The sequence below is a fragment of the Solea solea genome, chromosome 3, assembly GCF_958295425.1.
Source record: "Solea solea chromosome 3, fSolSol10.1, whole genome shotgun sequence".
Classification (NCBI taxonomy): domain Eukaryota; kingdom Metazoa; phylum Chordata; class Actinopteri; order Pleuronectiformes; family Soleidae; genus Solea; species Solea solea.
This window is the reverse complement of record NC_081136.1, coordinates 18,199,212-18,262,944: the sequence shown is the minus strand read 5'-3', so window position 1 is coordinate 18,262,944 and position 63,733 is coordinate 18,199,212. Positions and strand designations below refer to the sequence as shown.

The 63,733-nt window shown below is 38.8% G+C and overlaps 4 protein-coding genes across 14 annotated transcripts; 2 read left to right on the top strand and 2 right to left on the bottom strand.

Annotated features, from left to right (window-relative positions):
* The first annotated feature begins 5,613 nt into the window (after positions 1-5,613).
* On the top strand, positions 5,614-24,817 carry mtmr1a (myotubularin related protein 1a). Of its 10 annotated transcripts, none has more exons than XM_058624718.1 (20): positions 5,614-5,925; positions 6,810-6,915; positions 7,228-7,251; positions 8,837-8,860; positions 10,750-10,815; positions 14,053-14,140; positions 14,277-14,371; positions 15,283-15,390; positions 15,513-15,611; positions 17,059-17,142; positions 17,277-17,426; positions 17,534-17,722; positions 18,104-18,289; positions 19,004-19,162; positions 19,261-19,308; positions 20,298-20,390; positions 20,477-20,590; positions 21,297-21,340; positions 21,829-21,961; positions 22,576-24,817. In XM_058624718.1, the coding sequence occupies exons 1-20, from the start codon at positions 5,819-5,821 to the stop codon at positions 22,738-22,740; spliced, it is 2,082 nt and encodes a 693-aa protein (XP_058480701.1). In that variant the 5' UTR covers positions 5,614-5,818; the 3' UTR covers positions 22,741-24,817. The 10 variants fall into 10 exon arrangements, with proteins under 10 accessions (XP_058480701.1, XP_058480699.1, XP_058480704.1 ...); XM_058624716.1 differs by having other exon boundaries at positions 10,747-10,815; XM_058624721.1 differs by lacking the exon at positions 7,228-7,251.
* A 4,729-nt stretch (positions 24,818-29,546) lies between these two features.
* cd99l2 (CD99 molecule-like 2) lies at positions 29,547-46,423 on the bottom strand. Of its 2 annotated transcripts, XM_058625576.1 has the most exons (10): positions 46,204-46,422; positions 42,255-42,317; positions 40,836-40,889; positions 38,855-38,968; positions 37,856-37,936; positions 35,369-35,437; positions 35,214-35,267; positions 35,005-35,124; positions 30,661-30,726; positions 29,547-30,458 (listed from the first exon to the last, which is right to left on the bottom strand). In XM_058625576.1, the coding sequence occupies exons 1-10, from the start codon at positions 46,277-46,279 to the stop codon at positions 30,397-30,399; spliced, it is 759 nt and encodes a 252-aa protein (XP_058481559.1). In that variant the 5' UTR covers positions 46,280-46,422; the 3' UTR covers positions 29,547-30,396. The 2 variants fall into 2 exon arrangements, with proteins under 2 accessions (XP_058481559.1, XP_058481560.1); XM_058625577.1 differs by lacking the exon at positions 37,856-37,936 and having other exon boundaries at positions 46,204-46,423.
* Positions 46,424-48,822: 2,399 nt separating this feature from the next.
* LOC131457102 (arrestin red cell-like) lies at positions 48,823-60,704 on the top strand. The gene is made up of 14 exons (XM_058625913.1): positions 48,823-48,926; positions 52,873-52,903; positions 52,987-53,047; positions 53,177-53,221; positions 53,314-53,510; positions 54,971-55,098; positions 55,187-55,322; positions 55,398-55,482; positions 55,790-55,862; positions 57,611-57,748; positions 57,888-57,971; positions 59,048-59,124; positions 59,248-59,293; positions 59,658-60,704. The coding sequence occupies exons 1-14, from the start codon at positions 48,901-48,903 to the stop codon at positions 59,758-59,760; spliced, it is 1,230 nt and encodes a 409-aa protein (XP_058481896.1). The 5' UTR covers positions 48,823-48,900; the 3' UTR covers positions 59,761-60,704.
* A 2-nt stretch (positions 60,705-60,706) lies between these two features.
* On the bottom strand, positions 60,707-63,461 carry med11 (mediator complex subunit 11). The gene is made up of 3 exons (XM_058625914.1): positions 63,204-63,461; positions 62,241-62,371; positions 60,707-61,745 (listed from the first exon to the last, which is right to left on the bottom strand). Exons 1-3 carry the CDS (start codon positions 63,271-63,273, stop codon positions 61,578-61,580), a joined length of 369 nt encoding a protein of 122 aa, XP_058481897.1. The 5' UTR covers positions 63,274-63,461; the 3' UTR covers positions 60,707-61,577.
* Positions 63,462-63,733: the final 272 nt, after the last annotated feature.

Below are 63,733 nucleotides of genomic sequence, written 5' to 3'. Positions count from 1 at the left end.
GCAGCAACAGAATTTAGTCAGTGGACTTAATGTGTGTTTGGGGAAGTGATTTGTGTAGTGAAGTGAAGGTTTCTTGAAGCGACTATTTTAAGTTCAACACGCTTTAGATTTCACACCAGTGATGACATTTACCAGGGTCTCTGAATGCATCTCATTAGCTTCTCTAATCAGCTCAATGCATGGTGAACCCTGCATTACTTTAACTAGGTATCATGCGCTGGTGTTTAGAATATTCCCTCGAACAATGCCATTGAATATTAAAATAACATCTTAGCTTGAAATGTCCATCCCTACTTGCAGCGCCATAACTTTAAAGCATGGCCACAGCGGATCGTCTATCCACATTTGGCAGAAACCTTTCCTGACAACCCTCCCATTTTTTGGGCTGAGATCCAGCATGAGGAATACACTTAGGATATCCACGTCAACCCTTCTCAGCTGAACATGGTTTAAATTGGCAAACACATTATCAGGTTTATTTAAAAGTTGCTGTTCTGGGAAAATGAGCTAGACCTTAACCTCTGTGCTTGGATATTTCTCTTGAAAATACTCTTTGGGATTATTTTCCTTTGTGTCATCTTTACTTCTGGTACCATGGATGGTCTCGATGCTGTATCTCTGCTCTACAGTGTCCTTGAATTTCAGATAAAGAGCCTGAGAAAATTATTTCAGCTCAGACTCCAATATACTTTCCTTTACTCAAATCAACTGACTGGACTTCCAACACATTGGAAGCAATGATGGTCTGTGATGATGATGATGTTTCACAGGTAGCGTGTGACAGTTTCTGTTGGGACTGATGTATAAGAGCTTTAGGTCATGTCCAGATTTGTGCCTTGATTCTTGTGACAATCTCCCTCTGTCATGTTTAGCTTGACTGCTATGAAAGGAAGATGAGGCTTGTGAACTGAGATTGAGAAAGAGGCTAACGTGCTAAATGGTTTGTTTGGATCAAACTGACCAAAGAAGCTACAACAGTACTTTACCTTTATCCCTTCCACATCCTACACTGTCTAAAGGTTTGGTGTCGGGTGCTGAAGGCAGCTTCTGGAAGTTACCAGGCTAGTGTCTATCAGGAAAAGCTACTAATGTCGCCATTGTTGGATGCTTTTTATCCGGCAGAAACGCAGACAACCAGTTAGAACAGCTTTGTCTTTGTGAGCATAATTTGATTTGATTAGCTCGTGCTTTGACTGCCCCTTTGAAATGTGACCTTTGCTCAACAACAGAAGGGCTTAAATTCATGACATTAGGAAAAGTTATTAGTTATTCCAACTAAAACCAGGCTTTTAAAATAAATGTAAACATGTTTGTCTAAATCAAATTTCGAACTGACATACCCAGATGATGCAATTGGGGGTCGAGCTACTGCTTCTAAAAATATGATATTTTTCATTTATTGGTGAATGGTAAAGTGTTGAGAACACTGTTGCTATGCAGCAGCAATGCCAGCATAATGCAAGGAACATTGAGGACAAATTCGACACAACTACACTTACAACATGAACTTGAATGGGCTCCACCGTATTTGTAATCTCAGCAAAAACATTGCACCTTGTGAATATTTTAGAAACATTCCACTCGAATACTACCTACTCATCTTAATGTTGGGATGGAACTGTTGTGTTGGTGTGTGTCGTCACAACTGCTCGTCCAACTCTAGGTCTTTGGCACCAGTGTTTCTCTAAACAGGGTCTGTGTTCAGAGTTCCCAGATTTCAAATGATCATGATCATGTGTGATCATTCAAATGATCATGATACATATAGGCCCTTTTTAAAAAAAAAAAAAAAAAACCCAAAAACCTTCACAGTTCAGTGAGTATATGTATGATAAAATCTCTCGGCATATGAACACACATAGACATGATATGTTTTTCCTCTAGATGTGACGTCATCACGTGACATCAGTCGGAGAATCTCAATGCTTATTAGTTCTAGCGCCGTTGTATGAGGCGAAGTTTAAGACATTTTTCCACTCCAGCAAATGGAGTAAATGACATGAAAATGTGTTGGGCTGTTTGCGCCACCTGGCCCAGCCAACACAAAATGTGCATTTACTTGCTTCTGTGCATTCACTTTGTAAACTTGCTGCTTGAAACATTCATACTGCGAACGATGTGGCCACAACATGCAGCTCTCCACCATCACCAGGCTTGAATATAAGAAAATTAGCTAAAGTCAAACCTCCAACCTATGGGCAGATAACCGCCATGTTCACATTTCAAAGACAAAACATTTAATAAGTGGCAGACATCAGAGTGGGTCAGGTAAGGTGGTTGTATTTTTTAGGGGAAAACAGAAGAAGAAGAAAATCTATATTTTTTACTTAGTACAAGCACCATGATGTAATTACCTCAATCAGAACCTATTTTACTGTCAAATGTTCTATTGTTGTAAAATACAATTATTTTGTGAATTGTAAAACCTGACAGTTTTTAAAAAAAAACAAAAAAAAAACAATGGAAAGTAATGTTGGTTCAGAGCGTGTTTGTATATTATTGTGGATTCTCTTTTCTTTTTTTTGAGGGCATTGTTTTGGTTCGTACTTGTTGACGCGCGATGAAAAAGCAGAAGCTTCTAGATACTGTCGACATGTCACACACCCTCTTCATCTTCCTCTTAGTTCTCTGATGGCTCTTTGGTTTGTAGATTCACTCTGTACTAATGGATCTGTTCATTTCAGTTTGACTCTTAACATAGGGGATTTTGGTTTGAGGGCTTTTGTTTCATAATAATTGCTGACCTTGTTTTTTAATAAATACACATGAAATGTGGTTCATGATCTTTTTGGTTTTAAACGATGTAAGTTTTTCCAAAAAGGTGCAATCAAAGAGCATTTCTAATGTATTTCTTTTAATCATGTTATGTCTCCACAGTTTGTTGGGTGCCTCCTGTTATGTAAATATTACTGATTAAATTAATTTAAGTATTTCTGTCCGTTCACGTGTCGTTTCTTCATTTTCTTTTTGTCGTTTTTCATGGTGCAACTTTCTTCCTGCATAAAAGTTGCATGTTAACTGATTTATCTCTCAATTTATGAAGTCAAGACTTTTGTTGTGACAAAACAATGACGTCAAATGCATAAGACACTTTAACTAATTAATATTGATTGTATTGTCTTTGAAGACACAAACTACCTCTAAATGACAAAAAATAAATACTTGAAAAAATAAGTATTAAAAGAGAGGAAAAAAAAGTCTTTCATATATTTGATGAACCAGACTTGTGCAAGTCCACAATTCTCTTCCTGATATCTTGGCTGATTTCTTTTGACTTTCCCCTGATGTTACACAAAGAAGCAGTGTGTTTCAGGTGTGCCTTAAAATACATCTACCGGTGTGTCTCTAATTAACTCAAATGTTGTCAGAAGCTTCCAAAGACAAGACATCTTCATTTGGCCTTTCCCAAATTGTTTAAAGGCATAATAATATTAGTGTATGTAAACTTCTGACTTTGAAGAAAGTAAAGAAATATTTCTCTCATTATTCTGGCATTCTGATTTCATGTCAGACAGTGAGAAAAAAAGCACATGTGTCTTTTTATATAGTGTATGTAAACTTCTGGTTTTAACTGTAATTGCCAACATCTCTGATTTAAAGAGGAAATAAAGAGATCCCACATGTCTTCATAAATGTTCCACTATCTTTGATAACGTGTTATTTTTTTCAACTCAGTAAATATATATTACTTTTTAGGTGCACATTGCAGCGATGTAACTAAAATAAAAAAGTAATTTCATCAAGATGAAGCTTCACCTAATGGGGCCACATACAGTGCAATGTGATCTCATAATAGCATAATAACCTGTAAACAACACAAATTCCACATTTTTCCCTTTGCTTTTCATTTAATGAAGTAACATATTATGAACATCCTGACAATTTTGGAGAAAAATAAGTGCAATTTCAACAATATTATGCCTAAGTTTACCATTTACACGTGTGCAATGCAATTTAAGGCCCAAAACATTTAGTCAGGTATCTGGAAGTGAAAAATGTAAGTGAACCGACCCCCCTCTGGTGGGTCGGTTCTGGCCCACGGGCCGTACGTTTGGCACCCCTGGTTTATAAGGAGCAAAGGTGGTCAAGAGAAAAACACAGTGAAAGCAAAGTTTAGAGGGGAACAACCTGTCCAACTTGTAAGTTTTAGAGACATTCTAAGTTTAATGCTAATAATAGAGGAGAGGACGTGTTTTCATGTGTTCACATACACCAGCAGCAAAACACATGGACTGGATTTAACTGACTGACTGGACTGGATGAGGTTTACGTTTTCTTTCTTTTCTGTTCTCCTTTCAGTCCTCTCTTTCCATCCTTTATTGCTTTTCTTTTCCCTTTCCTTCCATCCTTTCTTTTTTCTTTGTTTCCTTCTTTCCCTCTCTTTTCTCTCCTTCCCTTGTTCAGTCCCTTCTTTCTATTGATTCTTTCTTTCCATTCCCTTTTTCTTTATTTCCTCCATCCCTTCTCTCATTGCTGTCCTTTTCTTTCAGTTGCCTCTTTTTGTTCATTCTTTACTTCTTTCATCCCTGCTTTAATTCTGTCTCCTTTATGGCTTCCCTTCTCTCTCCTTCTTTCTTCCAGTCCTTTCCTTTCTTACTCTCTCTATCAGAATCAGGAGATGTTTGTGAAACAGCAGCACAGTCTCAGACATTTTAAATATATCAACAAAAAGAAGATAAATGCAAAATATACACATAAGCAGGACAATTTAAATATTAAATATCAACAGTGATACAAAGAAGAAAGTCATTATTAGAATAAAGTAAAAATATGACAGTTACGTGTAAAAGTATAAGGACACACAGCATAACTGTATTGCTTTAGTACCTTTTACAAAGTGCTGTCACAGAGCAGATTAATGAAAGACCTGGTCCTTTAATTTAACTGTAATCTGTTCGCATTACAGTGCAACCAGTTTGATGAAGTCCACTGATGCTTCACACTTTAACCTGCACATTTTATAATAACGTAAGGGTAGTATATAAGCAGGGGGCAATTATCTGTAATTATCCTCACCAGAGCTGAACTTCAGGGCCCCAGAGCACTTCTCATTGGCTGATTTGATGCAAGGGCGGGCACTGCACAGGTGTTGCTATTGGGTGTGGTGGCTTTGTATATTGGGTGTGCACCATTCACGCCATGAGTCATGCATTGTGTTGTTATTGTAGTCACGTTGTTGTTTCAATCTTGAGTATTTGATATTGTGAGATTTTGAATGCTGCCATTTGGTGGCGCTATTGATATGATAATATATGTCATCAGATTGGCATTGTTTGTGTGATGGCATTATTCAGCTGCCATTTTGTGTCAAAGGTGCTGTGGTCCCCTCTCTCACTGTGTTTTGTTGTGAGCGTATGAAAGTAATATGTGGTATTTTTGGATTGCATTATTCGATTTTCCTGCATGGCCCCACCAGTATATCCAGACCAAAATCACCACTGGTCTCTTTTACTATTGTGGTCAATGGGAAAATTGCTTTTTGGGCCGCAAGAGTATTTTTCGTTGCGGTACCATGAGTGGCCACTGGAAAAAAATGTCTTCGAGGCAGGGGGCGGTGCTCTTTCCAGTTCTTATAATACATCTATGCACTGTCCTCGCATCAGTGGGCGGAGCTATAGAGGGAGGAAGAGATGTCAGACAGACAGAGAAGAGAGTGAGGAGGGAAAAAAAGCCTCTACGCAACACATTCCACACACATTTACACACACATATTCTTACACTGAAGACACACGCACACACTGTGAGTACAGACTGGTTTAATCTCTCTATATCCTCCAAAGAGGAACCGTCCTCGTCGTCAACACTTCCTCACTGACAGATGGAGAAACAGGCCGGAGCTGCCGGAGCTGCGGACGGAGCAGGGCCGAGCAGAAAGCCCTGGAGCTCGGCTAACTACGTAGAAGCGGTCGCTGAATCTCTGGACAGGTGAGCAGACACACTGTTCGTTAACCGCGACGTTACCGCGATATTTCATTCTCTGATGCGTTTAAGAAAACATTGAGTCAGTTTAGAGGATAGTATCATGTATCTGAGCAGTTCTTCTGTTTTGCAGATATACAAGATTTTTCTTTTCAGCGCAAATGTTAAGCTTATTATTCTGCTGGAATTGGTCGTACACAGTCATGTACACACTGAGTTCTTGATTTTTGAATTAACTTTACTGAAAAACATTCTAATGGACAAAATACATCAGACATGTATGCCATCTAGTGCAACAGAGAGGTAAGACATTGTAATAACTAAAATGATCTGCTCTCGTTCTAACATTTTCTAATATAAATAGTGAAATGTAAAACAACAATAAAATTTAGTTTTTTTTTTTCTCCTTTTCGGGTCTATAAATGTCAGAGTTGTGATTGTATTTTTTCCAGTTCCAGTTTGTTACATGCACGGTATTTTTTTCAAATTCTCAACAGTTTCACAGCATACAACAGTGTTTTTTATGCATGAGCATGAATGAGTCCTCAAGTGGATGCATTTGAATGTGTGTGTGTGTGTGTGTTTGTGGGATGCAGCCGAGTGTGTGTATTATGGCGTCACATTTATGTCAAAAGTTGTGAGCAAATAATATTACTGCACTCTCGCAAATATTATTGACAAGGTATAGACCTGTTCTGCAGGAAAATAACCTTAAAGTACTTGCTAATGCTAATGTTGCACAAAAGTGAAGCAAAAACACCAATTATGTGAGAATGCACCGTGCTATGCGAAGTGTACATGCACTTGCATCTGTACATTGATGTTTTATGTAAACATTAATAGTGGGGTCATCAATGAATGTACATGAGCTCTTTTCTTTCTCTTTTCAGTTCATCAGGTTCTCATGTAGAGTGGTGTAAACAGCTGATAGCAGCTACCATCTCCAGTCAGATCTCAGGATCAGTCCCACCTGACATCAGCAACAGGGATAACAAGGTAGCTAAAACACACACACAAACACACACGTTCTTGCACAGCATTCTTACTGAGACATAATGCATTCCCTAGCCCCTTACGCTAACGTTTACCATCACAATGAAATGCTTAACCTAAACCTAACTCTAGCCCTAACCCTAAAACCAGGGCTTAACCCCCAAAAAGTTCTTTGAAGTTGTGAGGCCCAGACACAATGTCCCGACTTTCCCAAAATGTACCTATGGTTTATACGTTTTGTGGTCCTCACAAAGTTAAACATACAAGAACAAACACAGTGGTTTTTCTGATCAGGTTGTGTTTTGTAACTAATAGGATGGAAGAAGACCAGATTTCTTGGTAAGACTGTCAGAAATGGCAGTATGTGTGTATGTGTGTGTGTGTGTGTGTGTGCAGAGCTTTGTGTGATGCACCGTGTCCCAGCTGCTGTCACTGTATAGATAAGCTAAATGTTGATCTGCTGGTACATTCTCTCTCTACGCTTCTTATAGCCACAGCTTTTCTCCACCAAGTCACACACCAGCTCATGAAAGTCAGATGTTGTTACTGAATGAAGAGTTTGGGTCAGAGAGGAAATACTAGAGAGGTCTATGGCACAGCTGCCCTAAATGAACAGCGTTGATAATTATCAAAATCATTTTTTTATGTTTCTGTAATGGTTCATTCACGAGTATGTAGAAGCTCTTTAACCAAATTAGATTTTTAATGCTAAAATGTAATGCAATGTAAATGTAATTATTATTGTGGTCCATGAATTTTCAAACTTACTAAAAAACAGAAGCACAATATTATTTCTTAAATAAAATGTCAAATTATAGTTATTTACTTGCATTCCTGAACAGAAAATGTTGTTTTATTGGTAAAAACAGACCCCGAAAAAAACCCAGAGCCTTTTAAAAAATGATATTAGGTGAATGCAATACACATATAATATCCATATATTGCCCAGCCCTGATATGTACAACATATAACATAATTCAACAGCACCACAAACCGCAGCCGGGATTTTGACTAGTCCGCTTCCAGCCACGAAAAACAACATCATATATACTGTAGTACAAATCATTAGCAGTGTGTCTGTTTTCAGAAACAGTTCATGGACAGATATTACTGTGTTTTAACAAATGTCATTCTCCTCAGTGAGTAATTTCCCCTCCTGCTGTATTAGTTCAGGCTCCTGCTTCACTTCTTCACATGTGGTTCTGTTAATGTTGCACAGAAATGCGTTTGCTTTGCCGCTCTGTAGCAGGTTTTTGGTGCATTTTGCTTCGGGCTCTTTTGCGTTTGCACCTGTGTGTCACTAAATACAGTACGGTTCCTGCATCGCTCAGGTGTTTTGAAGTGTGGTTGTATGAGGTACACACAGTCAGCACTGCTTCACTGAAAACATGGCTGCAAGGAAAAATGTTAGCCACTTCACAAAAGGCTCACAGTAATAACATCTATCCCCACTGAAGTCTTAATTATCTTGAGAAGGCTTTATCTCAGTGTTAGACAGTGTTTTTCAAAAGGACTTTGTTATCTGCTGACTCTCCTGCACCAAAGTTCGTTTGAAAAAAATCTGTGTTTTTAGCTTGCGGGGACATAGAAGCTGCTAGTCTACTGCTGCCTTTTTCCAAAGTTAGTGCCATTTTAAATCAATTTGAATGAAACTGGCAGCCATGTTTTCACTGAGAGCGAGCTTCCGTGTCTCAAAGTGGTTCTTCGCACAGGGGGGCGTTACCCAACGCAGTCAGTGCTGTCAGTACCTCATATGATTGTCATTTAAAGAATGTTATCTTAACTTTATAATAATCAGTTTAAATGGGATGCGATAAAATGCCACACAGTAAAAGTAACCATTATTTTTTACTATAGTTCACATGAAGTATGTGTGTATTTGTGTGTGTGTGTATCATATGTACTGGGTATGTTTAATCTGCAGGTGTCCAAGAGGCTGAATTCCAGGGTAAGAGATGCAGTTTTATTTAACTTTTTGATGACAATCCCTCCATCCTCAGCAGGATGCATTGTCAGTGTCATAGTAATTCCTGCCCTCAGTGCAAATATTGTAATGTTATACAAGTGGTTCCAGGTTCTAGCATAATAACAATGACAATCAAAGACATGACTTTTAAAAATATAAGATGTATATTTCATGATCACCCGCTTTTATAATGCCTCTCAGTTGGGTCACACGATGGGGATGAAGTTCCTCTGCACACCTTTGTTGAGGGCAGTTTCACATATACCTTTGCCTACGTATGGCTTATTTAAGGCTTCATTTGGGCTTACTTACAGCTCACACACACACACACACGCACACACTAAAAAAGGTTGATAATTCTTGCAAAAAATGTGTCGTACCTTTCCGTGTGTTTGCAAAATGCATAAACATCACATTATTAATACACTGTATATTAAGCTTATGATATATTGCCATCTAAGAAACTGATTGTGCAGTAATGAGTGTTTTATCAACCCATTTATAGTGTAATAATTATTTATATTGATATGGTTTCAGTGGTTGTTTCTTGTTGCTGTTTGGAGTTCCTTTTCCAGTTTCTGTTTTTATAAGCAAAGAACCATAGTGAAAATATACATTTGCAGCACCTCCATTTTATGCTTGCACTGTTCCTCCCATGACAATCAGTGGTAGAGTACATCAGCTATAGCTTTTCAAAGTTCTATCAAAGTGTTATACTGTTGCTTCTTGTGCTGTGTCTGGACTTCAATCCATCAGCTGTAATTTCTTCCTCCAAGGGAGTCATGTTTGTCTGTCTGTCTGTCTGTCTGTCTGTCTGTCTGTCTGACTGAGAGCAGCATTAGTCATAAAGTAACAGGTCAAATTCTCTTAAAATGGCTAAAGAAGAAAGGATTGGCTTTTAGTGGTGATCGGGATAGTATGGAAGTGTAGACCTGCCACAGCGGAGAGAGAGATATCTGAGCCATTTCTCGTTACAACAAGATCATTTTGTTGTCGTAACCTTCTCGTTGTGATGAGGATCATTCTCAATATTACAAGGAATGTTTTGTATTGTTCTTGTATTGTACTTTATGCTTTCAGTTTCATTGGACTTAGTACTACTTGTACTACATGCACGAGTAGAAGTGTGGAGTGATCCTCAGCCGAAGTCTCTTAAACTGAACAAGATTAAGCATTTGTCTAACTTTGATGATAACCTAATTTTTCTTGTGAAAAGTCAACTTTGACCTTGTCTTACTCCAAAGGTACACAGTAAAAGTAATTCATGCTACTGCCTGTCTTCTATTCAGCATGTTCCTAACCCTAACCCTTCTATAAAAAACACCGCACTGCTGACTTCCAAATGACTTGCATTTGTGTTTCTGTTTTTGCATTCATGTTCTCAATTTAACAACAAATCATTTTGTCTTGTAACGAGAAATGTTCTTGTTGTAACGAGGAACCTCAGATATGTATAAGCTCAGATTGTTGTTCTCACCTGAGGCAGTTCTCCGCTTCCGTAGGATAGGCTCTAAATTCTGGATTCTTTAAAAATCTATTGTTGACCTCTGAAGATAGTAGAGTGCACTGATGTAGTTCAGCTGAAATTTCTGTGGGACCTATTTGGTGACACTTAATGGAAGCCCACTCGTCATCTCAAAAGGAACACAGCGTTATGTAATTGCAGAATATGAACAGACTACCTTACTGTCCTATAAAACTTGCATTAAAATGGAGACTTTTCTTTCCACGCACCACAGGAAGTGAAGAGTGATGACAGGAACAGTTACCAGCACGTAGAATAACATCTAAAATGTCTTTTTTCCTCTCTTTTTTTTCTCCCTTTCTCTCCCTTTCTCTTACTCTGTGCTGTTGGCTTTACCTGACAGCAGGATTTACATGATGAAGGGCATTGTTACCATGGAGACAGTGATTCTGAGCATCCTTCCAATGCTTCGGCAAGTCTTTCACTGTCTCCTCACTTCTTCAGTCTGTCCTGATGTGCCAGTCTCACCCTCCGCTCCTCCTCCTCCTCCTCCTCCTCTTCTCATTGTCTTCTCCCTGCACTGCACTGTTCTCCAAACAATTCAAATTCAATATCTGATATGAAGGAAGCTGCTGTGTTGCATGCTGGGAAATCAATAGTTTTGGCCCATATGTAGACTCACAGTCATAGGACTATAATTTTCATTTTGGTTCATTTATTATTTGCATTTGTTGATTTCAAGTACGTATTTCAAAACAATGGTACTTAATGGTAATAAATCTTTAAAGATACAGTGGTATTAAAAAGACAAAGGTGATCAGACTCCACTGTTTTCTGTTACATTTGACTGTTTTTTAAATGATATATAACAAATATCCCTACGTGTCCATCCCTCCATCCATCGAGGAATGTGCATGAATATTCAAGTATTTGTTTGATTATAAAACATTGATCAGTTAATGCGAAAAATCTTTATATTGTAGAAAGATATAAAACAAAGAAAATGTCTTATCTGAGATTGCAGGAACATGCTTTCTACTCTGAGGACTTCCTAATTGGTTGTGCATCTATTACCAGAAGGTGGCAGCGGTCTGTTATTGCTATATAAAAGACTCAAGTTAAGTGTAACAGACTGCTGCTAGGGTCATAGACATCTCTGCCACAATGGAATTTCTAATATTAAATCATATATCATGTATGTGGAGAACATTACCACCTTTGCATTCCAAACCCCACATAAAATAACATGCTATTTTACTATGAGAAAGTAATATGACCTTTTCAACATCAAGTGGATAACGTTTAAGTCAATACTTTGTTTCTAAGCCGTGTAATAAGGTAATAAGCAGGTTAATATGCAGGTTTTCTCATTCATTCTTATTCGTTGGTTCAGATAATAGTTGCTGTTTACAAGGAGAAACTACTGCCCCCAGCACACGTAGTGTTCCAGAGGAACAGGTTGAAGACGCCTCAATAAAAAAACAATGGACTTTTAATAATTGACATAGTTAATTATGTCGGCCAATCGTTGCAACCCAAGTGATTCTATTTACAACCTTTCTTGAATGCATCTTGAAGCCCATCCTCTTAGCTCCACACACTGTGGACCCAACATCAGTGATGAAATAGACCAGGGTCTTTGAATGCATCCTGTAGGGTTAGGGTTAGGGCCATTCAACTCCACTCTTTGAGAGCCCTGCATTACTGTTACAAAATTACAAAATATAAGTAATGTCTGAATATTTGATGGATAATCAATAATAATAAAAACAAATAAAAAAGCATATTTGAAATGATCCATCTCAATCATGACCTGATGACTCTGCCTTTGGTGAATATCTTCAAATGCAGCTCAAACATTCACTCGGACCTAGCTGAAGTAGATGATGTTGAAGACTATATCTTTTAATGGAACCAATCATCAACATAAAGGGAATTTGACCATTTTTACTTGGGGTCTGGTGTTGTGTGGGTGAAAGTTGGTGGTATTTGCTTCTTCTGAAGTGTTTCTGCACTACATTACATGTCATTTAGCAGACACTTTTATCCAAAGGGAATTGAGTACAACCTGCCAGGGGTGGAGTTGAACTTGCGACCATGATGTCTTTTGCACACAGGGTACCGGTCTTAACCACTGAGCTACCCCACCCTCGTACTACAGGATGACTAATTAAATTCCTTTAAGTTTTCACCTCATACAAACTGTTGAGACGGTATATGACATGAGGTGGTAATTCTAGTTTTTAATGTAATAAATGAAAAAAGTGTGGACAAAATTATATTTGGAGCTAAAATTACTGAACTGTTAATCGTTCTCAAATCAAAATGTATTTGTGTTCACATATACAGCGGCGTTTGTGTGCAAAACACAGACCAAATCAAAAAGAAAAAGAAGAAGAAAAACAAAACAAACAAGAAAGCACTAGTTTCTCTTGTTTCTTTTGTTGGCAGGTTTAACAAAGTGGCTTTAGTTTGGGAATAGTTCTTGTTTTTTCAGTTCATATATACAGCTTCTAGTACACACAAAGTTTGCTGTTATTTATTTTTTAATAACAATAACGATACAATGTATTGTTTTGATTGTGCTATTATCTGTGCAATAAATGTAATACATACATGTTGGAATTGGAAACATGTCATATTTCTAAGTTCTCAGGCTTGCATTAGATGTAATATAGAGTAATTCATAATGTGATGGTGTCAAATGGTGGTGCTTCACCACATTAAAAATGTATTACAGTAAATAATGAACTCAAGCTCTACTATATACAATTATATGGCAAACTCACATTTGTCAAAATTGTTCAATTAGGATTTATTATTCTGTTGGCTGTGTCACAATCCAGACTATAATCTCAATTATCCTCTGATGATGTCATTGTGTCCTGCTCTCATTCATGACCCTGTGCCAGAATCTGCAAAACAAACCCAGATTATACCCACGCCTCTTTCACAGTTGCGTTAGTGTTCTTAATTTTCTGTCCTGTTAACACTTAATATTTTCACATTATTTCATATTAGAACTTACTCACAAAAGAATTGTGCTGTAGGATCAATAATAATTATTAATATGTCGTGTCTCTATGGTGAGTCATTCAGTCTCCTATCCAGTTTGTTGTCTAAACAGAAGGCCAGAGCGTGTGGCTACGCATTAATAACGCATGTTGTTGTTAATGTTATTGTTATGGTACAAGTGGTGTATTTTTCCTGCCTAAATAGGGTGGACAATCGGCTACAACCTCATTTTCATCTAAACGAGGTGTAATGTATGAACAGCAGGCTGTGAACCATCTGTAAATTACCTACAAAGCAAATAGTCAATAACTTCACCATTATACACCACACACACACTCTATTAGTCTCTTCTATAATACCTATTTGGAAAAAAACTCATACATTTTCATAATCTTTTGGGAATTTCACCACCATGATACAGTGTAAGGTATCCAAACAGACCTTCTTTGTCTGTTGTAGATTATACTACAACATGTTTTAGGAAAAAAACAAACATAATTAAGGAACATTTTTCTGTTCATGCAAGCATCACCACTTCTCATTTCATCATGTGTTTAAGATGTGTTTGCTTGACACCCAAATAACAAGTCTCCCTGATGTTAGTTTAGGATTGTGTGATGATGATTTGCTGCATGTACATGTTGTTGTTGTTATTGTTGTTGTTGTCTTTCTGATGTGTCTGTTTTTTGTACAGAACCTTCCAGCTCTGAGATATGGGTCACAAGTCAGAATGTTCCCAAACCAGGTTCCTCTGCTGCCTGGAGAGACCCTCCAGACCACAGGTATATATATGACTCTATGTTACTGTATGTCGCAAGCAATATCACACACATCGCATATTTTGAAAGATTTATTTATAATATGCTTGTTTGTTTTTGTGCCTGTGTGTGTGTGTGTGTGTGTGTGTGTGATGTGCAGTGAAGGATGTGATGTATATCTGTCCGTTCAGTGGTCTAGTTAACGGGACTCTGACCATCACAGACTATAAGCTCTACTTCACCAGTGTGGAAAGGGTAATGTATCCACCATGCATTATTGACACAGTGTTATTATACCTTCAACTTCCTGTGTAAAAACCACTCATTGGTTAATGATGTTAAGTAGGGGTGACACAATTCTCCAAATCATTGATTTCAGATGGGTCTGTCATTTTTAGACTTGTCCAGTTTAGTCTAGGATCATTGGTTTTATGTCATGATAACTCATTTCATTTTTTAATTCCCATTTCGATTGTCTTCATGGTGTCATACGTGATATCATGTCCATCATGTGTTTGCAATGTACCACACCAAGGCCTTATTGTCACATTTAAATAATTGATTAACCATATGAATGTAACAATAATCAGTCAACTAACTGTAAAAAGAAGAGGGCAATTTATTGCTATTTTATCCATGTCATGACATGAGACGCGATATGGACTGAGATTGTGATACGGTGTCTGTGATGACTTGTCCTGGGTTTGAAGGCTGATATGTGGGTTTGAAGGCTTATATGTATTAAATAAATGTGTCAAATACACCAAATGTTATGAATTCAATATTGGTTAACTAATAAAAATACATGGAATCGATAAATATATATTTTAAAAAGTCACTTAATAGCCCTTTCACCAAATTTCTAGTCAATTTCATCGTTTGTGATACACGTAAATATCCTTAATTTAACATTAAAAAGCCAAAGAAATATTAGGCCTGGGTAGCGCAGTAATGACTGTGAATAGATGGGAACAATCAGCAATTTTGTTGAATTTAAATACTTTTTAAAAAACCACACCATTTATAATGAGCTTTGTTTTAACCTTAACCTTAAAAAAATGTAAACCATCCTGTTCACAAAAATTGAGTGATATAAAATATCTGATCACATGTGAAGCAGTTGTGGAAGTTTCTGCATGTGTGTGTTAATGTCTGTGTACGTGCAGGAGGCGCCGTTCATTCTCGATGTTAACCTGGGAGCCATCAGCAGACTGGAGACCATCAGTGTAACCACACAAGGAGAGAACACCAAGGGACTTGAGCTGGTCTGCAAGGTAGCACGTTTACACACACACACACACACACACACACACACACACTGCTCTGCTCCATGAACTGATGTGTTTTCCAACATGTCTTGCGACTTTTCTCCGTCTATCTTGTGTCTCTGCATCAGGATATGAGGAGTCCCAGGTTTGCCTATAAACGAGAGGAGAGCCACCCAGATGTGGTGGAGGCTGTCACCAAACATGCCTTCCCACTCTCCCACAACCTGGTCAGTTTTATATTTTGTGTCTTCGATATTGATTTAATGTGATTACATGTTTGTAAACTGTGCTTTAAGGCCAAAATGTGGGAGTGAATATGCTGTGAATAGGCGGCTTATTTTAAAGCTAGGGTCTTTAGGTGAATAAACTTTTGTCACTGAATGGGTTTCCGCTCTCCCCATGCATGTCAGGGTGTAGAACAACCATGATCGCTATGGGTGGCGCTAGAGAGAGAGAGAGAGAGTTATATAATATATATAATTAATTATGTTAGAGTAAAGCAAATGTAGACCACACCCTGAAAGCTTAATTTAAATGAAAGAATGTTTACTTAATTATGGTTAAAACCTAAATTTGTACATTTTGTGTCACCATTAAGTGGCGCTTTTACGAAATCCTGAGAAAAGTTATTCCTGAATACTGACCATGGAACCCTACAGTTGTATGTATGTATTTATTGCTCGTGGAAAAATGATGTTACATGAACAGAAATGCTCTCTACAGGCAAACTGTTTACCAAATCAAGAGCTTTACCATCCACATTCAATATAGACGACCTGACCTGAATTTTAGGGTGATTTGATTAATTATGGGTATTAAGAGTTCTGGGTAAAAACAACAATTATACATTTGCGTTACCACTAGATCGCACCTTTTCAAAAGGAAATTCATTCTGGAGTATTCACTGCTGAACCACACAATATGTTGTATTGTTTGTTGGGAAATTCTCAAAATGTACCTATAGGACAAGTTACATTTTGAATTTGTCAGAAAATGAACAAAATCTGAACTGAATGTCGTTGAACTACAGTAGCTTCTCCCCATTCATGCATATCACGCTTAGGGAAATTCAACACTATCGACCTAGACTAAGGGTTTTTATCATGATGCGCGTTCAAATTTTGCATAGATCCATTTACATCACGGAAGTTGCCTCAGAGTTGACTGCATTCCATTAGTGAAGTCAGAAATAAACATGGTTGCGAATTATATATTGCCGTTGTTAGCGATTCCAGTCACTTACAACGTGCTCCGGGGCATTTTGTGCGCACAAACAGTGTAACAACATGTCTATGTATAGAAATTGAACAGTGCTATGTGTACGACTGATTAAATGAAATAAGTAAGACAGAAGTTGCAATTAACAGTAGAAGTAGGAGTGTATTTATATCCTCCTGCTGTCTCTTGTAGCAAAGCTCCGCTAATATAATACAGGAAGTAACATTATTTACACAGAATAGAATAGAAAAGAATATCTTTGATTGCACGAGTACAACAAAATCACAATTCTTTACATTTATCGTACATATATTATATGTTTAGCTTTGACTGAGAGTAAGACATTTGATGATATAGTTGGAGTTGGAGTTTATATTGTGTCATACATGGTTGAGTTTTGTTTCTTAATAAAGCACTAGGACAAACAACACACATCCTGTGACTCTTTTCTTGCAGCCTCTGTTTGCCTTTCTGTACAAGGAGAAGTTTCCTGTGGATGGCTGGAAGGTGTACGACGCTACAGCCGAGTACAGGCGTCAGGTAACAGCGCCGCTGCACCAACACTGACTCTCAGGACACAGATTTTATCTTCACTTTCTGCTACACACTGGACCATTCCATTTGGAAATAGCTGATTTCATAGTTTCCTTCTTGTGGTTGGATTTGTTTTGCAGGGTCTTCCTAATGAGAGCTGGACCATCAGTAAGATTAACAGCAGCTATGAACTGTGTGACACTTATCCCTCCGTCCTGGTCGTCCCCACCAACATAACAGACGACGACATCAAACAAGTGGCCATGTTCAGAGCCAAGCACCGTATACCGGTCAGTCTGAGAGTCACAGAAAGATTCAAATACTTATTGAAGACATTATTGTGTTTGTGTGTTCCTCTGGTGCTGGTAGTCTTTACCCACTTCTGCTCCTCCTGCAGGTCTTGTCCTGGATCCACCCAGAGTCTCAGGCCACCATCGTACGATGCAGCCAGCCTTTAGTTGGACCTTCAGATCGTCGCTGTAAGGAGGATGAACACTTCCTCCAAATCATCATGGATGCAAACGCACAGTCACACAAACTCACCATCTTTGATGCCCGGCAGAGTAGTGTAGCAGTCACCAACAAGGTAGCACATACTTACATGTGTATTTACTTTGTTTCTCTGCCTCTTTCCTCAGCTTCACATTGTACTCATTGTCTTCCTCTTTAATAACTCAGCTGATCATTGTTTAATCGAAGCTAACTGTAATGAAAATGAAAGATATTATTATTATAATATATTATTATTATTATCATCATCATCATCATCATCATTATTATTATTATTGTTATTATTATAACATTATTGTGCCCAAGTGCACAAAGCAATAAAGACATGGTTTGACGTATTTGGTGAGGAAGAACATGAATGGCCCAAGCCTACTGTTGTAACAAGTGGGACCAATAAAGTCTCATCTAATATAAAAGAACAACAGTAGTAAGTGCTTATCCTCTGCCTCTGCTGTAGGCGAAGGATGGAGGGTATGAGAGCGAGAGCTTCTACTCAAGCGTGGAGCTGAACTTTCTGGAAATCCCCAACATACATGTGATGAGGGAGTCGCTGCGGAAGCTGAAGGATGTGGTTTATCCCACCATAGATGAAGCCCACTGGCACTCTGCTATTGACCAGACACACTGGCTGGAGTACATCCGGGTAAATTCAACACAAACATTCCATGAAGAGTTATATCTGTCTTTGTATCAGTTGGGTGAATGGATGAATATATCTGCTCACTGCAGTTAGCTGAGGTCATTTGTTTTTGCTGATATAATGGTCTGCTTCATCTCAACTATAAATATTTCACCTGTAGCATAAAAGTTTAACTTTCAATTTATTTATTTTCTGCACAAAACCACTGCATCCTACATCTTTTTTTCCCTATGATAAAACTATTTGAGAGAAAATTGTTAGAATAAAACCACTTACATAGTTCCCCCTATGTCCGGAAGCGCGCGCACAGACAGACAGACAGACAGACAGACAGACAGACAGACAGACAGACAGAGCCACCAAAAGCAATACTTCAACGTCACGGCATGGGGTGAACTAATAAGCTGCTGCTCAAAAATAATCAAAATGAGTGATCTGAACACTCTATACACTACACTACATATGTTTAGGTATTTATAACTATCTTTTTAGCCTCGGCAATCTTTATTTCCTGAATTTTTAGTTATTTCTTTTTTTTAACCTTGTTTTTAGCCCAGTTTGGTTCTACATCGTTGCACTTTTTAATATTTTAATATAGTGCTCACTTCGTTCTCTCCCAAATTCCATGTGGAAACTGAATTGCCTTAATGAGATAAATAAATGTATCTGTGTGTGTGTGTGTATATAAATCCTGAAGTGTTGTTGGCTTGTGTGCAGCTGTTGTTAGCCGGAGCAGCTAAAGTAGCAGATAAGCTGGAGTCCGGGAAGTCGTCGGTGGTGGTTCACTGCAGTGACGGCTGGGACAGAACGGCTCAGCTCACCTCTCTGGCCATGCTGATGCTGGACAGCTACTACCGCACTCTCAGAGGATTCCAGGTCACACACACACACACACACTGCATCACGACATCGTCAGCTATGTCTGCTCATGTTTCCATCTGGACACTGTGATTGTGTGAATGTTTGTGTTGCAGGTTCTGGTGGAGAAGGAGTGGATCAGTTTTGGACACAAGTTTGCTGCAGTAAGGCTCTGGACACATTTCTCCATCCAAATCTCACTAAGCCCCTTTTCCACTAAGTGGTTCAGTTTGGTTCAGTTCAGTACATTACCTCATTATTTTTTGATCAACTAAATTTGTGTCATTGTATGACATTTTTCCAGCTCGCAAAAAACATGTGCCACATCATTTGCACTGCCCGGCCAACGTGAGATAAGTGACTTTAGACGGACTCACATACACACTTTAGTTGTGACCAAAGTATGTGAACATTGCTTCTCTATGAAGTCTGATACTGGTTTATTTACGTTTTTATTCTGCACAAACACAGACAAACAGCTTCATCTGTGGACTTTGGTCCCCACTAAAGTGCATAGTGTGTTTGGCTCGTCCAGAGGACACGCCCCTGTGTCTCAGACCAGGGAATGTTGTTGAATTTGACATGATTTGAAACCTAATTTCTCCATGTAGCCTTCACACGTTTACACTGGTAAAGCGAGACAGATCAGAGTTTACTGTTCCAAACTTTAGCGTGATGAGCTGAACTGTATTGTATCTCTTAGTGGAATCACAGCTTAACTAAGCCAAACCTAACTTTGTACTTCCTGAAATGTAATTAATAACTTCAGTGTTGTTCAGGTGTTGTTCAATAATTGTCCTAGATTTGAGAAGGAAGACATTAACATAGACAGAAGATGACTCAAAAAGTAAAAAGTATCTCGGGCTACGCTTTGTTAGCAATACAAGTGTATAATAAGGCTGTGCCTGGTACACAAACAGAATAGCAACATGTCTATGGTGAAACATTATACAGTACTTTGTGTACGACTGGTTTACTGTGAAACAAATATGACAGAAGTGCTTTTCACTTTGGTGAGATTGCTCCAAGTTTCTCAGTAATACATGAGTGTGTTGTGTTTTCAGTGCGCAGTATTGATAAGACAGCTGCTGTTTACGGTGAGTTGATGTTGCAGACGTGCACAGAGCTGACAGTGTCGTGTCCTTTGTTGCAGCGCGTGGGTCACGGTGATGAGAACCACGCTAACTCGGAGCGCTCCCCACTCTTCGTCCAGTTCATGGACTGTGTTTGGCAGATGACGCGACAGGTCAGGCTCCTGCATCACGTGTGATGTTTTTAAGTGGAAATGATGCCACTCACTACATGTGATCACTTCTCTCCTCTGGACTACAGTTCCCAGCAGCCTTTGAGTTCAACGAGCTGTTCCTGATCACAGTGTTGGACCACCTCTACAGCTGTCTCTTTGGTACATTCCTTTATAACAGTGAGGAGGAGAGAGCAGCCAAGGCATGTACCATTCCTCTGTCAGATTAAAGTGACAGTTCTTGTTTTTTTACTGTAGTGGCAGATTTTAACCGCATAACAAAAGGCTCTCCTAATAAAATCTACACCAGCTTTAGCCTACAATATCATACAATACGTATTCAAATACATATACAGTACTTAAATGAAGTTTTTCTATGGGAATTTGTGTCCATTCATTCTGTAGAGCAGTTATGAGGTCTGGCATGATGAGGTTGAGGTCAAGTTCTTCCACACCAAACTCATCTAACCATGTCTTTATAGTCCTTGCTCATGTTGGAATAGAAATGGGCCTTTTTCAAACTGCTGCCACAGCGTTGTCTAAAATGTCTCTGTATGCTGAAGTGTGAAGATTGCCCTTCACTGTAGATGAGGAGTCTCGCCCAAAGCCTGATTGAAACACCTGAATGGCTTTTCATCTCAACAGCTCAGTTGTTGGTTCCTTAGCAAGGTTCCCTCATGCACCTCATTTGAAAACCTCCACAAGTGTTTCATGCATTTTGGGTGCTGCATGTAAACTGCCCCTTAAGCAGGTGTAGATCGTGTGAGGAGAGACTTTTACCAAATGGATGAAATCCTTTTATCCGTGTGTCCACGCTGGCAGAGGTTGTCTGCCTATGTCATGACAGGTTCTAGGTTCTAGGTGCGTACTGTGTCTCTGTGTCATGTAACGCTGCTCTGTTGTGTGCAGGAGGTGCAGACCAACACCGTGTCTCTGTGGTCCTACATAAACAGGTACACTGTAAAAACAGCTCTCGTTTTAAGAAAATGAACAAAAACAATACAAAACTACCTTTTAAAGATACACCCACTTTCAAACTGTAACGTGTCTTAAAACGAGGGGAAAAAAAGAAAGTTGTACTTATCACAAGCAAAGAAATGATCAAATAAGTAATGTTTACTAAAAATGAGTGGGTTGGGCTAATGAGTCTTCCTCATTAAGCTGACTTTAAGAATACTTTGTTCAAAATGTCACCCATTCAGGATTGTGAATTTTACTTGTATTGGAAGCTTAAATTAAGCTGTAATATGTTATGACGACAAAGTCAGATCTATTTTCTTAAACCAGATATTTTCTCTAGTGATAACTTTTCTTTTAAGGCAAAAAAATGAATACATTTCCCAGAGACAAGGCTTTCCTTTGAGTCTCTGTGTGACTGTGTGTGACTGTGTGTGACTGTGTGTGACTGTGTGTGACTGTGTGTGACGTTGCCTCCTGACAGTCAACCTGAGGACTTCACCAACCCTTTCTATGTGGACTACGAGCACCATGTTCTGTATCCTCTGGTTTCCTGCCGACACCTGGAGCTGTGGACCAGTTACTACGCCCGCTGGAACCCTCGCATGAGACCGCAGGTACACTGAAGTGCAGCGGTGTTTGCACAGCAAAACTATCATGACCCAAATCACCACTTACATCACGACAAATGTGTGGAGATCAACGTTGTTATGCCTCAGAAACTGAAAAATAGCATTGAAATGTCATGTTTTAACCGAGAGTGGACATCTGAGTATTTTATTTTGCAGTGATATTATTTACATGTAAGAGTAAATGAACAGAATAATGATAACGAGAAAAGAGGAATAAACTTAACCTTCGCTATTTGACCCCCGTGGGCCCCGTGCAGATATCAGGGGTGAATGATTGAGGGGCCCTATTGAGATGTTATGTGGCTTCAGGGCCCCATTAATAATAATCTAAGATGAATAATGTAGTAGTGATTATATTATTATATATTATATTATAGTATTATTATTATTATTATTATTATTATCAATAATAATAATAACAATAATAATAATGTGAGTGTGCAAGTGTGTGTTCCTGTTAGGGTTAGACTCTGGTTTAGGTTAGGATAAGGGTTAAAGGTAGGCACTTAGTTGTGATGGCTAAGGTTAAGGGGAATGCACAATGTCAATGATGTGTCCTTGTACGTGTGTGTGTGTGTGTGTGTGTGTGTGTCTCCCAGGTGCCAGTGCACCAGACCCTGAAGGAGCTGCTGTTCCTCAGAGCTGAACTGCAGAGGAGAGTGGACGAGCTGCAGAGAGAGACGTCGTCCCACTCCCTGTCCTCCACTGAACACTCTCCTGCCAACACACACGCTGCAGGGACGCCTCTACACACTGCCGTCTGAGACACACACACACACACACACACTGTCTGTCACTCCCCCGTTTTTATCACTAAATTACAACATTTACAATAAAAGGAGAGGTTTGTTACATTTATATTAAGATTCCAAAGTAAAAGTATTAAAAGCAGAGTCTGACATGAGCAACAGTGATGTACAGTATCTGTGCTTCTTATTTATATTATTAAAAGTCAGCACAGACACTGAGCTCAGTGAAGGAAAAAAAAACCAGTGTGAATGTTTTACATCAAAGTCTCAGGGCTCTTTTATTTTGTAACTCTGCAGGAAGCTGAGGCTCACGTCGGCGGTTAAAGAACTCGGTCACACATATGTGAATGCAGCCGAGGGGACTTCCTGTCTGCCTCCTGTGTGAGGGAGGGGGAAGCTCATCTTACATTTGGTGATGCTTTGACTTAAGGCTGCACAGAATGGCTTATAAATAATATCTGGATATTCTTAGGACTCGTGAAAGTTTTCTTTTGAGATGTTTGTGCTTCTCTGCTGTTGTAATGGACAGAGAAATGTGTGTAAAATAACTGTTGGCATACATTAGGCTCAAAGAAGAAGCAGTGAAAGGGTGAACATTAATGATCAACAACACGAAAAAGAGGAAAATCCAGTTGCACACCTTCTTTTCTTCTGTGTCTGAAAAGAGTCCCGGTAAGTTGGTGATTAAAGACGTCCACACATCGTTAGCTCAAGCTTCATGTCGTGCACTCACGTATGTGTGTCAGAGTCACAGCTGTCTTCTACACTGTAGTTGTTGTTTTTATTTCATTCTTTATTCTTCAAACAAAGCAAATACAAACACATCCCACAATCTGAATGAGAAGAATGATGATGTTACAGTATTTCGTGAGGGTTCCTCCCACTGAAACCCTCCCAGTATTCCACAGGAGGACTTTTTTTCTTTTACTTCATTCTCATCCCTCACTGATTTCCCACGAGTGTTGCATGGAGCGACAAACAGGAAGTGACCTCATCGTCCTCCTCTCCGTCACTGCTCCTCTGTATTTATCATCATGTTGCCTTTATGTGTCAAAATGTCCCTTGTTGTTCTGTTACTGCCAAACCACTTAATATATATTTGTAATGTAAATCACTGTGTACTTGTGGAAGCGTTGTGAGAGTGCTGAGTTGTGTCTTCTTATGTCAATAACTTGTCTAATTATGTTCCATTGAAGTGATAGTTTGGGTTTTTTGGAGTGCAATTGTGTGAGGAAGAGAAACTCAATAAACCACCGTTCTTAGAAGATCTACATCCACTTAAGTTGAAGCTGCCTGTTGGCAACTGAAGTTTGTGTCTGTGTGGAAACTGCTCACTCTCCCACACCAAAGTCCATCGAGAAAATCTGAGAGTTCACATCCACGGCACACAGGAGTTGTTGATCCTCTGCTGCCTCCATCACTAAGTTCAATTGGTCATTTTTGTGACTTCTGAGTTTGAAACAGTTGTTCACAGGTTTCTTTTTCCACAGACTTTGGTGTGAGAGAGTAACGCCTGCCCCACACCAGAGGATTTTTACATCTGATGTGATTTTAAAAATGTAAACACAATGCATTCGTAACCGACGTTCAATGTTTGATTCCTGAGAACGCACAGACGAGACGATGCAGGATTGTCGTTACGGTTACGGTTCTACACAAGTATGGAACATCCGTTTCCCGCTCAACTGACTGTCATTGGTCACTGGTCGTTGTTCTGTCGTACATATCCAACACATTTAATACTAACGATTTGAAATCAGGAAGACTGATGCGTCCGATGATGTTAAAATCACGTCTGTTAACCCCTCGCACTACAGGCTAAAACTAGATCATCGGTTCAAATCAGCCTAAAATCGGAAGACGCCCACGATTGTGGGAGGGGCCAGATCAGGACCAAAATTTGGCCAATTGTCCTCAAGTGTGGGTCAGGCTTTAGTTCCCAGGCTGTGAAGTGGTGAGATACAGTAGAGAACATATTTTTTTCCTTGCATGACTTCCACATACAGAAAACCCAGAACTATCCCTTTAAGCTCTAATGAGCAATAACCACTTCTCACATTCCATTTTAAAAGAAAAAAGGAAAAGAAAATCACCAACCCAGTCTCTGTCTTGTCTTTTCAAACAGTTTATTTATTTCATATTAATAATAACATACAGTTGCAGGAGAATGATTCATTATTAGAGAGAGTAAGAGAGAAAAGCAGAGTTCACTATTACACTTCAAGCTGTAAAGACATTCATACAGAGTTTAACAGCGGCTAAATATGAGTAAGTGTGTACAGTAGAGAGAAGCATGCATCGTGTGTGGGTATGAGAGCAGTGTACTGGTAAGTATGTGTTGTGCGACAGGAAGTGTGAAGCCACAACGAGTCACTGCCGGGCTGTTTTGTTTTTTTAAACATCAGAGTGATGCTACATTTGTAGTTGGAACTCATACAAACACTTCTGTCGTGGTTGTTTCAGAGTTGAATTGTTTTGTTTTTATCCAGAAACATGTTGCTCCACTGTTTGTGTTTTCCAAATACCACGTTGACTGGATGCATATGTAACACAGCATGTGTGTGTGTGTGTGTGTGTGTGAGTAAAAAAGCGAGCACTGTGGGTATCTGCACAGACACAGGCAGGCACTACAGCGGGAGGAAGTGCAGCACAGGCACTTGAGGGAACTGCAGAAGTGGGCCAGTCATTTATTTCACACACACACACACACACACACACACCACAGTTTGTATTAGTGTGTTATCACTTCAATCATTAACATTTACAGTGTCTAACAAATGTATTCGACCACCACCCAAAGCCACAGCTGCTCTACATGAACAGTGCTGGTAATTATCAAATCATTGTTTATGTTTCTCTAATGGTTAATACACTAGTATGTAGAAGCTCTTTAACCAAAATATAATTATTTTTATCCATGAATTTTCAAATTGACTTTAATTTCTTGATTAAGATGTCAAATTATAGTTACTTAAAATTAGTTTTAGGTAGTGGACAAATGTGCGTATAAAAGGTGAATTCAGGTTGTAAATAATAATACAATTTTTAGTTTTAAACAGGTTTTTGAAAGATAATTGAAAAGTATTTCTTATTTTTTATGACTAATAAAGGTGTTAAGAGACTTGTTTACAAATACAAAGTGCTTTATAAATGGAATAAATTATCATTTTCATTATGACTCTGTCGAATACTCAGAAGTCATGCGCATGTGTGACATGAGATGGTCCAGCCCACACAACTCATGGGTTCCCCTTCTTCTTCTTCTCCTATTAACACTATAATAAGTGAACAAGCAAACGTCGGCAGCATTCGAAGGAGCCAACAACTCATCTGACAGTTGTGACGGCCCACATCACGCTGCTGTGATGCATTTTAACAACACACATTCGCACACCAGCCCCTGGATTGACACACACAGCTACACAGCCTATGCTCCAGATTTAATCTTGCTTCCATTTCACAAACACATAATCCAGTCCAATACATAAAAGAGCAAAGACAGTCTGTGTCATCTTTGGTTCTGCAACATGCCAAAGGGCTTTTGCTAAAGCACAATCAAAGAGTTTGAATACATTCAGTTGTTGTTTGTTGTGTCTCTGCGTGTGCGATGCTCACGTTCCACCCAGTGGTGCAGTGTAGAATAATAAGGCATAATAATTACAGGTAATACACAAAACCTCCTAATAATCATAACTATGATAGCGGCGTCTTACTTTTAGAGACTCTACTTGGTCTGACTGGGCTACTCATTATGATGTCACGTATGTAAAACAGCTCGTACAACACATACTCTCTCAGTATCTGCAAAGCCGATGGACACGGAGTACAAAATAGTTTTTCATCCAAGCAAAACACAGTGTAAAGTAGTACACACAGTATTTCTAAGCCTGCCTTTAGCAAGATATAGAAGGAAGCTAGTCAATTACAGCCATGTCATGGTGTGTTTCATTTGTAGTAGGAACTCGGGGGTGCATTCCCTGACTCGGTAACTCGGTCACTACAAAATGACACCGCAGTAATGGTGGCTGCACAAGATATACACGAGATAATATAGGGCTGTAAAGAATCGTCGGTGTGTGGGGTTACTGTGGGTCCAGTGCTATAGAAGGACATACATAACAATGGTACGTTCCATTTGTAGACAGAACAGTTCACAAGGTCAGGGAGCGTTCCTGAACTTGGATTTCCGATTCAGAAACTCACACAATGACAGCGGCTCCCATGGCGGCTTTTAACGTTAACAGCACTTATGTCGTACTAGTTTTACAGTCGACTTCTCATGTACACAGTACTGTTTAAGGCCTACTTTTGTTAACGATGGCTGAAGCAGCATTCCATTTACTGTGCATCTGAAGTCGGGAGCGACGTCACCTCCAATTTCACCACTTTCGAGAGAGAATTGGGAAAAATCCAGAACACAATCTTATCCCTGGCTGGTCATTGTTAGCAATACCAGTGGATAAACAACCTCTACATGGTGTTTTACGCACACAAACAGCGTAGCTATGCGTCTGTGTATAAAAATGAAACGACTGATTTATTGCTAATAACAGTGAAAGCAGTGCTCGTATGGGGGCAGCAATCTTGGGAGGTTGTGAGGTGGAGTTCTTGGGGCCGTGCCAAACCCAGACAGGAAGGTCGGCCTACAAATGGAACGCAGCATAACAACAGTGGTTTGTGTCCAGGAGGCTAAACATGAAACAGTATAGAAAAGTGTGAATGAATCTTCTGTTTTAGGAAAACAACTAAGTGTTGGTGCGGCGGTACACAACAAACACGCTTTGAAAAAAGTTCAGCTACGTTATTAGGAAAAGTTAAGCTGGGTATAAAGAGTAAAAAGAGCAGGCACACACACACACACACACACACGTTTGTTATCAGTACAAAGACAGAGCAGCTCACAGTAATATATGTACAACCATCACGACAAACTACTGCTGCTAATGTCATCTACGCAGCTACAGCACAGTCCTGTAGTTTCAAGGCCAGTATTTAAAGGCAGATTCACACTAATGTCTGACTTCAGTCAGGTTTCAATCCATCAACACCACACAAGAGGCAGGAACAAGAAACGACAAGACGGCTTTTTTTTTCATTTCTGCATCTTGAAAATAAAGTAGTTTGAAGTGCTCGTCATAAAGATGAAAATGTAGGATTTGCTTCTTCTTTCAACATTTCAGCTTTATTCTCCAAATGCGTAATGATTCCAAATCCTATTCCCATGGTGGCCATTATGGAGAGCCCATCATATCCTGTAACAGAATCTCAGTCAGCACTTAAGCACTCTACTCTTTAGCCCTCACAGCAACTGTTTTGATTAAATCAAAGAGTTTAACGCCGCAAACATCAATATGCCTCAAATTAAAACCTGTTTGTTTTGGCAGAGCATCACATTTTAGTCAACTTTGGCACAGGTTTGGCAGAGTGTGTGTACTTGTATGTGTATCTTTGTGAGTGCCATTCTGACTCCTAAAGCATAGGATTCAAGGACATTTTGAGTGGGTTAAGACCTGGTTTTAGCTCCCTGATCCACTCACACACACACTTCACTATTTGAGCCCGATGAATCCTGGCACTGTCATCTTGGAATATGCCCGTGCCGCCAGAGAAGAAAAATAAAAATCAATTGATGGAATAATCTGTTGATTCAGTATACCAGCAAGCGGTAAGCATGGTCATGTTGAAATGACCATCAGCGACTGCCTACACTGTAAAGAAACCTCAAATAATAAACAGTGATGAACAGTGAACTATAAGGATTCTCGTGATCCTGCCCACAGCAGCTTTGTACAGCACATGCCACAGTGATGGAAATGATGGCCACAAGGGGAATGAAGATTCTGCATTAACTGGCACCTCAGTGCTAACACGGTCAAAAACAATGTTAGCTCAAATTATTAGCACACATTTCCTGTCTCTTCACACACACACACACACACACACACACGCACACACACAGAGAAAGAGAGAGAGAACAGAACATGTTGTGAATTACAAGCTTCATATTTCTGCTACGATGAGTGTGGTGACTCTAAAGTGTGACGTTAACATCCTTCACTGTTTTCCAGTACGATTCAATAAAGTACGTCCCTCTATTAATCTACTAACTACCTATCAAATTCACCATCAACATGTTGAGAAAACAAAACAATCTCCATTGTCATTTAAACTGGCTGACAAACAACAACTATGTACAGTAAAAAAGATGTTCCAAATCCAGAGATCCAAATCTGAATAAGGCAACTTGATACGTTTCATCATATAGACAAGACAAGGGTCAGTGAAGTAGCATGTAGCCTGTGATTACCTGCAGTAACTACAGGTCTATGAATATGTACCTTGTCCTTATTAATGGACTAAGCCACAATCAGTGACTTGACTGATAATTAGTATTATTGTTAGCACTGGTTAAAACTTCATAATAATAACACATAAAATGTTCCATTCTAAGAGAATAGTCTTACTTTTAATGGATGGAACGCCTCTGGAGCAGTGGTTCCCAAACACTGGTTCAGAGACCCACAGATGGGTCACATGAGATCTTTTTTTGATCAGGAGCAATTTTCCCAACTTTTTACTTTAGATGTTTGTGTTTTGAATAACATGCATATAAATAGGTTTATGCATGTCGCTACATTAAGCACAAATCTGCTCTTCATCCTTAAAAAGTGGGTCACCATATGTAAAAAGTGTGGGATGCATGTAAAGTAACAGCTGCTGTCATAATGTATTAGTACATTACCTACAAACTGGGCTTTTTTTTTTTACATTTAATAAACCTGCCCTTTCATAATTAGGTGCTATAAGGCTGCAACAGTAAATCAAATAATCAAGTTTTATTTTGTTTTTAAATAAAAATCTGTTCTCTGATTGTTCAACTCCTTGAATGTGATTAATATCTGATTTTCTTTGATTATCTAAACCTAAGAACACAGAAAAACTGAGTATCTAGGTTTGACATTAGAGGACATTGTTGTTTTTGAGGTTTTGAAAACACTTATTGACATTATTCACAGTTTTCTGATCTTTTATAGACCAAACAACTAATCCATTATCTGACAAAATAGCAACCGATGAATCAATTCTAAAACAATCGTTGATTGCAGCTTTAGAATTGTTCGGACCTCACTTAAATGTTCTTCATTCACAGACACATTCTGTGATGTTATTGTTTTGACACAAATAATAAGTTATAAGGGAGAGGGAGAAACAGTATGCACAGCGCCCCCTGTTTGTGCACTCACTGATGAACACACAATCTTAATTCACATCGACAATGCTCATTCCAGTTTTTCCCATTTTCTTCCTGTCCCAACAGTGTCTGATGCTTGAGCAGAGAAATCACATGCTGGGCAACTGTAAACGAACAGTGTGGTTAAAAAGTAAACAAAACATGACTATATACACATACATTTGGCAACTGCTGATACACTGTTGGCCAAGTTTACAGGAGAACATAGAAAACATCCGTGTTCACAGTCAGTTTACAAGAACTACAACTCCTGGCAGCAGAGGTGCAGGATAAATGTGGAGCATGCTGCATAACACACTGTAGCATAGCCATGTGTGTCTGTGTGTGAGTGAGTGTGTGTGTGTGTGTGTGTGTGTGTGTGTGTGTAGAGGGGTGGTGGATTTAGGTGTGTGTGACCTTTGATGTTGCTGTGTATGTGTTTACACAGCGTTCTCTTCAGTGGGAGGCTCAGCGTTAGAAGATTCCAGTAGAGTCTGCTGGACTGCAGAGACAAAATACAATCAGACATCTGATGAATAAACAACAACACCTGCACAACACTGTCAAACAGTAAACAAGAATCAGGAAATAAATGTCAGCAGGAAATCAGCCTTTTTAAAAGGCTTCTATATGAGCAAGTCTGCTGCATCAGACATTTAAATATTTAACATATCAATGTTAAATGTGTGTGTGTATGCATTTACCTTGTGGTTCTGTAGCCACCACAGCGTCAGGGTTCTCAGCCTTCACCATATCAGTGTTCAGGCTCTCTGTGAAAAGAATGGTGCATCATCAGCATACTGCACGATACTGTTGCTATAACTTTAATCCCCACTACTAGTTACTGTGGTTACTAACTGTATTTACTGCTTTTACCATCACACCTACAACTGATGTTATTGATGTTTTCACTGGAAACACTGTTAAGAGACATGAACACCTGTTCTTGCACATAGATGTTTCCCCTTACGACATCACTCACTAGCCCGTGTTATTTATGTTAAGTGGTCATATCTATGATTGACAGTTTTCACACTGTTTAGACCGGCGGTTATTGATTGGTAAGTAATTCACTAAATAACTACTTAGTTTAGTTGGTAGTGATGTTTTGCAGCAGTTGAAACTACGTACTATAAACTTAAAAATAACTAGTACCGCAAGCGGTAATGAACGGGTTCGAGCTTGAGGGCTTGCGAGTCTCCGTGTGCCCACGTTGCCGCGCGAGTCCTCTAGCTCATCTCCCGTTCATTCACCACTTGCGGTACTAGTTATTTTCAGCTCGGACTATTTTCAGCGTCCCTGTGCTAAGTTAGAGGGCACTTCCTGTTTAAAATGGCCGACTTCATGTTGGGTGAAAGGTGTGTCCGTAAACGTGTTCAAGGACGGTCCCTTGACTCACATATCAAGTTTTGTGAAGATTGGACAATGTTAGACTTTACTTCCTGTTTCGGGAGTTCTACTTCCTGTAGGGAGGTCATCCTATACAGACATGTTCCGGACGGGTCTGAGGTCTCACATATCAAGTTTCAAGTGGATACAACAATCGCTGTTAGAGCAGCATGTAAAACCTTAAATGGTCGATTTGATAGATTTGTAGGCAGCTGCCTCCATCATGTGGCGAAAAAAATGTACTGCACGGACGAACCACTCAGTTGAGTGAATCCTTTGCAGTGTTGCCATGGCAACACCGATGAACGATTTGTTATCATATTCAGCACACATCATCTACCTTGTGTTTTGAATCTTTTCACCGATTTTGAGTTTGATACGATGAACTCTGTAAAAGTTATAAGTGAAATTGTGAATTTGTTGTATTTTCTGTTACCACCAGGAGGCGCTGTTTTCAAAATGTACAGTTTTTGCATTACATTACATTACATGTCATTTAGCAGACGCTTTTATCCAAAGCGACTTACAATGGAATTGAGTACAATCAGCCAGGGGTGGAATCGAACTTGCGACCATGATGTCTTTCGCACACAGGGTAGGGTCTTTACCACTGAGCCACTCCACCCCCGCATAGACATTTTTGCATAGACATCTTCAGCAGGTGCCCATCATCGATTGTCACAAGTTTGGTTATGATCTGACCTTCCGTCGCAATAGTTATACGAGTTTGTTGTGTGTTGCGAAGAATCGTGATTTTCGCCAACTTTGCCGCCCTTTTTCTTGTACGCCATGATACTTATTGAAAAGATTTTGATACCTTTGGATCCTCAACTTGTCCACAGTGACCTCACCAAGTTTGAAGGTGATCCCATGAAAGATGTAGGACAAGTTTGTTCAAATACCATTGGTGTGAAATGGCCAAAATCGGCAGAAAATGTACTTTCAATCCAAGACGGCGGCTTTCCTGTTCGTTTTAGAGCTTAGGCTGCACTGACTTTTTTGACCGCCCCGACCTAAGGAACAGGAGGACAAGTTTAAGGGGTTTGAAGAGTTTCGCCTTTTGTTGTGAAAAATATGAATGAACGCCAACTTTGGCGCCCCCTATCTTGTACGCCATGATACTTATGGAAAAGTTTTTAGCAACTTTAGATCCTCAACTTGTCCACAGTGACCTCACCAAGTTTAAAGGTGATCCCATGAAAGCTCTACGACAAGTTTGTTCAAATACCAGACGTCATAGTGTCTGCCGTCACCAGGGGGCGCTGTTTTTGAAAGTGAATATTTTCATATAGGCGTCTTCAGGGCCGGACTATCATCAATCCTAGCAAGTTTGGTTCAGATTGGACTCAGATTCGCAAAGTTGTAGCAGTTTGTTTTTATGTCACAAATATCTGACCTGCAGTGTTGCCATGGCAACACCATTGAACGATTTGTTATCATATTAAGCACGCATCATCTACCATATGTTTTGAATGTTTTCACTAATTTTGAGTTTCATAAGATGAACTCTGTAAAAGTTATTACCAAAATTGTGTATTTTATGTATTTTTTGTTACCACCAGGAGGCGCTGTTTTCAAAATGTACAGTTTTTGCATAGACTTTTCAGCCATGGTCCATCATCAACCCTAGTAAATTTGGTTGGGATGGGACCTTCTATCACAAAGTTATAAGAGTTTTGTTGCCTGTGGCGAAAAATTTAAATTTTCACCAACTTTGACGCCCCCTTTCTCATATGCCATGATACTTGGTGATGGCGGCTTTCCTGTTCGTTTTAGAGCTTAGGTTTTAGGGGGTGGAGCAGTTATTTGCCCCACCCACTTTCATTTTTTAACGCACATTCCCCGAAACACAAATAAACTTAATTTTACACCAGGTGTGATGCGGTTGCAAAAATTGGTGAGTTTTGGGGCATGTTCAGGGCCTCAAAAACGCGATTTACTTTGGTGAAGAAGAAGAAGAAGTATAATCCTTACGATTACAATAGGATTCTTGCAACATGGTTGCTTGAACCCTTTGACATAAAAATAGATCAGTGCATTTCCTCCTTATCTAAAGTGATCTGTGTCACATGACCATTTAAGTGCATTGGGCATGTGTGTGCCAGTGTAAACAGGAAGTTGAATCTCTCCTCTGCAGTTAGTGGCTTAGTGTAAGAAAGTATTCATTTCAAGAAATAACATTAGCTAAAATTCAGAGCACAGATTTGATGAAATAGACTATTCACTTTTGGTTAATATTTATAGTACATTGGAGATTTGTCTTTGTGAACGAGAACTAAACCAGCTGAAAAATAAAACTTTCATCAGGTCTGATGGGGTGAACAAACTATTCACACTAAATTAGGAATACTACGAAAATAACCGCCCCAATCCTGCCATTTTTGGCACCCTTACCTTGGGGTACCAAAGTAAAATGGTACGGTCAGGGTGGAGCTAGACCGACTCCACCGACAACAAGTCAGCTGATTGAGTAACAGAAAAGTGTCACCCCCTACAAAGCTTGACGTCTCTGGTCCCTATCTTCTTCTCTTTCCTCTTTTTATAAATTTGGTGTTTCATTTTTCCCCTGTACAAGGGTTTTTCCTCACTCAATGTGAGGGTCTAAGGATCGAGGGTGTCACTTGCTGTACAGACTTTAAAGCCCTTTGAGGCAAATTGTGTTTGTGATGTTGGGTTATATAAATAAAACTGACTACTAGGGCTGGGCGATAATACGATAACGATATGTATCGTGATAGACACTTCCGTGATATAAATAGAAAAAACGTTCGATAAAGTCAACTTTGTGAGGAAAAAAACAAAAAAAAAATGCTACAAAAGTAGACAAAGCAGGTTTGGTTGCATGAACCTTACATTCGCCTACAAATGACGCCAGATGACCGTACCCACCAAGAGCTTATTACTTATTATCAACAAACCTATTCTACCATCTTCGTCGCGCACACCCTCTGGATTACACGTTGTACGGTGTGACACTCAACATCATCTGCATCATACGCAGACCGCCCTGTTGAGGTGTTCTGCAACAACGTTGTATGATAAAATATCTAAACGTTACAAAGACATCACTGAAGCAGCGGCTTATCACAGAGCCAAGGACATGCTTCCAGTCAGCATAGTTGAGAAGTTTAGAATAAAAGTCAGTCAGTCTTCATCTACCGCTTTTATCCTCTGCCAGAGGGTCGCGGGGGGTGCTGTGACAATCTCAGCTACATCGGGCGATAGGCGGGGTACACCCTGGACAGTTCGCCAGTCCATCGCAGGGCCACACACAGATAGAGACAAACAACCATTCACTCTCACACTCACTCCTATGGTCAATTTGGAGTGTCCAATTTACCTATCCCCACATTGCATGTTTTTGGACTGTGGGAGGAAGCCGGAGTACCCGGAGAGAACCCACGCACACACGGGGAGAATAAAAGTGTTTAAGTTAAAAAAAAAATTATTTTTTACTCTTCATTCATCATGAAAAATGTTCAATAATTATTGATATCGATCGATATGAAGTAGTTATATCGTGATATGCTCACCCTGCCTTAAGTTGACTTGATGTAATGACTCAGACAGTATAGTTAAGCTAGCGCACACACACACACACACACACACTGGTGAGGTCAGGGAGTGATTCGTCTAAAAGTGTAATGTAAAAGTCTTACGCTGGATGCTGAAGCACAGCTTCTTCTTCTGATAAGAGATGTAACTGGTGATGGCACCCATCAGTGCCATGGCAACGGCACTAACAATCCCTGCAATGGTGCCCACCTCCGCTGTGGTCTCTGGGCAAATACACACACACAGATACATGGTAAGCTGAGGCAGACACATATTAATAAAGACCCATCAGAGACAGAGAAAACCAACAAACCGCTGTTGTCATCATGATGGTTAATCAGATCACTGTCGCCACGTGAGTGTCCACCTGTGGAAACAAGAACACACAAGTGTCACACTTGTCACTCTTCTCGAATAACAAGGGTGTCATTGACTTACAAACAGATGTTCTATACAAGTCTAATTTACCTTTGCCTTTGTCAGGCTTGTAGGTGTCATCTTTACCAACATCAATCAGATCAGTGTCAGAAAATCCACCTGAGGAGATATGAAGAGTCAAAACACTGAAGTGTACCATAAAAGTGTTAAAGTTGACAAAACCTGTGATTTCCATTTGGTGCCTGTTGTGCAGTGCTTTTTTGGGGGACTGTCATTAAAATACCCAGATGCATGAGTCATGTTGAGAGATGCTGAGTTACATTTACATTGGAAGTCGGAAATGTGAGTGATGTCAAAAGTACTGATTTACTGTGAGACAAATACCATAGAAATGCAATTATCAGTAAAGTAGCAGTGTTTATATGGAAATCCACGTTCTGGGGGCTTCATCCCTCCAATAATAAGGTGTGTAATGCTGCCCTCCACAATTCAAAGTCCTTAATCACAGGAATCTTTTATAGAACTACAAAATATGTAAATGGTTTGTATTTATATAGTGCTTTTCTAATCTTGACGACCAATCAAAGGTACTTTACACAACATACGTGGAGGAAATTATTATTTGATCCCTCACTAATTTTGTAAATTCACCCACTGACAAAGAAATTAACGGTCTATAATTGTAATGGTAGGTTTATTTTAACAGGGAGAGACAGAAAATCACATAAAACAAAAGATTCATTAAGTGAAGTAAGTATTTGACCCCCTATCAAAACATTACTAAGTTCTTGGTGGCGAAACCCTTGTTGGCAAGTACAGAGGTCAGAGGTTTCTTGTAGTTGATCACCAGGTTTGCAAACTCAGGAGGAATTTTGGACCCCTCCTCTTTGCAGATCCTCTCCAAATCCTTAAGGTTTTGAGGCTGTCGCTTGGCAACTTGAAGCTTCAGCTCCCTCTTCAGATTTTCTACAGGATTTAGGTCTGGATACCGGCTAGGCCTCTCCATGACCTTGATGTGCTTCATCTTAAGTCACCCCTTCATTATGCCGTGGCTGTATGTTTTGCTGGAAGACCCATCCAAGACCCATTTTAAGTTTCCTGGCTGAGAGAAGGAGTTTGTCAACCAGGATTTCACGATTACAAGGCCCCATCTATCTTTCCCTCGATGCGGTGACGTTGACCTGTCCCCCAGCAGAGAAACACCCCCAAAACATAATGCTTCCACCCCCATGCTTGACAGTGGGGATGATGTTCCTTGGGTCATAGTCTGAATTCCTCTTCCTCCAAACTCAGTGAGTCGAATTGATTCCAAAGAGCTAGAATTTGGTCTCACTTGACCACATCACCTTCTCCAAATCATTCTCTAAATCATTCAGGTGTTCATTAGCAAACTTCAGACGGGCCCGTACATGTGCCTTCATGAGCAGAGGGACTTCACTGGCGCTACTGGATTTTAATCCATAACGGCGTAGTGTGTTACCAATGGTTTTCTTTGTGACTGTGGTCCCAGCTGCCTTGAGATCATTAACAAGCTCCTCCTGTGTAGTTCTGGCCTGATCTCTCACCTTTCTCATGATCATTGATGCCCCACAAGGTGGAATCTTGTGTGGAGCCCCAGACCGATGGAGATCGACAGTCATTTTATGTTTCTTCCATTTTCTAATTATAAATAAAACTGTATTAAAAGGTTGGGCTATACTGGGTTATCAGGGTGCGATGGCCTTTTTTTCATGATTTCCTTGAAACTTGAAACCGCAAATGATACATAATAAAATGTTTCCAATCAGTTGATACTTGTTTCATCCAAAACATGTCCGAAAACGCTGATCAGTGTTTCCCAAACCTCAAAATGAAAATCTCTTATTTGTCCACAAACCAAAATTTGTCAACTTTTATGATTTCTTTGTTATATGGAGCAAAGAAACCAGAAACTACTAACATTTAATAGACTGGGAGCTTTTTAAAATACTAAAAACAATCCAATTGCTTATTAAAATAGTTGGGAATTAATGTAGTCATCGCTTAAGTCATTAATTGTTATTTACAAACACAAGTAAATAAATACACAATACCACCAAACAGATAAAGCTTCAACATTCGCACATTCAGAGCATGTCTGTTAATGGGACTAGCCTGTCTAATTCTATATGCTTCTGCCAAGTGGTTTTTTTTTTTCACTACAGTATATTTGTTGTTACTTATTAACTTAAAAACTCACTGACTGAAGAATGGCTGAAGAGGAAAGTTGTTAATGTATTCATGCTTGTGTCTACTGTATATTACTGTACATAGTCTAAATTTTATGGCTGCATTTTGGACAATGGCACATTTAAGATTAATTTAGCTACTTGTAGAGATACATGGGGAACATTATTGTTATAATAAGGCAACAAAGGGCATAAAAAAGGACAAAACGCAGGCTCCATGCGGATAAAGAGCGGATTCAAACTCAAAAAAAAAAACCTGAGCAGATTCTCGTGTGTAAGGCCCCCTAAATAAACAAAGGTGAAAGGGCAAGTAAAATGTAACAGGTTATAAACAGAAAGATGGCAAAAGAAAGAAAGGCTGTCCACTAACCTCCCTGCCCTTTGTTCTTGTCTTTGCCACCAATGTCATTGTTAGGATCTAAGGCATCAGCCAGGTTCAGGTCATCATCAGCTAGAAAGGTAGTAGTAAATAGTAACAGTATACATTAATAGTATTTATTTGATTTGAGTTCGCTGATTTTGTTCAGTTTTGTTTCTCAATAACGGACAATAACTGTAAACATGAGTATTTTCACCACGAAATTAACTAAACAAAGATAAAATAGCACCAATAACCAAGATGACAGAAGATGCACCAACCAGGATATAATGGAACTAAAAGAATTGGCTACAAGATGGTCTGTGGTTACTATGGAGACAACTAAATCCTTGAGCTGAAGCACAAATTGCATTACATTTAAAAAAGAGACAATAAAAGAGTTAAAAGTACAAATTAATAAAATGTTATATGAGTGACATTAAAATGATGTCTTACTCACCAGCATACAGCACTAGTGATTTATTTTGCCAATCGAACATAAAGTGATTTAGTGAAGTGAGTAGTTTTGACACAATGTCATAGAATCTTATGGCAAGTGGACACACACAGTATAAATAGAACAAACAGGGCTGCAACTAATGACTTGATTCATCTCAATTATTTTCTCGATAATTGGATCAGTTGATGGGACAGAAATAAAACCCTTGACATGATGATGTTCTTTTTTCATCATATTTTTGTCCACAAATCAAAATTATTCAGTGATTTCTTTGTTATATGGAGCAAAGAAACAGAGAAAATATTTACATTTAAGAACTTGTTTTAGTTATTATTATTATTGTTGTTGTTGTTGTTGTTATTATTATTGTTATTGTTATTGTTATTATTATTATCAATAATAATAATAACAATGATAATAATAATAATAATGATAATAATTATAAAAAAAAGGTATCAAAATAGTTGATGCTTAATATAGTAATCTATTCAAAATGATTAGTCCTTGCTAATTCTTGCAGAATAAACCTGGAGACAGTGTTGTAATCTCACCTGGTTTGGGTTTGGGTTTTGGTTTGACTGGAGCTTTTGTACTTGAAGGGACCTTGGGTGGAGATTTGGTGGTAGTGGTGACACTGTCTTTAAATAAATCCCGCAAATCAAAATCTGCAGAGAGCATTGAAAGCACAATCATTCATGAACATGATATCAAAATATATAGTATAGGTGAAAATACAAATTACAAGACAAGAGTGTTAAAAAATTTAAATCATAAGAATAATATGTATGTTACTATCAACAGTTTGGTGTGTATATTCAAAAATACAGTGTTTAGAAGGCTTCATACACATTTTTGCAATACCTTTTAGGGATGTACGATATTTGAGTTTTTTGTCGATACATCAGATACTTTGAGAATATCACTGTAACTCATTCCCAACCTAAAATAAAACTCAATCACACTATCTCTGTCCATCCCGAGGCTTCAGTCCTCTTCACTCATTTTACTAGGACAGAAGCCTTATACGTGGCTGGTGGGAGTGTGAAAGTGTTTTTAAACTAAACTGCGTTCCAAATTATTATGCAAATGATATTGTTCTCTGATTTTCCTAAATAGTCGATGCAAATGACAGCATCATTTATAAAAGTCATCAACCATCAAACCTCCCAGTATATGATAACAGTATTTTTTTCAAAAATAAAAATGCACTGTTCCAAATGATTACGCACAACAGTGATTCAAAACATTTTCTAGGTTGTAAAGAACTGAAAATGGTCATTTGTTGGATTTGCAGCATTAGGTCATATTTACTGAAATCAAAAGCTATTTCAATCAAAAACATCTTAACAGGTCAAGTGACATTTTAACATAGGATTAACATAAAGTCTGTGAGGGTGGGAGGCAGTTCACATCCAAGCAGCAGCTCTGGGAGGGTCACAAATGAAACATGCTGGTGTTTTATGGGCCACAAAAAAAAAAATTATAATTTGGCTAAAAACAAAGGTATAATTATAGCAAATATATTGCTTCAAGGAATAGAATTAGCCAAATATATACTGCATCTTTCGTTTTAATTATTATTATTATTATTATTATTATTATTATTAATAATAATATTAAAGATAATCAAATCCAGACAGCAGCCAGTAGGACAGTGGTGGACGTCACTTGACTGTGTTGAAATGATGCTCATAGTACCAGGTCGTGAAAATCAATACAGAAAAATACATGGACGTTCCTCCTCTTCTCCTCCGTGCCCTTGGGAAGATTGGCAGAAAATTAGCCATGATTTGACTTAGTGCCTCTTTAAGTTAGTGCGCTCTTTTAGCAGAGAAATGCAGTCATTGCAAAATAAACACACTGGTTTGGTGCTTGTACTTGCTGGTAAAGTAAATAAATATTTCTCTGTCCATTCACTCTGGAACTGACGATTTTCAAAGTCAACTTTGCATCTCTTTACCTTGGGGAACAACATCAGTTCCACTAAAGTGAGCATCTCGGACCTAACCCACCCATGAAGAGTGCAAGAGCAGTGTGAGTGACTCCTGTTGCAGCCAGTCACATGTTGCATGTGTAACATAACATACTGACGTACACAAACCAGGTGACAGCCGTTGAGACTCAGTTGCTCTTGTTAAAACAGTTCAAACTGTTTTTGTTAAATAAAGCTTTTTTTGAATAAGTATACATTACAATGTATACAATCACAGAAACAGAGACCGAATGTAGAAGATAAAACTTTTCATTAAGCGAAGAAACCTAACCATCTCCAAACACAAGAGGAAGATGACGATGATGAAAGATAAGCAACAGTGAATGCAGGTGCAAGAGAGGGGTGGGATATCAACGTCATTGTAGGATACTGGTTGTCTACATGAAAACACAAGGGTGATGTTTTAAAATGTTCTCCCACTCTGGGACCCATTTTCAAAAAATAGCATTTCAGCAAGTCAGACTGTATTTTATCATATGACTGGCGATTAAACAAAATAGATGTGATCATTGTCTCAACAGGTGCTGTGTAGTTCTTACCTCCTCCTCCTCCTTCTCCTCCTGCTGGTTTTGCTGGTTTGGGTGCAGATGTTGCTGTAATGAAAGTCAGATGTATAATGCATTCTCTTTTGTATTCTTCGAAAAATTATGTATTATATTTAAATCTTTTATGTTTATCTAATAAAGATGCCCCACCACCACCACACTCATTGTTGTTGTTCCATTCTTACCTTGGGGTACCAGAGTAAAATAGTACAGTACGGTCAGGGTGGAGCTAGACCAGCTCACAGTGGCTCACTCTCAGTGAAACATGGGATGTCTCAACTAATGAACTCTGCATTAGCTAAAGTCTACAATATCTTAAGAATTTCAGGATTGGAAAGATAAAGTCAAACACACTGCAATGACCCAAAACACATGCAGGAGGAGAAACGAGCTGCATATTCACAGAAAGAAACAAAACACATGCATCAACAGAAACACTCTGCAAAAACAAAACTCTTAATAAAGGTCTTTTAATAAAGTTTGAATAAAGTAGTCCCCGAGTATATTAACAGCTGGTTGTAGAGTTGCGCGAAAACGAGCGGTGCGCGTTTTAACGGTTGCATATTTTATGAAGTTACTAAAATCAATTTTTCCTTTGTGACCGCACTGGTAACACTTTTTTTAAGTGAGTGCAAACCTATGTGTCTCTATGTGCAGTCAATCCTGACTAATGGTGCTCCTCGGTTTGGTATGAGACACACTGTGTCTGCACCTTTACTTCATAGTACCTCCTCAACATGGGCGGGGTTGTCATAGCAGGGTTGCATGCTGTGACGTTGTTTTATAGGTGACAAACTAGTGATGGGCAAAGCAGTTCTTTTCCATGTGCTGAATCATTATTATCAGTTCATTAAAATGATTTGTTCATCGAATCGTTCAGTACTTGTACATGACCAGAGCACAGTCTCTGTCTGACACAGTCATTGAACTAAAATATGGCTGAACGGGTTGTGATTCAGCTCACGGTCGCTGTCTTTCAGCGGTTGCTAAATACACCAGACTCCTCTATTCAATTTTTTAAATTTTTTTAACTGACTTGAACTACAGTTCGGCATTGTTAGGTTTGATTCCTGTGTCAGACGTCGCGCTCACGACTCAACACTCTCTGTCAATCAGTGGCTGGCAGTCTGTTGACGTCACATTTTAGTATCGGCTCAGCTCGCTTGGAACATCGCCAGAGCAGGAACCAAAAGAGGCACCAGGTACTATCACTAATGGAAAAGCAAAAAAAAACAACCCAAAAATGAATAAAGTCAAGTCGAGCCGAGTCATCCTACAACTGCATCATGGAAAAGTGCCATTAGTGTACCATTTATCCTTGAATCCAACAACAGTGAGCATACAGAGAGTGCCACTCAAACACATAAAGGGTCATTTCATGTAAACAAAAGAGTAGAGTTCTGTTGGACTTACCTGGTTTACTGTCATCACCACCACCCAGAGCATCAGACAGGTCAAATGGATCCTGAGACAGGACTAGAGTCCAGAGAAGACAGAGGGCAGACATGTCACTCAATCTCACACAGTATAACTTCTTTCTCATTACAGATAGATATATGTTGTACAGTCAGAAAGTAGGCCTGAGTTTTTGTCAAAATCCATAAAAAAGAGTGAAGCAGAGATGTCCTATTATTATTGTTATTATTTGTACTTGGCCTGCACTATTGTATGTTTGAGGGATGTACCACTTTTTCCTGTCTGATACTGATATCACTACCATGGGTATCTACCAGCACCAATATCAGTTAAATTAAGACATTTTACATACATTTTTACACTGTCCATAACACATCTGTGCTGAATCATTTACATCCAACTATGACCAGCCATTTCAAAAGCATAATGATGACAGTAACAGCCTGCAACATGACTCTATATAGTGTGTATATGGTCTTGGATATCATCACATGGTGATAAGGAATCGGTGATAACTTGTCCTGGTGTAAAGGCTGTTGCATTGATAATCATCATATTTATTAGATTGGATAATTTTGTAAAATACATGTAATATACCAAATTACACATTATACATTTAAAAAATACATGGAATCGATTCAATTATATTTAAAAAGGACACTTAATAATTTGTCTAATTTTAAGTCTAATTATTTGTGCAGAATTTGACCATATTTATAGTCAAATTCATTGTTTCTAACACACAATACACATATCTTAAATTTAACATTAAAAACAGTAGATATTTTCCAAGTGTATTTACAGGTTATTTTCACTCTCCTTTGAGAAGCACAAACATCTAAAAGAAAACTTTTCATGAGTCCAGAGAAACAACTGTATATCACGATATATCTTGTATATCGGGATACAAACTAAAAATATCCAGACATTATTATAACTCATATCGTCCAGCCTTACAGAAATATTGATTTGATTTATATCATGATAAATTAAGATATCAAATGATATAAAAAGTATATCACGGTAAGATCTATTCCCATATCACTCCCAGCTTCGTTGATTAATCAGTTACTTTATTTTGATTATCAATTGATCAGTTTGAGTGTTTTGTTTAAATAACTAAATCCGTAATCATCAAGATTTTTCAGCTTCTTCTTTTTGGTTTGTGGACAAAACAAGACATTTAAAAACCTCAATATTTAACGATGTGGGAAACACCGATAAACACTTTTACATTGTCCTACATTTTATGGACTGAGGAACTTTTTTGCGAAAAAATAATCAGAGGTTAATCGGTTATGAAAATCTTCAGTTGCAGCCCTAATCAAGATGATGACTAAACAAAGTAACCTCCGTCATTATAACCATCAGCTACGTGCACATCTTTAGCTGCTACAGTCCCAGTTTGTTGAACCACACACTCAGCTAAAAACCTTAGCTAGGTCTTATTTGCTTTTTTGCTTTGTTTACTCTGTGTTGTTTTTCTGGTGAATGATCCCTGGACCCTGATTCAGACAATAAACAGTGGATTAGTTGACTGGGGCACAGTTTTTGGCCAGAGGGACGTGTGTTAGTGTGACATTAGCACTGAAATGGTCCTCACTAGCACTGTCGCGTCCACATACACCAGCGTTTCCAAAACTTTCTATTTGACCCACATCATAACATAAATCGCGATTTATTTTGGCATAATTTAGACACAAATGTACAGTATGGGAAAAAAAATCTCACGATTATATACTCTTCTACATCAGGGGAACAAAGGCGCGGCACCCCCTTGTCCAGGTGCTGATTGAACCATAGACATATACGTCGATGTCACATTGAGCGCTGAATCGTACGTCGACGTCGACGCCATTTTGGATGTGGCAGATCTGCCCCATAAACTAATACAAGGAAATGGACTGAACTTCATAAAGCGCCTTTCTACAAAGTGCTTTAAGTTAATGCCTCTTATTCACCCATTCACACACACACACACACACACACTAATATATCTGGGAAACAAATAGGCACCAAAAACAACTATGTAACTTAAAAGTGATGATTATAAATGTTTACTCCTTATGTTTAGGATATAAGTAAGCACCAAACCAACGTATATATTTTTCTAATGCTGAGTGTTTACAGCTACTAATGTGTGTAACACTGTTACTGTGATGATACATATTGAAATATTTATATTTAACATTTAATCTGTGTCGATAATAACCAGATCCTGAAATGTAGATGTGACATGAGGGTTTTCTGAATAAAGAGCACTAACGTTTACATTTAACTGATTTTGATTAATCGTTTTTATATTAAGTGTTCTCTTAAGAGTCTGTTATCACGTTTTACTAAGATCTACTCGAATCCCCTGCACTTCATCGTGACTGTACTCGATCCTCGTCATAAAGATCATAATTTGGATGTGGGGATAAAGCTGCACGTAGAGAAATGATCCAGGCTGCGTTGGATACGAAGAGCCTGTTAGGAGATGGAGAAGCCACAGTGCAGGAGCGATGCACAGACAGAAAAAAAGGCCTGTCTGTCTGCACCAGATGAGGGGCACACTTTATAATAAAATATACTATATTTGCAATGCCTTGACTTTAGTCCCACCCATAACAACAAAATTAGATTAAAAAAAAAATGGTACAGAATTGGCATAATAATTTATTTTGGTTTTTCAGTTTCGGTTTCTTGTTCATGTGTTCCCCCAGCTGCTTCCCAAACTACATGTTTTCTGTAATACAGAGTTCTGCAATGTTCTGCATCTGTGGTAACTTGCCCATAATGGTCCTTCAAAAAGCCTCAGAATGCCCCAATTTTACCTCAAATTTTCAAAAGCTCTGCAGCAAGCGGATGGGGGGAGCCCCCCCCTCGGTCGCTCCACTCCCTCGCCATGTGCTCCCCATAGTGAAATGTTCCTAGAAAAACCCCTGTACATCATTAGATATCGATATATATCATGATATAAATGTAATCGATATTTCTGTAAGGCTGGGCGATATCACTTTTAAATCTGGATATTTTTTGGCTATATCCCCATATACGAGATTTATGGGGATATAAAGGTGCTTCTTTGGACTCATGAAGTTTTCTTTTGCAGATGTCTGTGCTTCTCAAAGAAGAGTGACAATGTAAATACACTCTAAAATACAATATCTACTGTTTATGATCTGTATTACATGATCTTAAAATACACTTATGACCTTTCATTTCAGATAATACCTGCTTTATTTCTTTGGATTTTCTAATGTTAAATTAAGGATATTTATTTGCATTAGAAACAATGAAATTGACTAAAAATAGGGTCAAATTCTGCTATAATACAAGTAAGTAGGCTTAGGTGTTATTAAATATTAAATATATTAAAACATTAAATTAAATATAACCATGTCAATTGTATGCTTGTTTGTTTTTTTAAATCAATACTTAGTGCTTTCAATATAATAAATAAGATTATCAATGAATTAAAAACAGGAAAATTGACAATATGCTAAATCTAAGACCATATCTTGTCTCAAAATATCGCTATATTCTCTGAATTTGCATTTCTAAAAAAACGATAATAAATATGAAATGAATACTAATAGTTAAAAGCCACTGTACAAGGGATGGTTTAGGAATGAGGTCATTGCTTTGAGTGACATACTTTGTCTCCCAGAGACAGAGACACACAGACAGACAGGTCAGAGTGGATGGGGCCTCATCACATCAATAAAAATATAACATATCTACTACATCGATTTTTAGATGATGAATATGTAAAAGCCGGTGAATGTGTTAGTGTAATAAACAGGGATTTTCTGATAAATAACACATGGATAGTGAGGTGATGAAGGGTGTGTGTGTGTGTGTGTGTGTGTGTGTGTCTGGACCGCTACTCGGCCTGGAATCACAGCGCGGCACAATAGCGGAGCAGAGCCCAGAGTGTGCGGCACAGCACCGCGCCTCTTACCTAGCAGCGGCGACAGCAGCAGGAACAGCAGCAGCACACTCTTCGTGACACTGAACAGAGAAGAGACGGTAGCCATGGCTGCGGTGTCTACAAACACACCCACCCCGTGTACAGAGAAGCAGACAGCGGTTACAGCAGAGGCCGTTAGACTGGGAGTTGAATGCTGCTGTTCACACAACCGCAGTTTAGGCGTTCCCTCTCACTGAGACACGCCCACAATGTGCGGCTTCTTCTTTGTTCTGGCCGTAGCGAGAGGGCTGTATGAGCCCGGCTGATGCTGCCCCCCTAAGGCTGGACGACACAAATAATACCCAAAAAAAAGAATATTTAATGAATAGCACTTCTACAAAATCACATCACAATTCTTACAATAAACCTGATTTCACTTTAATAATGAAGCCAAATTATACATTTCGACTTCTGTATGTTAAAAGCTCACTGACTGTTTGTTCATCTATTTCTTAGTTCTTGATTTTTATTACTTGTTTGCTGGTGTTATCTTTATTAATACTGTTGCTGTATTGTTGGACTTCTTTCTCAACAATAACATACAGTATATCAGACACTACAATATTGATGCAACATTATTATTACAATTATGGTTGTAACAATTAATCTATCATTTATCAAATGGTAAGATCCATGCACAACTATTTTGATAATTGATTTACCAGTTTGAGCATTTTTTCAGTAATGAAAACAAGTTCTCAGATGTTTCAGCTTTTTAAATGTTAATATTGTTTATGATTCTTTGCTCCATATAACCAATCAATGATTACAAATGATTTATTTTGTTTTGTGGACAAAACTAAAGGAAAGAAAACATCATTTCGATGTTTGGGGAACACTGCTCATCATTTTTCAACAGTTTTTGACATTACTAGATAGGACATTTAATAAAAGTTATATTTTGTAAAGCCATCTTTTGTCCAAGACAAATTCTGGAATATATTTTGTTTATCTTTTTTAGTGATCTAAAACAACTTAGTAGTTTGATAGTGACTATATTCTACCATACTGTAAACCCTCAGCAATAAATTGTTTTTAGAGTTTACAGTAGGAACATTTAAATAACAGTATAATGGCTGCTAAATTGCTCACAGTATTATACTGTAAAGATTATTATTATTCTGTACAGCACAGCACAGTACAGTTATATTATTTACAGTAATAAAAATTGTTTGGGATTACAGTAGTGACACTGTGGAGTAAAATGCTAACTGTAGCTGCAGTATTTTACTATAATTTAACTTCTATGACTCAGTAGTAGTATCAGATATCTTTTTTGGAGTGGTCTGCTGGGGCAGTAGCATCTCAGCTGTGGACAGGAAGAGGCTGGACAGACTGATTAAAAAAGCCAACTCTGTCCTTCGATGTCCCCTTGACCCAGTGGAGGTGACTGCTAAGCTATCATCTCTGATGGACAATCTCTCCCACCCCCTACAGGACACCATCACAGCACTGAGCAGCTCCTTCAGTAACAGACTGAAACATCCTAAAAGTTTAAAGGAGCGTTATCGCAGGTCGTTCCTCCCTGCAGCTGTTAGACCAGGGGTGTCAAACTCAAATGACCTGAGGGGCCAATGAGCGTCTAATCTGGTCAAGAGGGGCCCAGTCTAGAGAACAAAACATGGGAAAAAAAACAACAACTGTTCAGTAGCACAAGCTTAAAGTAAATACACAATATTGCATCATCATATCACAATTAAGCTATTCCCAGAATTTAAAAAGTAAAGGTGTTTGTTTTGATATGGAATGACATATACTTCACAATAAAAACGTATTTATGATGCAAAATGAATCTATTAATATCAAAAACAGAGACATTAAGTCAAAATAACGTAAATAATAATGCACAACTGTAATTAAAACAAGCTTATTTATATACGTAATTGAATGTTGTATGTAATACATTCAATACTGTGATAATTATGAGTGAATGTCTTATTATTACTGTTATAAAAACATTGCTCGCAAACATACAGTATATTATATTATATTCTGTCCATATTCTATCACCTCGGCTACACACTGTGTTTAAAAGAAGGTGAGGGGCCATGTTTTCATTATAACATGATATTAAGTGGTGGGCCGCATGTAATCGATTGTGGGGCCGCAATGTGGCCCACAGCCGCCAGTTTGACACCTCTGTGTGTGAAACTGTACAAGCACTGCTCTCAGTAGACCACACATAATCAGGCTACATTCATCCCACGTGCAATATACTGTAATTTTACATGTGCAATATACATATATAATATCCCATGTTCAATCTTTGTTTATAGAGTAGATATCAAGCACATACTGTATTTATTCTGGAAACTGTCTATAATGTACATTCTATATTAACTTTTTATAGTTATATTGTCAATATCGTTCTATATTGTACTAGCTTATCTTATCTTAATTTAACGTGGGGCATTTTTTAACGGTGTATGGTAAACTTCACTCATCAGTGTGTTTTAAAATATAGTGGTGAACAAGCTGCGGTCTGCCCCACTCACTCCCACATTAGTGGATACACTGATGACGTGTATCAGTGTGACGTGATTGGGCCGCTGTGCTGTCCATCATAACATATGGGCGTGGTTAGAGGAAAGGGGCGCAACGAGCCGATGGTGTTGAGGATGTCAGCGAGTGTCCACACAGGACACAGAGAGAGAAAGACCCCGAGACAAGCAGACAGACACGGGAGACATGGGAGACAAAGGAGCGGGGACGAGGTAAGAGGAGGTTTTATGGTCTTTCTGTCAGAGCGTGGAAAGAGAGGAGGACAACACAGAAGTTACTTTTTACACGTCCTTAAACTAGACTTCATATCATCATGTGGAACTAACTCCTCAGTCAGTGTAAGGACAATGAGACAGACTGAATACATGTGGATAGTTTGTGCGTCAGTGAGTGAGCAGCTCTGTAAACAGAGATCCTCAGAGGAGACACAGTGGAACATGACAAGAGAGATGCATTCACTCACATTGTTAATGTCTCATGATGTACTGTACATTAGACACTATATAAATAACAGTGGTTGGACACACACTCCTCCTCTGTCTTATCTCCCACAGTTGCAGTTGTTAGTCACATCATTTCCCACTGTTTGTACAGTAGATGAGTTTTTACTGTGGACTGTTGTTTGTAAAGCAGTGGCAGCTGGTGATAAAAAAGTGCAGAGTCTATGGCAGCAGTGTAGCCAGTAATCGGCCTGGGTAGACCACACTACTCACTGGCCCACCCAGCCATCTGGAGTCAAAGAAACATTTTGTTCCAAAAATCAAATGTTAGAAAGAGATAAATATGATTTATTAACTTGTTCTGTGGTTAATTAAAACGAGTGGTCGGACACCTGCACCTTCTTTGAAACAAGGTAGTGAAGAGTGTGATATTTGTTTAAGGACAGTAAACATATCTATGAATATGTTTAACATGGGAAACAAGCAGTGGTGTTTAATATCTTTTACAAACACAAATGTGATTTGAGGTTTGTGCCACAGAATTATACATTTTATCTGATATATTCAGTTAGCTTCATGTTATTTCTTGTGTAGTGAGGGAAGTAGGACTTGAACATGATAATATGTTAATGACCACAATTGCCACAACAGGACAATTTAATTCAAAGGCCAATTATCCTAAAACTGTGATTCTCAAACTGTGGTACATGTACCACCAGTGGTACGCAAGCTTCCTCTGGTGGTACCTGGAGGAAAATCAGAAATACTGTTATACTGTATAACAAGGCATGTGATCGGAGTGGAGCTGGGAATTTTGACCAGAGTGCGTTGAAAATGAAAGAAATAACAAAACAAACGAAAAAAAGGAAAATCCGTCTTGATCTAATTTGGCTATAACTTCTGCCCTAAAGTCAGAGCATATTCTTGCAGGTTATCTTTAAAGGAACATTTTTAACTGTAATAATGTTGCATTACACCATCATGATAATGCAATTGCAATATTCACGATATTTCACAGAAGTAAATGTATTTGCTGTGATACAGAATCACACATAGTTGAAAATAAAAAAAATATTTATGTTGCAAAATGAAATGGAATCAAAAAGTCTGTAAATAATAACATATGGACAACTGGGTTAGGGTAATGGACATTTATAAATAAAACACCTAACAAGCTCATATATTATGTAATCTTACATAAAAAATAAATAAATAAATAAATAAAATAATTGTGATACATATAAATCAAATGTTTTATTATTATTATCGTCAAAGAATATTACTCACTATTTATGACAATAGCTAACGAACATATGTGGTATTGTATTCTGTCTATATTACAGCTCTTTGCTACTTGTAGTAACTTGTGCTGTGTTTAAAAGGTAGAGGAGGTCATGGGCCAATTCTCATTCTTACTGTATATGCGACTTCAGACCAAGGATGACTAAAAGCAGTGGTCTTACGTCGTACTGTAAGTAAGATTTAAAGGGGGCCATCACAGTCTTGCAACCAAAAAAAGCCTGGGGAAAAAGAGTATAAGCAATTTAGGATGACCCTCTCACAGTGTGACTGCTGCTATGACCCACATCTACTAAAGAACAATAGAAATGACACAGAGGTCAATGCAGCCCCGGCGCAAAACCACACAAAAAGAGCCAGAGATGCTACGTGCTTCACTTCATTGTTTATCTCTAGTTTTCTACTATAGCAGTGTAGAGGGATGACACGGTTGGTAGCAGCAGTCAAACTGGGAGATGTCCATCCTAAAATTCTTGACACTGACACTGCCAGTGTCTTACAGCCCAAAATTGCACAGTGTAAATGTGTGAGTGACATTTGAGCAGGAAGACACTGTGTCCTGTCCTCAGTGCTGACCTCACAGGTTCCATTGCTGAGCTCATGGAAGGACTTTCACTGCTGAGGGTTGTTATCATGATAAGTCTTTTTTTTTTTAAAACAAAAAAAACAAGGGGATGACAGGAAAGGCTTCACGTGTCCTGCAGTGTAAAGGACAGTTCTGAAGATAACCAGGATGTGTTTCTTTCCTCAGGATGTAAAAGGCAGCACATTCCTGCACAAAATCATTCTAACGCTGTTAAAAACTGCAGCAGTGAGCAGAAAGTCACCATGAAGCTGAGTTGGCCTGAACACTGTTCACATCAGCTCTTCAACACATTCACAGTCATCATTTTCTACTACAGTTAAGCAGCTACATTTATGAACCCCCTGGATTAAGCCATCTGATTAATAACAACACTCTGTTGTTGCATAACGATTCCTGGCATCCACATTAGAGATACACTGACCTCATTCCCTGGGATCCATTTAAATCACTTCCTGTTTAGCTTTTCTCTGTGATGGAACGCACACTCTTTGTGCGTTCCATCACAGAGCTTTGTTTTATTGTACTGCATGTGAAATTGAAGGGACACAGATGTGACAGGTATGATGTACATACAGCTAACTGAGCTGTGGGTACTGGGCAGGATACAGGCCGCAGGATGCATGCGGCCCTTCGCCCTCCCTGACTTTGGATAAAAGCGTCTGCTAAATGACATGTAATGTAATGTAATGACTGGCCCATGTGAGGTTAATTAGGAATTAGAAAATAAACGTTAATAACTGAGTATGACATGCTCCTAACATTTCCAGATTTTCCCACATTGGTCAATGCATGGCGACATCAACACTGACATATCATATCATTCCTTTCGTTCATCTCCCTGCTCCGCAGCTTTCTCTCCTACATTCTTTCATTATGTAGTGTAGTTATTTAACTAAATTGGTTTTGATAACTCAATGATATAAGACGTTATGTCCGTCATTTTCTTTCAAAAACTTTTTTTTAAATCAAACCATCTATAAGTCCCTTTGTGTCCATGCCTTCATAGCACTCATTAGAGTGCTGTTCCTTGACCTTGACCTTGACCTTAACCTAATTCTAACCCTAAATCGTCTTAACCCCTAAACAGCCCATTTAATGCGTGACAGAGCGTGAGGACCAGCCAAAACTGAGATCCTCACTTTCACAAAATGTCCCACTTCCTGTGGAAGCACACACACACACACACACACACACACACACTGGGAGCAGTGGCACAAAGGGAGCTGTTGGAAAGCAGCGGTGATGGCTGACAGCAGCACATTGTAGCTCAGGAAGTTCATTGTAAAGTGCAGCTAAATGTGTTTCACAGAAATTGATCATGGATGAGACTTTCACTCAACACTGTCGACATGTGTAAGAGGATAAAGTAAAGTCAGGAACAGTGTGAAATAAAGGAAACTGTGGTGTTGATGTACATGGCACACACACACCCACACACACACGTCATTGTCATATTCATTAGTGTAAAATACATTGTGCTCTTTAGACCCTAAAAATCTATAAATAAATATTACAGTGAATGAAACAATGTAGCCACAAATACCCACAATTCATTTAAAGAAATCCATGAAACAGTCCACAACAACTACATTCTTCTACATGCCACTAATCTGACAACTGGCGTGTAAAAAGTGTCCGTGAAGTGGGACGTCCATGCTCTGATGGACAGGAAGTGCTTCTCTCTAGGGAGATAAGAGAAGAAATTATTCTGTGTATAAACTTTTGTCTTAATCACATACATGCAGTGTTCAGCTCTGCCATAAGAGGCAAAAAAAGAACAGGAATGCAAGTCACATATTCAGTGTCATTATCTGCACTGTCCTCTCTCCCCAGAGTCTTCAAGAAGTCCAGCCCCAACTGCAAAGTACGACTTTTATTTCTCTTCACCTTCACTTGCTCTTGTAGATTTTTGTTAATTGCTACTTTTTTCCCCTTTTGTTTCCACAGCTGACAGTTTATCTGGGAAAGCGAGATTTTGTTGATCACTTAGACCATGTGGACCCTGTAGGTGAGCTTTGAAAGCACAAAAACTAGTTTGTATTCTTAGTGAGGACACCTCACCTTTTTTGTTTGTTTTCCTCTTTTGAGACCCCTGATTTAATACCACCCTGATACACTATGTGTGTGTTCTCTGTAGATGGAGTGATCCTTGTTGATCCAGAGTATCTGAAAAACAGAAAAGGTGAGAGAACATATAGGCAAAGTTAAACTGTGTAAAAAAACAAACTGTTGATCTCTGTCCACACTGAACTGAATGTGTCTGTCTATCCTCAGTGTTTGTGAGGCTCACCTGTGCATTCTGCTACGGTCGGGAAGACCTGGACGTCTTGGGCCTTTCGTTCAGGAAGGATCTGTATGTCAGTACCGTACAGGTGTTTCCTCCTCTACAGGAGGAGAAGAAACCTCTGAGCCTGCTGCAGGAGAGACTGGTGAAGAAGCTGGGTCAACACGCCTGTGGCTTCAGCTTCACTGTAAGAACACCAAACATCAACACAGCCTCTGCAACTCAACTGGAACAAGTGCAAATATTGTGACATTAACATTTTTAAAAAATGAAAGAAAAAACATTTTGTCACCTCAGGTTTATTGTGCTTTTTTTATATTATAAATAATCTGATTAACTGTAAAAAGAAACGTAAAATGACTTTCTTTGTGTCCATGTGATTTCCAATCAAGATACACTGATAAGAGTTGCTTTACATTCTTCAGGTTGCATGATTCTTGACCACACCCACCACTGCTCTGCTGCTGTATACACACAAACGCATCGCTAGTATAGTTTCACAGAACCTTTTTTCAGATGAAGGACTCTGCGAACAAATAATGTAACATTGTTTGTTTTCACAAAGACCAAACAGAAGCACAATAATAACATCAACAATTTAAAAAAAATTATATCTAGATGGGTTTTCTATAATATAAAAAATATCGATATTTTGCAATATCGATATTTAGACAAAAAGGCTTTAAAAATTTGATTTTAATTGTCTGAGTTGTAACTCATTAATTGTTGCTTACAGATTGACACAAGACTAAAGGAAACAACTATTTTTATTGTCTTTACATTAAAAGGATTCAAGTGAATATTCAAACACAAAAAACAAAGTACCCTATGCATGTCCTGCATAACATTGCACACAGTCTTAATCTATCCTATTATTATTATTATTATTATTATTATTATTATTATTATTATTATTATTAATAATAATAAACAAATGAAATGATTAACTTCAAGTTCTACCCAGGTTTTTACAAAAATCACAGAAAAACTAAAATGGAAAATTTGCCCAGTGTGCTCCAGATTATTTTATATACTGTAAAAATTATAGAAAGAGTTTCAAACAAAAGTGTCATTAATACAAAATCCCCAGTCAAATAGAAAAGATTACTATTTCTATACAGTATAAACCAATTTGTGGGAGTGATGTCACCTCCAAATTTGCCATGTTCCAGTTGAAAAGTTGGAAAAAAAACAGTCGATAACAACACTCTACATATTCAGCGCACAACAGTGTAGCAGTGTATCTATGCGAGGTTTCTCCCAGTTTCCAAATTTGAAATCTGAATTCAGAAGGCATTCCTGTGCAGGAAAGCGCCATGACCTTGGAAATATCGAATGCACTGAAAAATGGAATGCACTGTCAGGCTGGTTCTTGGTGAGGAGGGGTTGGGCACCCTGCTCCGAGGAACCCAATCTCAGCCACGCTAAAAAAAAAAACAGAAGGAAGGAATCCACACACAAAATAAATACTTTTGAACTTACTGATGGTGTCAGCAGTGGTTCATTGACCCTGCCTGTGGCTTATGAATACTCTTATATAACATTAGGTTTCATCCCATATACACTTTGATGTGTTTTGTTGTTTGTATATGATGGTGCACTAACAGCTGACATTTAGATTTTGATTTCTGTATTTGTTTTTGTCAGATCCCCCAGAACCTGCCGTGCTCTGTGACTCTGCAGCCGAGCCCAGAGGACACCGGGAAGGCGTGTGGTGTGGACTACGAGCTTCGAGTCTTCTGTGCAAAGAGTGTGGAGGAAAAGATCCACCAAAGGTCTCCCATACATTTGAGACCAAACTCATTAACTTAGACACATTTTCTGTGAATGACATGTGTCCTCCATAAATGTACATGTGTGCAGGAACTCTGTGCATCTAGTGATCCGGAAGGTTCAGTATGCACCAGAGAAATCCGGTCCTCAGCCCATGGTGGAGACCTATCGCAGCTTCCTCATGTCTGACAGGTCTCTACATTTAGAGGCCTCACTGGATAAGGAGGTAAAACACTCCCATACTTTGATGTGTCACATGATTAGTGGAATACACTCACGCCAAGTCTCTCTTTCTCTGCAGCTGTACTACCATGGTGAGCCCATCAGTGTCAATGTCCATGTTACCAACAACTCCACCAAGACTGTGAAGAGAGTTAAGATTTCTGGTAACTCAATCTCTCTCAGTCATTCTGATACAAATCAATGTTGGGAAGAAAGGTTAAACTCATTTTGAAGTCTCAGTAAATTATTTTTGTTTAGTGCATGGAACAACCTCAGCCTTCATTTTTTTCCTGTGACTTCATCAAACATTGTGCGTTGCATGCACTGTCAAATGTTATCATGTCTTTTGCCTGGTGGTAATCACATTTCTTCCTCGTGGAATAATAACGTTTGATGATGATGATTATGATGATGAGGATGATGACAAAGAACAAAAGAGCAGCTGAACTCATTCTCTTCTCCTCTTGTCAGTTTGTCAGTTTGCTGACATCTGTTTATTCTCCACGGCTCAGTACAAGTGTCCAGTAGCCCTGCTTGAAGCAGAGTGAGTATTTATTGCTTTCTTCATTATGCTTCTTTACTAAGGTGATAATGACAAGTTGTACTTGTCACTTTAACCAAAGGTTTACTTAAAATTCAATGTTAGCTCTTGTTGTACAGTATTTATTTATGTAAAACATAGGCCCTGTTCAGATATGTTATTGACAGCTGTATGGCGAGATTTGATGACAAGTGGGGGAGGGGTGTGTGTGTGTGTGTGTGTGTTTGAGGTGGGGATGCTAAAATGAATAAATACAATCCCAATCAATCAATCAAATACGAGTGAAATTTGATTATATTTTTGCAATCTTCTTTTTTTCACCGGAGCATTACCCTCCTGTTGCCATTTTACCTTTACATCTCACTGCGTCTCCATTGCTACGATACACAGGACTCATGGTGCATTGGATGACCAATTAAAAAGTCATTTTCGGTTGGATAGTAATGAATGACCAGATCGAGAGGGCCTGACAGCAGGAAGAGGATTTTATTTTCCCTCATACAAATCACAAAATCTTCATTAGTCTAATCTGTAATTACTTTGCACTGACTTGATTATCAAAAACAAGGAACAATTCCATATCTTTCAAATATGGAACAAATGCATATTATCAGAACAGTTGGTAACCCTAATGGACAGCATTAAAGTTCTAATGTAGGGTCACAAAATGGTGGACCGTGATCCAGATCTGGACCCAGATTACATCCTATCTGGACCCCAATCAATTTCCATAAAGCTTTGATAATGGTACGTTCCATTTGTAGTAGGATTTCTAAGTCGGAGGATCCTTACCAACCCTGACGGCTGCCACCATACAAACACTGCTACTTTTACCGTTACTAGCACTTCTGTCCTGTTTGTTCCATAGTAAATCAGTTGTAAACATAGTACTGTTTAAGTTTTAACTGTAGACATGTTGCTATGCAGTTTGTGCGTACAAAATACCATGTACAGCGTTGTTATCAACTGATATTGCTAACAATGGCTAGCCAGAGTTACATTTGCATTGCATCACAGTTTTTTTCAGACTTCTCAACTGCAACCAGTTTTAAAGTGACACAACTTTTCTAACATTTACGGCACTAGAGGTCTGGGAAATGCAGACCAATTACAGACGCTGTAAATAACTATGTGACCACACTCATATCACTAACACTGGAGCCACACTGGATGCAGCTCATTTTCATCACTGAACCTGGTTCCTCATTTTGGATCAGGTCACATGATTAGAATTCTCCACTCATGCTTCACAGCTACATAAACAACGTCACAATGTGTTACATATGCCACAAATCCAACTTTCTGTTTCAAAGTAACCTGGGTCTTTTTGCTGCTATGGCAACGGCGCTAACCACTAGACCAACGATGTGGCCCATTCAGTTTTTAAACATGGCTTTTATTGTGAAATATTTGCAGGACTGGCAGATTGGACTTAGCCATTTACCAACTACACTAGTTAGACATTATAATTCCAGATCTCATCTTAAAGACATTTTCTCTGTCTGGACCTTTCCTAATGGTGAGACTGCAGATTGCTACAATAGTATGCCTATGGACAAATAAAGGACGGCGGCAAGTTGTCCATCAGCTGATGACAGTGAATACAAGAGCTTAGCTGCGTTTATATGCAGATGATAATTAATATATACAAGCATTAAAACATCAGGAGCAAATGTGTAGCAACAGTCCAAAATGTGTCTTCCCATAATGCCACTGTCTCCCTGACTGGTTACACCCACTCTCACCTTCAGTGACCAGGTGTCTCCCAGCTCTACCTCCTGTAAGGTCTACACTGTGACCCCCATGCTGGGCAGCAACAGGGAGAAGAGAGGTCTGGCTCTGGATGGAAAACTAAAGCATGAAGACACCAACCTGGCCTCCAGCACCATGTACACAGACACACAATACACAATATGACATTAGTATAACTCATTGATATACAGAATAAGTATGTATTGAGTGTATGTACATTCCCTGTTCCTCTTATGCCCGAGCTGTGTATGTCTTATCTGTGTGTTTGTGTTACAGAGTGAAAGAAGGGAGCAACAAGGAGATGATGGGGATAGTGGTTTCTTACAGAGTTAAAGTCAAACTGGTGGTGTCTAGAGGAGGGTAGGTGATTATGCTGCACAACCATGACTTGCTTCCCTGCTGCTCAACAAAACTTAAAAGAGTTGCACAAAGTCACACGTTATGCTGATGTTCTATGTAATGACACACTATTCTCCAACTACCTCTTTTTCTTACATTATATCATCTCTGATCAGTGAAGATGATAGTGAGAACTGCTATGATGTATGACTTGGAGACAATGGCACTGTCTAAAAGACAAGAGGCAGACTTGGAGGTGGCAGAGCTGAAAATGCTGAGATTTTTGTTGGGAGTGAAGAGAATGGACAGGATGAAAAATGAGCATATTAGAGGGACAGCTCAGGTTGAACAGTTAGGAGATAAAGTAAGAGAGTCAAGGTTGACATGGTTTGGTCACGTGCAGAGGAGCAATAGTGATTATATTGGACAAAGAATGTTGCAGATGGAGCTGTCAGGCAGGAGGAAAAGAGGAAGACCATAGAGGAGATTCATGGATGTTGTGAAGGAGGACATGAGGACAGTTGGTGTACCAGGAGAGGACACAAGGGAGAGGACAAGATTGAGGCAGATGATCTGCTGTGGCGACCCCTAAAGGGAGAAGCTGAAAGAAGAAAAACAAAATATATACAAAATATCAACTCTGGTCAGTATATTCTCTGTCTGTTTATTATATTCATCAAGGATGTTATATTCTTGGCTGAGCTTGTCTGTGTCTGTTTTTGAACAATAACTTAAAAAAGTACAGGATACAGAAGATCGAAATTAAGTTTTCTGGTGATGTAGGTTTTGGCAGAGGAAGAGATGATTTGATTTTGTTGATGTTCTGGATACAGGCCTGGATTCAGGATTTTTTTTGTAAACCAAACCCCATTAAAGTATGGTGCAGGGCACCTGCAGTCAATCGTTGACAGTTATGTGTTTAAGAGACAGACAGACAGATCCTGCCCACTGCAGCTTTAGCTGACCTACTGTACAGTATATTACAATTGAACATGCTGTGCCACAGTAAGAAAGTACAAAAACAATTCACTATCTGTGTCTTCTCTTCAACATATATGAGTGACTCACTGGTATACGTGTGTGTATTATACATGTAGGGATGTAGCAGTGGAACTTCCTTTTGTCCTGATGCATCCCAAACCTATGGGCAAGCCCTGTTCTGAACCGCAGACAGGTAGGACACACACACACGCACACACACACACAGGCACAGGGACATACCACTCGTACATGAAATGAGTGAGTTAGAAGTTTTACATCTTGTAATAAAATTCCTTAATGTGTCCTGTTTCCCCAGCGGCTAATGCTACTGAAGTTACAAACCTGATAGACTTCACTGTAAAGTAAGTATGTGTGCATACGTGTGTGTTTATGTGTTTGCAAGAACACATTTTGTCTCAAAAGAGTTGCAGGTAGACATTCAGATTAGATAAGATTAGATTCATTGGCATCATTGATCCCACACTGGGGAAATTCACAGCAGCAAAGGGTTCAGACATAGGCAAGTGATTAATACAAGAAGTACTAGAAAAGGATAAATAATAACAATAATAATGATGATAATGATAAATAATAACAACAGGGTCATTTTTTTATTACATAGAAATTAAATAAGCAATACTGAAAGAAAAGTACAACCAAAATATAAATATAAAACAATTTCTTTCTCTTTGAAAATTGAAATCCCCTTTTTCCCTTTTTTTGTAGTTCTTCCCACCAGTTTGATGACTTTGTCTTTGAGGACTTTGCTCGCCTGCAGTTAAGAGGGTTGAAGGACCACAGCGATGAGGATTTTAACCCCCTCTGTTAGCACACCCAGCTAGGTCACCAACCAGAGACCAAGAAGAGGAATTAAAAAGACACAATATATGGACCAAACTTTAATAAATGTTCCCTCGTGATTGTATTATATCAGTTATTCTGATCACTGTATGGACCTCATATTATACAAATACTCTGGAGTGACACTGGTTGTATGTTAGAATAAAAACAGAGGAAATGGTCAATAGTCAGGGAATTGAGCACATTTATCTTATGTATCTTTATATGTGGAGCAGAGAGTGAAGATAAAAATAAAAAAAGGTTCTATAGTGGATTTCCTTTCCTTTTATTAAATGTGTAAAGTATATCAACTTCTTCTAACTGTTGTTTCAACTGATTGTGCTTTTGGTTTTTAAATATCATCTATGCACCTCTTGACACAAAACCAATTTTTAGATGCCTTTTGCTTAAGATTTTAAGCAAAATAAAAGTCATTTATAGTTTTTTCATGCAAAAAAGCCTGAAATGTACAACTGTTGAATTATCCTTATAATCAAAACTGAGATTTATTGAATAAGCTAATGACACCTCAGTGTAAGAAGTGCCAATAGTTAAAGATGCCATTGTTTGTTATTTTTACTCGGTATACCACTTTCCCATGTCACTCTGATACAGTCATGAAGCTGTTCATGCCATATTTGTGCAACTGTGCAACAACTACTCTTCTCCCATGAAGAAGAAATAAACAGCCCACACCATTACTCAGCAAACATGCTGTTGCTGATTTTTATTGACATTTTTGTGCATATTGAAGCATGTGATATATTGGATTTGTTGGATTGTATCAGCCAGCCGTGTGGTGGATTGTATCAATCTAAATGTTCATCTGTCCGATATGAGATCCAGTGATTTTGACCATTATTGCAGCAATTCTGAGAAATGTGTTGGCTAATCCATAAATTTGACTTAATAAAATGGAGGAAAATAACAACAGCTGAACTTAAAAATGTCTTTATTGTTACAATGGTCAGATCAAGCGCACACATTTTTATACAAGAACAAATCCCCAGGGAAATTGGAGGTGATGTAATCTAACATTGGTATAAAACAGATTTATGTTGAAAAGAGGTTTTACTAATATTCAGCAAAATGAACATGCCTTCACGAACTCTTTGCTGTATTAGTTCACATACTTATACTTAAGGCTACGTTCACATAATACACATAACTCCATTCTGACTCAATTCCAATTCCAATTCCATACAGATGAGATTTTTGACTGCATGCAACCATGTCTCTGACCTCCAATTTTTCTAATGTTGCACGCCCATGTACCTAATATATATCTAATGTAAGAACACATGAATTGCAGATTAGAAACCCAGATTCCTGTGCCCATACATTAATTGTCTACTGCTTTATCCTCCACATGAGGGTCGCGGGGAGATGCAGCCAATCTGGGAGCCTATTCAATAAACAGAATAAGTAGCAGTGTTCCTATGGTGGACTTTTTTTCACTTGACCGGCCTCCTCCTGACCAGACTGGACGAGATTGGCCCCCAGATCATTTGAGTTTGAGGCCCCTGGTTTAGAATAGAGGTTTTGGGTAGATTTGTAAGATGTGATATAATCAAATCTGTATCTGTTCTGTGGTATTAAAATGAAAATTGAAACACAGAAACAAAAAGAAAATATCTAGAAATGCAACATTCATTGTGTACAAAAGTAGAGATTCCGGCTTGTATACAAAATGTTCTCTTCCATTATTGAGAATCTCCAGTATTTAAGATATAAAAGGATTATTAAACAATTTCACTAAACAAAGGCAAAGGCATATATACAGTCACATCAGTGAGTCTGCTGCTCTCATGTCTGCTGCTGCTGCTGCTGCTGCTGCTGCTGCTCCAGCATCAGTTCACAGGTGCGTCCCAGTTCTCCCAGTTTGACCTTGGCGTACTCGGCTCTGTTCAGTGCCATCTGACAGTCCTTCCTGGCTGAGTACGTGGAGCCTTCATGAGGTTGGCCAGTAGCCACCTGGAGAGAAAACAGGAGAATTACCAGACACCGACTCATGTCACAGAGCAAACACTGATTATAGAGCTAGCTACCATAGATTTAACTATAGAATTGTTGCTGCCACCTTGTGATAATTTGCGGTACATCTATTACCACAAGGTTGCAGCAGCAGAAGTCAGTGGACGTCGTGTTTTTACAGACGGGATGAAATTTTAAGATTCTTCAATGCATCTTCAAGCTGCTCCTGTTAGCTCAACATATCAGCATGTTATTTCTGAATTGCTCTTGATGGATTCTGGAGCCAGAAATACACTGATCTCAACATTGCCAAAGAAATTCTGTGATTACATCGTAAAATAAAGGTAAATAAAACAATATTTCTGTGACAACTCTTTTCATGTCTAGACAAAACAGTACTTGTTTGATAAGGCACTGAATCACGTTAGTTGTCAGTCGTCAGTAGTGATACATTGGACAAATTGTAAGTATAAGTAAGTGTAAGTGTTTGTTGACCTGTGTGAGGTAGCGGATCTGAGCACTAAGTTCACTCTCCACACGGTTGACAGAGCTTTGGAACTGGCCCAGCTGTCTGTCCAGGAGGCTGGCGTTATGTTTGTCTTTGGAGAGCTCCAGAACTATATTACCTGTGAAGATAAACAAACAATAATCCATGAGTGTTGGAGCTGATGTTGTGACAAGGCATTGCTCGGTTACATCAAGCTGAGGTTCACCACTACATAGTCTACAGCAGGCTTTCTCAAAGTGTGGTCCTCAGACCACTGGAGGTCCGTGAGCGACCTGTAGTGGTCCGCGAGGTGACAAGCAAGTAACTTGAAATTTAAAATTTAAAATGTCAGTGTTTTAATTTCAGTGTTTCTCAAACTACCTGCAACATATATGTGTTGTTTTCAATATCAAATCAACTAGTGGCCTATGTAAAATCCAGAAATATTTATTTTGTTGAGCAACACAGTGGACCGGTTTGCTACACCGCTGACCAACCATGTTGGGGCTATTTTGAGTTAGGTGGTCCGTGAATGTTTTTTTATGGGTTAAGTGGTCCTTGGTCTCAAAAAGTTTGAGAAACACTGGTCTACAGTACTTAACTACATCTATACATAAACATATACCCAATCATTTAGGGAATAGTGGGCTGCAGCTCTATACTATATCTATAGATACAGAAAAAAACACCTAATTATTACATATAGAAGATTTACTGTACTGCACTATATCTGTAAATTTAGAAAATCTACCCCAGTCATATAGAAAATAGTAGTCTACAGTACTGAATTAGGTATATACCTAACACTATAACAAATCATGTAGAATGCCGTACTGAGCCAGATCCATACACATAGAGGAGTCATATAGAAGATGTACTAGTTCTATACATGAAACTTGAAAATATACCTTATTTTAAGGCAGTAAGGGAAACGGTGGTCTTTAGTACACACACACACACACAGTTCCTACCGGCACACTGAAGGATCGTCGCTATCTCTTTCTCTACGTCCTCCAGAGCTCTGAGCCGCTCATTAGCCATCAGTGACGGAACACAGATACAAACAGCAGCTCTGCACTAAAACGCTGAAATGAACACTAACACCCAAGACAGTCCAGATAACCCGAGCCTGTGAAACAAGGGTTAAAACTAAGCCAGTCAGGAGCCTCCTTTCATTCGTACAGGTCTAAAACATGTACGCTCTTGTGCGCGACAACAACGAGCACAGTAAATTGCAAGTAGGTCCAGCTGCAGACCCGCAGACCACTCAACGAAACGCCCCTTTACTCAACGAAACGCCCCTTCACTCAACGAAACGCCCCTTTACTCAACGAAACGCCCCTTCACACTACACGACACTCTGATTGGCTCTCAAGAGACTGCGTCTGAAACGTGATGACGTTTACTAACGTGATAACGTCTTCTTTTATTGAAACTTTATTTACACACGCGTATTTCACAGACACTTGTTGACAAGAGACTTTTATCCCGGTGTGCGACA

Coding starts and splice junctions, on each gene's coding strand:
- med11 (XM_058625914.1), bottom strand. CDS start 63,273: ATGGCTAATGAGCGGCTCAGAGCTCTGGAGGACGTAGAGAAAGAGATA. Junction 62,372..63,203: donor GACGATCCTTCAGTGTGCCG/GTAGGAACTGTG, acceptor TTATCTTCACAG/GTAATATAGTTCTGGAGCTC. Junction 61,746..62,240: donor AGATCCGCTACCTCACACAG/GTCAACAAACAC, acceptor TTTTCTCTCCAG/GTGGCTACTGGCCAACCTCA.
- cd99l2 (XM_058625576.1), bottom strand. CDS start 46,279: ATGGCTACCGTCTCTTCTCTGTTCAGTGTCACGAAGAGTGTGCTGCTG. Junction 40,890..42,254: donor TGGTGATGACAGTAAACCAG/GTAAGTCCAACA, acceptor CTTTCATTACAG/CAACATCTGCACCCAAACCA. Junction 37,937..38,854: donor AAAACCCAAACCCAAACCAG/GTGAGATTACAA, acceptor CTACCTTTCTAG/CTGATGATGACCTGAACCTG.
- LOC131457102 (XM_058625913.1), top strand. CDS start 48,901: ATGGGAGACAAAGGAGCGGGGACGAG. Junction 53,511..54,970: donor CCTGTGGCTTCAGCTTCACT/GTAAGAACACCA, acceptor TGTTTTTGTCAG/ATCCCCCAGAACCTGCCGTG. Junction 59,294..59,657: donor CTGATAGACTTCACTGTAAA/GTAAGTATGTGT, acceptor CTTTTTTTGTAG/TTCTTCCCACCAGTTTGATG.
- mtmr1a (XM_058624716.1), top strand. CDS start 5,819: ATGGAGAAACAGGCCGGAGCTGCCGGAGCTGCGGACGGAGCAGGGCCG. Junction 5,926..6,809: donor GTCGCTGAATCTCTGGACAG/GTGAGCAGACAC, acceptor TTCTCTTTTCAG/TTCATCAGGTTCTCATGTAG. Junction 19,309..20,297: donor TTGGACACAAGTTTGCTGCA/GTAAGGCTCTGG, acceptor CCTTTGTTGCAG/CGCGTGGGTCACGGTGATGA.